The following is a 72,089-nucleotide window of genomic DNA, read 5'->3' as shown; positions in this document are numbered from 1 at the left end:
ATAGAGCAGGTGGGAGGAGAATAGCCCTGTCTGTTGATATTAATTGATATGTTGATGTGTTGCATTTACTGTCACTGAACTATACTTGAGTGTTCTTCTGTTTTCATAATGTGCATGGTGGGTGTCAACCACAAACCACATGGTGGGTATCGAATCCCAACCCAGCTTGATAGGTGATACCTCAAAGCAGTTTGTAGCATTTTGAAAGGAAGCTAGCAAACGTCTCTCCCGTGATGAAATTGAACGCTACATGAGCGTACTTTCAGGTGTTCATTCCCTCGGGCGATTAGCAGGGCAAAGTGAACGAGAAGCTCTATTTTCAAAACCTCATTAGAGAATCCTCTAAATATTTGAATACGCGAGTCACACTTTTGCTCTAAAATGTACACAGATGGAATGGACGACCTGGCGGTAGTCATTTTAATCACCTGCTTCATTATTCAGTAAGTGCTGGATGTCAGCCGCTGTCCTCTGTAGATTCCCACCTTAGCACTTGATCTGGAGCTCAGATACAGAGTAGAGGGAACTGTAGGCCACAGTCTTGAGTCTGAAAAAATGAAAAAAATTGAAACTTTCATTTTTGTATGTTATAGAGAGAGGTTTCTAGTACATATGGTCTCTTCGCCCGAAAATGTAATGAAACACGCTGGTCATGTTTCTAGATCTCTCCAGAATGTTTGAGATTTAAAAGCGATGGGACATGAAGAGAACACATACCTTTGAATGTCTAATTGCTTGTTATACAACAAACACAAGCTCCTATTATAAGCGGATTATAATGTAAGACATAAGGTCTATGAACAGGGAATCTCTGTTTGTGACTTTGTGTTGTTGTTTACAGTTGTACATGCAAGCTGGCAAAGCTAACTTCCTGCAGTCATAGTTATGATATGCTGAACTCAGTAGGATTTTTAGCCTCGTTTTCACATTTTGGGGCGTAATGACAGTAGCCGTTAAATTAATCAAACAGCATGTGAACAGCTTCAGAAATACGAGGCCAAATTTATCTAATGGACTTGAGGAGAAGATTTGAAGCATACTCTATTACTGTACCGGCTCTTGTGAGCGACAAAAAACATCCTACCGTGTTATTCCCTTCTTTAGTTCTGCCCTTTTTTTCATATGGCCAGCTCTGAGCCAATCAGGACTCCTCTTCATGATTGAAGAGATGGGCAGGGATAAATAGAGGAAGAGTCCCTAAGAATGAGTACACATCCTGTACACATTTGCTTATTTTGACACAACGCTGAAATATTTCTGTGAGCGCTCACTAATCTCTCACTATACACGAAGTGGGTGTCTGATTTTATGTGCCATCTTTGTAACATGAAAAATAAAGACAATCAGCTACCCTATTACATCATAAAGAGGGGGCAAGTATTTAGGCTATGCATGCCAGAGCATATCAGCTTGTACAAGTGTGTGTTTACTACAGCTGTTTGCAAGTGCGTGTATGTGTGTGTGTGTGTGTGTATGAAAGAGAGAGACAGGGGTAGAGACAGAGAGAAAGAGAAACAACCAGAGATAGAAAGAGAGAGAGTGCAAGTGTGTGCGTGTGTGCGTGTGCGTGTGTGTGTGTGTGTGTGTGTGTGTGTGTGTGTGTGTGTGTGTGTGTGTGTGCTTGCCTCTATCTTGCCCTCGGCACTAGCTTGAGGATGGGGGGTGGGTGGGGTGGGTAGACTCGCAGATTGCATCCCCGCCACCCCACTGGAGTGATAAGAGCGAATAAGCTGTCAGCGGGCGGATTTGTTGGGGCCTTATTGTTCATATTCAGATGGAAGAACAATGCGCCCGTGTCAGGGCTCCCATAGTTCATAATCTGCTGATGCCGACCAAGTGTCAGTGTGATCCATGAGCGTGGCACTGGATTGGCTGCGGCTGCTGAATCCCTAAGCAGTACCCCCATAGGAATGTCAGAAGAAGTACAAATGGGACCTAGCATCTGCTGGACTATAGATAGATACATATAGAACATATACGTATGAGAGAGAGAGAGAGAGAGAGAGAGAGAGAGAGAGTGTATATGGGTGTGGGGGTAAAGAAGGCAAAAGAACGGAGAGGGGATAAGCAGGAGAAGAGTAGGCAGGAGAATGAAGTTTGAAGCCAAAATAACTGTTAATGAGAGAATCTGCAGGGGCTATTTCCCTGAAGGTTTTTGCAATGCACCAATCGTGAAAAACTACGAGAAGAGAGAATACCAAAGGTTACTGGACCATTTAGCAGCCATCTTAGCCCTGCCCTTTTGGGGAACGGTCCCTGGGTTGATTACATTAACCTACTAGGTGAATCCACGGAGGGAGAGCAAAAAGAGAACCTACATTTAAAGGTTTGAATTCATCTGATTACATTTGTCTTCAACAAAAACCAAGGCATGGTAAGGGATTTACTGTGGATACCAATAAAGATTGAAGTATTACCACTGGAAAGACGGTTTACCTCTATAGCTTATAGGGCCCCAGCCAATGCACTTCACACTTGTCATTGTTTATAAGTAAATAATATATATATATATATAATACTGGAACAAACACTCTTGGGCCTCTGACCCCTTTCACTGCCATTTTGATTGTTCCTTGAGTATCTTTTTATCGGGTGAGGGTAACAGTCATTTGTTTCACCTTTTAACACCTTTGCTTTTCAATGACATGAATACAGTGGATTTTCAATAAAATGTTACAGAAACTCCTCTACACCTGACTTGTGAGCTCTTTGTTAAAGCCGCATAAAGCCGCAGGCTCCTCAGTGCCGGGGACGAACATCTGGTCATTTCCTTTGGCTCACACCACAGTACAGCCAACAGGGGCAACTTTGCTGCCGGCAGGCACCGCAGAGTATCATTAATTCTCCCTGGGCATTGTAAGTCATCGTGACAGATTTCACTTTGAGCGATGAGAGTGATCAAAGCAACACCTCCCGTCCAGAGACAACAGTCTGATGCATTGAGCAGGAGAGCATTTCGCAAAAGGCAGGAAGGGAAAAGGCAAAAAAATAAATAAAATACAGGATAAAAAAAAAGAGGTTGCATACCTAATCATCTGCAATGTTCGTGACAATACCATTTACATATTTATGCTACCTATCTGTGTGTGTGGGCAGATTTGGAAATGACAGGGAGTTTGGACGACTGATCACTCAGAGCAGATCAGACTTGTAGTGCTTGTTAAAAGATGTTTTCATGTTAGTGCGAGTGGTCGGGGGGGGGGGGATAGTGCCGTCGTCATCCTTCGCTAAAGGGTCTTGTTTAAGATGGCTTGGAAGTGTTTTTGTCATAGCATGGGATGTTTTCATCAGAACTAATTATTTCTGTCCTTGGACTCCATTCGAGAGATTTTTCCTGTTTTTTTTTGTTTTTGTATCTATGTCTCAAATGCTTACTCCAGCTTCCTGTCTTCTTCAGCTTTGTTTCTGTCCTCCGTGTTGACTATAGTAAGTGACCTATGCTGGTTTAAGTGACAAATAGTGGTGCTCTCTTCTGAGTGGCACTGTGTGGGTACCTGTATTTGCATGTTTACACATCCTTCCAAAATGGCAAGGGTGGTGCTGTGCTGTTCTTCTTTCTCTTTCTCGTTCTCTTTCTCTTTCTCTTTTTCTTTCTCTTTCTCTTTCTCTCTCTCTCTCTTTCTGACTCACACAGACACACACGCGCGCACACACACACACACGCAAACACACACGCACACACACACGCACACAGACACACTACCCACTCGCTAACTCTGTCTTTCCCTGTGTCTTTCTCTCTCCCTGCTATTTATTACATCAGCTATCAGGCCAAACCAAAACCTCCCAGTATAGAATGATCTGTCATCTCTGCATTATCAGTGGAGCACACCATCCTCCATATTGTGAAACAAGGGCCCTGGTATATTACTATTTTTATGGGACATGATAAAGGAAATGCTACCTTATGTTCACATTTTTTACAGTCTGACGGTGAGGAAACACAATGATTCACTGGTATAAGTCTCGTAAAGTTTAGTGTTATCAGCTATGTTTGGGGGTTTGTTCATTGTGAGAAGGCGAGATTGAAAACAGGCGCAACACTGTGACCTCCTATGTATTTCTGTACATAGATGTGTGCATTCTTTACATAGAAATGTATAAAATGTTATATGTTTCTTTAGACAGAAAATTATTCAGTTTTCTTTAAAAACTAAAGATTTATTGAAATCTGAATCATATGTTCAACATGTTAGGATTTTAAGGTAAACTAACAGCAAGTGGAACATCTTCAGAGATTGATTTCAGGTTTTAGGAAACAACCCAGTGCACTGCAATAATATGCCTAACACACAAAAGTGGCTGAGATTTCATTGTGAATAAGAAGCAAGTCAAGCTTGAGTTGTGTCCTCCATGCCATAGGGGGGAGAAATGAAGAATGAACTACAGGACAGAGAGCTTGACTTTGACATGTGATTCAGTAAAGGAACAGAAAACAAACAAAAAAAATATCCGGAGTTGAATGCGATGAGGGGGGGAAAAAAGCGCCTACATTTCAATATGTGTTAGACTGCATGTGCCCTTCCTCTCCTCTCCTCTCTCCTCCTCTCCTCTCCTCTCCTCCTCTCTCTCAATCCCTCGCTCACCCCCAGCCCTCTGCCTGTTTGACAGGTACCTCAGCCCCAAACTGACAGCTCCTCAAACTCTAGCCAAGAAAGCAAGCATTAATTAAGTCATTGCCGGACTGTAATTTCCTTGAGAAGTAAAAAATTCTCGCACAAGAAAAGGTTACGGAGACCTTTTCCGTGTCAAAATTACCATGCGTCATGAATATTAATACGCCTAATGAAGACAACCTTTGCTTCATCAAGAATGTTCTGGAGCAGGTGCCATGCTGATAAACTCACTCCACTGATTCTCTCCTCTTCTCCCTTTCAGCGCCAGCTGAAAATAGACATGCCAAGATTTACCCGTTTAAATCAACATTTCTCATCGGTTTTGACTCGTCAATTTTTTTTCTCTCTCTTCTTCTCTTCATTTTTTTTGTGTGTGTGTGTGTGTGTGTGTGTGTGTTGTCGTTGTCTCCTCTCTCCTTTTCTTTCATTCACTTTTTGAATTCTTGACTTCTACCTGCTTGTTTTTCTCCCAGAATGTGCTGACCTTTGAGGATTGTGTGTGTGTGTGTGTGTGTGTGTGTGTGTGTGTGTATTTTGTTGCTCTGCAATCTTGAACAGCTTGAAGGCCCACCCAGTATTTAGGCTCTGCTGGCCTGTTGGGAGATGATGTGACTATACTTGTGGTATATGATGTGGAACCTGATGCCGGCCTCGTACGTCGGTTCATTTTAAGTGACATCTTTGTGAGGTTTGATTCGTGTGTATTCATAAAACTAAACTGGTGTTCAACAACAGGGACTGACGCCAGTAGCAGTCTTCTGAAGGTTACTCACCACTACAAGCTGGATGCATGTGCTCTACTGGCAGAGGACAAAACATCGATTCTATTAATCATTGGCTGCAGACTCTCATTTGCTCACGGAATCTTGAAACTTCCAGTGAGAGCTGCCACAAAAATGCCTTTTTGCTGAGAGCATTCTATATATGAATACATGACTGTAATGATATTAAAAGTTATATGTTTCAGTTGGAGGTTTCAGCATTCATTATCATCAATGATTTCAAGAATTTTGAAAGGAGGGCTGTGCGGAATGATGCAGGCAATGGGGTGCTGACTGGAGGGAGGGGGGAGGTTGTGTATATTTTTATTGGTGTGGTGGCACATGAGCCATTGCTTTGACGTGCTGTTGACAAAACGCCCCCGACATCCACCAGCAGAGCCCCCTATTGTTTGCGGCTCTTAATTGAGATGCAGGAACATTGACAGAACTCATTTACCGCAATAGAGAGCTGCGTTCTCCTTCTGCATCCCACAAATTGTTACATCAACTCATAGGCATTGACACACACACACACACACACACACACACACACACACACACACACACATACACATACATACACAAGTAAACACACACACACACACAACTAAACACACGCAGACACACTCACACGCACAGACGCACGTTCACACATAGCAATCTTCTCTGCTTGGCTAATACCAATGTAAACTAGCATCCTGCTCCAGGCGCTAATTTGGATGCTAAATTGCAATTTGGAGAGGGTGTTATTTGGTAAGGATTACAGTACACTGTGAACAAAGGTGATGCTTTATTTCTTGATTGCTTTGTACTCATTCCCACAGCCATTACTTTCCAATGTAGCATGAATGACCGTTCATGACATTAACCAGGCGACATCTTGGAAACAACTATAATTACAACACCTGCTCAGCATTGTTATCATGAAAATGGTTGTGAGGCATTATTCGGATGGATGTGTTTGATTTGAAACAAAGCAGCGAACAGTGATTTGAAATGCTCTTACGTTCTTGGGAATCCTTTCTTAGTCATGTTTTGCATTACATGGGATACGTAAGCATGTATGATAGTAGGATGCAGTGGTTGTAGTTGACAGCATGCTATGTTTTGTTTAGATGTGGGGTGGGTTTTGTGATTGCTTGCTGGTTTGTCGTGGTGAAAAATGTTGAGGAAAATGTTTATTAACGATGCAAATTGAAAAAAATAAATCTCCTTCCCATTAGCTCTGCACTACACAGGGGCTCTCATTTTGCTCTGTCCTCTCCTCTTCCTCTTTACTCTTGGCCATAGCTGGTCTCTGGCCTCACCTGCAGAAGACAAAGACCTGTCTTCCATTTGCCAAGCGGCCCCCCACCACCCCTTCCAGCCCTCTCCCTCGTCTCCTTCTCTTTTAGTGGCTGTCATACGCCTCTCATTAATTCGCATCTGTCACACAGTCTCTCCCCTGTATCTCCCACAAGGTGACAGCTTTCCAGTGACTGACAAAGACTCTTTAGGTGATACAGAGGATCCACCAGGCAAGTTTTGTAAAGTGCCCCTCAAACGTCACTCTTACCCCTTCCTTCCTTCTCTCTCTCTTTCTCTCTACTGTTCACTCTCAACCATAGCACAGGGCATCAGCACACCTTCACCATAAGCAGACCCTCTCCCATGTGGATCTGACTGTCTAATGACATTGGTTGTATTGTAGTTGGGACCAAAATGTGGTCATGAATCATGATATGTTCAACGTAAACACTTGTGGGCCCCGGTGACTCAGTGACTAAGGGCCAATTTATAGTCCAGGCAACAAGTTTTGTTTGACATAAAAAGATATAAAAGTAACCAAATTTGTGTCTGCTAGGGTGTTGCAGACTTTGTTGCGTACATTGAACATTTTGAAAGGGCGCAGACGTTAAAAGTTTTTGTCACTCACGCACTAATTGGGTGAGAAGAGATCTGATGGACGTTTTGCCACGTTAACATGGATATGGCCATCTGGCGAGTTAATGTTTTTAGCATCTTAGGTAGCAAGCCGTGCCAGTTGTAAAGTTCATATCAGATGAAACGTTTTCTTAATTAACGATCAGGGAGATGTCATTTCTTTGTTAATGATAGGATCGAGAAGTTTAAAAAGACAAATGTGCTGTTCAGGATGGTTCTGCCTTCCGTGGTCAATATGTTTTGAACTAGTTAACTAATGTTAGTTAGCTAGGTAGCTGAGTTGCCATAGAAATGACACATTATGCTCTGAGCTGGTCTGCCGTCAGGGACAGACTGAAAGCCCACAGGGGCTACACCATCGCCTGACCATCTTCATATTTGTCAAGTGACACTTTCAGAGGAGGAGTGTCTATATAGGTAGATTCTAGCAAATTAATTGAAGGTCTTTGCATCCAGCAGCTGAAAAAACAGCGGATATCGGAGGCTTTTTCTGTACATCCTAGCAAACCATGACTGTAATGACAGTTAGACCAGATGCTAGTTAAAGAAGGAAATGTGTTTTAAATGAATAATGATCAAGATATGTGTTTGACCATGCCAATATAATGTCACAGTTAACTCCCACTCATACATAAGTAACAATAGGCAGTGGTTTAGACGTTGGCATGACACAAAACGTAGACAAATTTAGGTCTTTTAACAGGAACTGTAGACAATGCTTTCAGTCCTTTTTCACACATGAGTCTTCATAATTTGGATCAATGAGGCAATGCCAGCACACTTCCAAACGACTGAGACCAAAAAACAACTTAAGTTTGTGATTTTAGTTTCTAATGCACTGCAAGACTACTGCCACCAAACAGCCGAATATGAAGATGGAACTGCAGAAATTAATAATGAAATATCTGTCATGCTCCCCCAATAAATTCTGTCTTTTTTTACAGCAATTCATTCTCAGCAGCTGGGACAAAAGCTTCACATCACAGACTAACAGAGTTGCATGTGTACGTTTATATAATTAACGCGTGACACACTGTGAGTCAAATGAAAGTCACGGCAGGAGATCAGTAGTGAGACGGACTACAAAGCTGGCTCATGCAGCATGCACAGTTGGAATCGAGACACAGTTTGTGAACAGATTTTCTCCCTTTGTTTATGTGAACTGCTTGTTTGACTGCGAGCTATAAATGCATGGATAGGCAAAGTCTTTGCTAAGAAGAGATGATGATATTTATGTCAGTTAATTTCCAAATGTCACGAAAGTTGTGGGACCATGTAAAATTCTTCCCTTTTCAAAGATCTCAAGATTAATTTGTTCGTGACAATCTTTGAGAAGAGCACTGAAAGATTTGAAATGAAATTTTTTGGGGATGTTTTCTCTCAGTGCATTTATCATAATTAAGGCGACATATTTTGGGAAGAAAGACACAGCTTGATATTGATTGAGTAACAATGACTGAACAGACACACATTGAATTCAGTATGCAACAGCAAAGTCAGAGGGCATGCCAAACTACGCAAAAAAGCCTTGCAAGCTGTAATGTCCTGAAATCAGTACAGGAGGTCACTTTTGGGCCATTACTGATATTTACGCTATTTTCTTCTCTGACTTTCATTGGAAATTCTTCACTTTATAATTCTTTGAGATGTGTATTTATTTGGCATAACATACACCGCTTTTGAAGTGATGCAGAAAATGTATCTTTACATCTTATCAATTCATTCATTTAACCACACCATTGTCTGTCTGATTCGCTATGTTTGAGCATGTTAGGTATCGCAGCTTGTTAAACTAATTAAAACACCTGGGGTATGGAAGCATAGTATTGTTGGAGAGACTGCAGAAAGTGAAGAAAGGAATAGTGGGGGATGGAAAGAAGGACAGATCGAGATAAATGGCACATCAGAAACCAATTATCACAGGAAGTCTGATTAAAAATGTTTTCACATTTCTTCTTCTTCACTTTTTTTTCCTCTACAGACAGGCAGTTCTGTAATTACACTTTCAATCTCGGCATTGTATGTCACAGCTCAGACGAGTAGCTAGATGATGCTTCCTTGTTTGTATCTAATTTGGTGTTCAGGTGTGGGTTTCTCTAACCTACAGTAGCACTGTAGAGAGAGAGAACTCAGAGTTAAATCCCTTGGCACTAGATGTTTTGTGTTAACAATCGTCACATCAAAGCAAGACGACTAAACAGCGATTCTTAACGAGGTTTGCTCTGTTAGTGCATCTCACAATATCAATCCTGATAACATTCTTAACATGGGAAAGGAATGCAGAAAAGCTCATTCAGTTTGAGAAGAATCACAGGTTTATGATGGTTCTGGTCATGATCTGGAATGATGGTAGAATGTCCAGTTACAGGCCTTGTCTCAACTGAAGCCAGAAAAGAGTCTCAAGACAAAGGACTGCCTTTGATGTCCTCTCCAAAGTCCAAAATGAGGTCTCACCTTTTTTTTGTTGGTTTTGTTACAGCCGAATTAGCTTTTTTTTTTTAGATTTAACAGCTAGCCAGTTTTGGATAGCATTCGCTCCCTCATTCTAGAGAACAAACACAGTGAGAGAGTGGTAGATTCTTTTTTTTTTTTAGTTAAAGAAGAGGTCAAAGATAAAGCCTCTCAATATTCTTCAGTGAAAGTAGATGAAAATACACAACAAGCTTTGTAGAGCTTCTAAACACAATTGGGGAGAAATGTATTGAATCTCATCCTTGTGTGGAGAGGTCGACCCAGAGACCATAACCTTCGAACGATGTTTGGTTCCTGTTTTCACTCGATGGAGAGGAGGAAGGGAGTAAAAGACACAGATACACACACTGACACACACACACACACACACACACACACACACACAAACACATACATACATGTATTTTGACCAAATAAGCTTGCCTCATGTCTACACAACTGAAGCTTCCCCAAAGAAGTCTGGTCTGAAATGATTACTGCTTGTGGCTCACAGCAGAACACTAGGGGTGTTGCTCATGAGCCCTGTCAAACAATAGGAGGTCTCAGCTTCAGAGCCTGTCATTAAGAAAGAAACACAGACAAACACACTGCTCACACCGAGCAGAAAAGTCAATAATGTTTATCCAGAGGTTCACACACACTGAACATAGAGACCACTGGGGGTGGAAAGACTCAGATAGTTTACACCAGGTTCACAGCAAGCAGGGATTCATTATGTAACCTATTTGGGGACTGCTGAAAAAAAAAGTGTAATACACTTGAAAAAATGAATGTGTGCTACCATCCTTGCTTTTATGGGATCATAAAAATGTACTGTTCTGCGTGAATTTATTTAATAAAGTGACATAAACATTTATTAAGACTGGCATATGTTAATAATACTGCAGGCCGGACGGAGTATTAAACACTTTGTTACAGCCATATATGGGCATCCATGAAGGACCAGAGGAAAGGTCAATGATATTTTTATAATACTCTTCAAATAGTCTTTCATTTCCCAGGAGACCACCTTTAAAATTTCATTCTGAGCAGAGGACAGAAATGAATGCAAAGGTAGGAGAAGGGGAAAAAATGCTTAAAGAGTGGAATATGACCCAGATTTTCTGAAGGTATGTATATATAGGACTTCCTGAGCGACGGGACATTTCTGTTGTATCCTGCTTGAGCACATTTTCAAGAGGATCTGCATAAAGTTAATAAATGAGCCTTCTGACAGAATCATTTTCTCATTTCCACACACGGGATGGGAGAGGGGTGTTTTTCTGTGAGATTGTTTGATGGCTGATTTGTGTGTTTGTTTGTTTCCTAGTTCACGCTTCTACATATCACCCCCCCCATCGAAGACAGACAACCTGCAACTCAAGTCATGATTAGATCCCACTCAGCCTGTGACAACTTACCACTCAGTTAAGGTCAAGCACAACAGAATGTCAGATATGATGATGGCAATCTCTCTCTCTCTCTCTTTCTCTCCTTCTGCCTCTGTCTCTCATCTTGTCTGCCACATGTTGGTCAGGTCAGTTTAGAGTCCAGACTGTCCAACCCATGAGTGAACACTCCTAAGCATTTTGTGTCAGATATTTAGAAGAGGGCACTGGCTGGTCTCTGATTTACAGTGTAGTATAGTAATGGGATGAGATTCTCGCTACTGTTATATAAATCAGCAGTTTTGTGATCTTGCGTTTTCATAAATTCATGCAAATTCAAGGATTTCCCACAATTACAATTGCGGGTTTCGATTTTATGCAGCATTAACGAAAGTGGACTTGTGAAGCCAATTTGCACGCATAGTTCAATAGCAAGGCAGGCACAATAACTTGTTATTCTCATAATAAAATCAAGTCATGGAACACCAAAGAGAATCATCTCCCCCTCTCAATATCAGTATCCCAATTTAAATCTACCACACAGATCTGTTCATCTTTTATTGAAATCGGTTTTGTCCCTTTGTATGGTGGCGTAGTTTGGGAACCTACGATCGGCAGATCATAAAAACGACCCGTGCCCCCCCCCCCCCCCACAAACACACACACTCATACACACCTCTATGGGAGTTTGAGCTTCCACCTTCAGGTAAAAATGTAGAGTTCCAACTCATAGCACAAAAAAAGACTCTTTTATTTCAATTAGTGGGCTGTATTTGCACAAATGATGGTACTACGTGCTTTTTTTGCACTCCGAAAATCGCCTGGTCTTTTGTCTTCACGCGAAGTGATTTTGCATTGTACTGCACTGCATTGTTTTCCCTGTGTCCTGTCTGGTACGTTGTCTTTGAATGTGTTTTCACACCTGGCTGCAACTAAAATGGGATATTAAAAGTTGACTCGACTCGACTTAGTTAACAAAATGCAAAATGACCCTTCAGATTATGGGCCACAATATGTGCAACGCAGCTGGCGCAAACACGCAAAGTCCGCCATGCATGACCTTAAGCTAATATAATAACTTGGCAAAATAATTTCTATCACTTCAGAACATGAGCAAGATTCTAAGCGTAAACATGCAATGCTGGGGTGTGCCTGAGCACAGACATGGGAGTTCCATGGATAAATGAGTTCCTTCAAAGCAACACCTTTTTTCTGTGCAACTTGTAAGTGATTTCATGTTGGGCAGACCTCCCAGACAAGACCCTCCATCTCCTCTGGTGTAAACTGTTCCGTTTCCAACTGAAAATGTGTTGTTTGCTCTACTGTAGAACAATTACTGAGCTACGTGTGAATGTTAATAAGGTATGTTTGAATCATTGTGAATGGCTGATAAAGAATGACTTGATTGCCACATCCACTAATTACTCAACCCGTGTATGCTTGATTGTGACCTGCTTTGTGTCAATATAATTAGCAAATATAGGTATCCCCACCTATTCTCACTGCACGGTTGCTGATACGCAAAGCCCATTCGCAGTGCTTGTTGCCCTATGAAATTAAAGCCCTTTATGTGTAATGTAATATTTTTGCCTGGCTTTACACTGCTTTTTTCTATGGCTTTACCCTCCCATACAGATATGTGTATGAGTATGTGTTGATATTCTACACCACAGTCAGCCAGCCAACTGGCAAAGAAAAATTGATATTTCTGAAAAAAATGCCTGGAAAAGCTGTAGCATAAACACAACATTGCTTTTGACTCTAATAGTCTCCGACTGCTGCCTTAGGGTGACAAGAGACACTGTGATTCTTTTGTGCCCCAAGCTAAAAGCTAAGGGCCCTTGCTAGCTCAGTAGAGGTGTCTACATCCAGCCACAGGCAAAGGGTATCCAGCTATGTTAAAGATAAAAGGCAGATATTGTTTTGTTGGCTGCAACACTCTGACTGAAGTAGAACAATGCCGTGTCAAACAGACAACATGGCAGTTTGGAAATGGATGAAATGTGTCTCAAGGCTGCTATTTGACTAACTTGTTATATGAAAACAAGACATATGAGGACATATAAAGACCTCCACCCTGTTCCAGCATGGAAATATACAATATTTTTACTTTAACCCTTAACTACTGCATTTTTGGCTAAATGTAGACATGTAGACATATTTTTATTTTTACTTACTTATGTAGGTAAAGGAAAAGACTTTGACTTTGCCATTTCCGCTGATTTCCCCCCTCAAATGCCTCCAAAAGATTGTCAATGGAGCTGAGGTCTGATGACTGTTAGGGAAAAACTCTGTACGTTTGCACTCTCTGCTCTTCCTTGCACTTTTCCTGAGCCTGACAGAGCTTTGATGCCTTTTTAGGATCAATGTCCTGCTGGAAAATGAATCCTCTTCCCCACACCGTCAAGCCACGGGGACAGGGTGTCTCTGTGGAGGAGAGTGCCTTTCCACCTATCAGCAGACCTCAACCCCATTAAACATCTGTGGAAACATTTACATTTGAAAAATGGTCAAAGACAAAAAAAAAATGTTTTCATGACTATCTGTCTGATACAAGATAATTAAAATAGTGTTTCACCAAAATTTGACCGATGCGTATAAAATTGATGCCAGAAAGAGTTCAACCTGTGATGACTACAAATAGTGAACATTCCAAATATCCAGATATCCTGAGTGTCCGTGAAGGCTAGTAATTTGCTTCTACATACTACATATTAGTGATGGTCTTGCACAACCTGATAGAATGGGTTACCTTTTCATACATTTATACAAGATCTAAACAGTCAGTTCAGAAATGGCTTGCCCCTTCAGTGTATATTTACAAGTGCACTGAAATGTATACATATATGTGATTGCAGACACATACATTATGCTTCACATACTTTACATATCATTCTACATTTGATTAGATAACCAACTGAAGAAAAGAGATATCTTGAGTTGCGGAGCATGACTGGAAAACAGGGCCTTTGTGTAGTCCACTTCCTACCGACCCATTGTGTCCTGGGATTCTATTCTGTCTCAGTAGAGCCCACATGGCAGCTATAATCTGTTGTGTGAATTGTAATGGGTAGCCTTTGTAAACTTAAGTGTGCAGTATCACGAGTGTTGTGGATGTAAACAGTGTTGTAGTGGCATAATATAAGAGTGCTGTGATTGTGTGTACAAACGTAACCAATGAGCTGTAGTGTTACCGTAATTCACAGGTGTTTGAAGTGACGTGTAGTAGGACTGCCCCATTGCCTTGTTTTCTTTCTCTCTCGGTCTGCTGTCCACTGATTGCTGTCCTCTCCCTCCGTTTTAGCTCCACCAATCCGTGAACCTCAGACGTGATTGAACGCAGTACTTAATGCAGACGGGAACTTGTCCACAAGAGAGAGGCGTTTTGTGAAGGGAGCACCGGAATCCACGAGCGGCCTGGTTGCAATTGAGTGGCTACATCTTTGATGTTGGTATAAAGGAGTTTTCCTCCGTGGCGATTGCGCCTCCCAAGCTAGCTCTGCTACAGGCTTGTATTCTGCCTGGAGAGTTTCTCTATCAGGCACGCAAGGTTCCTGTGCTTCCTCGCCTGTTGCAGGCTTTGACCTCCGTAGGTACTTTGTATGTGTGTAACTGAGCATCGGAACCGGCCTAGCTATTGCTATTCGGGCGTCATTGACGCTGCCGGTTGCCGTGAGTAGCTTGTGTGGTTGCCAGTTTTGTGACCGATCCTCGTAGTCACATTGGCAGTTTACCAATGGTTGCCAGACATTGTGTTTTAGCTGCTATTCAGAACACCTGTTATTTATACTATTTATTGCCTGTACCTATTTATTGGGGATTAGTCGACTGTCCCTTGTTGGTATTTTTGTATCTGTTTTTACTATTGTGACATTAAATTACAATGCATTGTACTCTTGCCTATTGTGAGTGTTTTAACCAGCCACAAGCTTGAACGAACCTGTGCTAAACTGAAGTTCATTATAATTACTGCCCTTCTGGGCTGGCGTAGTCGGCTACTTCACTATTCCCTAGTGGTACATCTTAGTATAGGCCTTTTCGGCCCTTACATGAATTACTTATGCAATCAAAAAAGACATTACATGCTTTCAGTTCACTGTATATAACATATTTTAAGCAACTGGAAACACAAGTGTATAGTATACTGTTGCATTGCTCTCATGAGCATGGATGCTGCTTAAGGTTCTCCTTAAGGTTCCTTCCTGACTAACTGGAGTTTTTTCTGCCATTGTGCTTGCACTAAGGGGGTTCAGGCTCTGGGCTCTGTAAAGCGCCTTGAGACAATTGTATTGTTATGGCGCTATATAAATAAAATTGAATTGAATTGCTTGTATGAAGAGTAAGATGGGGTTCACGTGATTCTACGATGAGCAAACTCAGAATCCCTTATGTCTCTGGAGATGCATTCCAGAATCATGTGCTTTTCAGTCCTGAAGCATGTCATGTAGAACACATTAATCACGACACCTATGTTGCCACCTACATCAGAATGAGAGAACTGTTCAGTGTAGCAGCGACTCAAATGGAGAGGCATGATGATTCTTCTTGGGAGAATCTCAATTAATATTTTCATAGGTTCTAAAAATGATTATAATGACTACCACGATAACAACTGTCAAGCTTTTCTGTCTGTCATTTTTTAACTAACATGCTATTTCTTACTGACTCTCTTCTCATGTTTCTCTGAGCAAACGTCTTACTTCTCTCCTTCTTTTCATAGTGGATGCAGGGGAGGCAAATCCATTTCTCTCCACTAATTGGGCAATGTCAGCTCTGACACACAGATAAACAAACAGAACGCAAGGAAGCCGGAGACAAATGTTATCTAATTAAACAAACATACACACTCTCTCACACACACACATACACGTGTGTGCTCACACACACACATGCGCGCGCACACACACACACAGACAAAGAGAGAGAGAGAGAGAGAGAGAGAGAGTGAGATTAAATCTTAAAATGGGTTTAAATAGAGCTTGGGAAATCTGATGTAAAACATTATTAGTTGAGTCTTGACTGTTGTGTTCAGATGTTCTGGGAATTTGAATGCACTATTTTTATAAGAGCTCCATACTTTTGCATGGTCTTTCTCTCTCTCTCTGTCTCTGTCTCACTCACACACACACACACACACACACACACACACACACACACACACACACACTCTGTCATACCTGCTCATATGCCAAGCGGGATGTTTATGGTCTGCTGTTTTTGGTGCTGATGATCATTGTCACCAGTGTTTCCATTACAGATATGACCTGATGGATGGCACCTCCCCCCAGACACCAGCTGATATGTGTGTCCTTGGCCAAAGCAGGAGAGACATAAAGGAGGGACACACCACACTATGAGAAAGAGAGAAAGAGAGATAGAAAGAGGCTACCTAAGGTACAGTTCTTGTATCTTGGAACCCTAGACTGACCCAAGGAAGTGAGTCGATGAGCTGAAAGACAGAGATGAACTGGACTGGGTGGAGTCTGACCGATCCAAACCAGCTCCCCATAGAGCTCCATAGAACGCTTCAATCTGGACACACCCAGGTCTAGAAGGGAGGCATGAGGGCCAATGTCACTCAATGACACCGGATGTGCAAATTGGGCCGCCGGTGTTGAGACTGGGTGGAGCTGCCAGGTGACAGCTGAGGCTTAATTGGCCTCCACGGCTGCCGTGGCAACATCCTCACTGTGGTGGAGAAATTAGCTGGGTGATAGGCATAAAACAAAACTTATGCCTTCATTCTTATATGTAATAACACAACGACATTTCACTTCTTTAAATCTACTCTGTGGCTTTTATTTAATGTAGGCTACTGGTCAAACAATAGCTCGGTTGAATGATTTTGAAATGTCTTGACATAAGCGTAGTAGAATAGGACAGGAGTAATGCTACTGATCGAGTTGTGCAAAATAAAGATCGTATTTCATTTGGAGATAAGGCTGTTTAAGTGTTAGAACAAGAGGTGCAGATTGCCTGTGTTACAAATATCTCACTACAGAAATTGCAGTCAGTCAATTAACACAATCAAACAAAATAAATAGAATGACTGTTTTTTTTCTCGCAAAGTAGATTTCAGTTTTGTACATAATGGCAAAATATCCACAGGATACTATTAACCGTATTAACAGTACAGTGCCAGAGGTTTGTAAAAGTGTGTTTATTGTAAGTGTGCACTGTGTGTCTGTGAATGTGTGTGTGTGTTTGTGTGTGTGTGTGTGTGTGTGTGTGTGTGTGTGTGTTTTGTTCTCATCTTCTCCACACAGGGCACAGGCAGGCCCTATGATGAATTCTTAGGCAGATCACACTGATAATTGTATTTCATAACTGTCAGCCATGGCGGACTGGACACAGGGATGCTATTTGTGTCAGTGCAGCGTCTCGCCGCGCACCGCCGCCCTGGTGCAGCTCAAACCACTGGGGAGATTGTTCCGTCTTCCGCCAGGGCTATTACGCTGAAAGGAAATTTATGGGTGACATTTTAGGGCAATTAATCAGGGTGCTTCGTTAATACAGTTATGCTGCTCCTGTGATAGGCCACTAGAGCTGACTGAATAGACACACACACACACACTAACATTACACACACACACAATGCAGTGCTGCTCAAGACCAAGAAAGCTGTTTTTTCACACTAAGCCGTGCTATGCGTCATTCATGAAAAAAAAACAGGCATCTTTAATTTTTGTATTCTTTAATGATTATTTTCTTTCCAAAAGAGCAAAGAGAACAGTGGTCGATATTAAGGTCACATTATGTGCGTTTTTACAGTTTGTAAATATATGCTTTTGTAATATCTTTAAATTAATTTTGATCGTATATGATCAAATGAAGGAGAGACAAACAAACTTGATATTCCCACTAGCTGACCAGGCTATTCTCTGTGTGGTTATGTGATGGAGTTGGAAACCCCATGAAAATAGCTTTTACAACTTCAACAAATACGTTGCCAACATCAATTAGCAAGCTGGCTAGATTTTATCAGTGCCAATTATGATGTTGGTGTTTGCAAGGCAAGTCTGGTGGCTTTTAACTTGATAGCTTGCCAAACAGAGGCCTTGCCAGACAAAAACTCTGAAAAGCCTCTTTAAGCTCTGTATGAAAATTGGTACAAGGAAAGTTGTAGCCTCTATGCATATGAAAGCTACAGCAAACAGCGAGAAACATTACTGTGTAATGATGCAATCACATGTGCCTCTTCAACTGAAATGCGCTCATCCCACTGGACATTTGCAATGCCATATGAATAAACCTGGAGTGAATAACAACCAACAGTATGGGTACCATATGTTTTTTCTGAGTATAGGTTTTATGGTGTTATATTTTGCTGCACAAAAGATATAGGTAAACACATATCTAAGTGAGAGAAAGAGATGTGCAAGAGTGAATGTGTGAGTGAGTAAGAGTGTGAAAGACACAGAAAAATGAATGGCGATTCTAGAGAATGTCACCTACCCAACCTTGTCACCGTGATTAGGGGACTGTGATTAATTAGTTCAGTAATACTGAGCAATTAGGTCAGTGTGTGTGTGTGTATGTGTGTGCCCATATGAGAGTGTGAGTGAGTTCATGTGTGTGAAAAAAAAAAAAGGAGGGGGTAGGGCACTACCAAGAAATGGCTTCAGCATGTGACCTCACTGTGTGGCATTTGAGACAGAGAAAAGGAGTAAAAATTAACCCACAAGTGGCCATCTGTGTACCTTTTACACATCCCTTCAGAGTCAGGGGCGGCACAAAGCCCTGTGGAACTGAGCTTACGGTACGCCAGGTCTGTCTTCGCTGAGCCCCCAGACCACCTCCGGGAGCAGAGAGGTGCGGGCACCGACACAGACCCGCCGCCTCAGTGCGCCACCACAGCCTGCCTCTGAAAAGACACACAATGAGGGGTGACTAGGTTTTAATGAGAAAGAAAAAGCACAGTTTGCTAGCAGCACATGGGTGTGCTAATAAAGGAAAGACATGGATTTCAGGTCTTGAGGAGCTTCTGTGGGGCAAAATAATGACACTTTGAAAATGATTTAATAATGAGTGACTGAAGATCTCATTAGGTTTCTGGGGAGATGAAATTCCCACCACTTCCTGTTTAGCTTTGTGACGAGGTAAGAATAGCATTAACTATTTTAGAGAGAAGGAATAGTGCTCATCAAACACAAAGTTGTAACAAAGGACATCTCTTCCTTCATAGGAAAACAGAATAGGATAGTTTGTTTCTGTAATGACAACCAACCAGTGACGGTTTTCTTTCTCATAGATGCTGTCCCTTTTTTTCCTGCTCTGCTGTGGATACGTATCACCAAACAATAGCACATATAACACATGGAAATCAACACTGATATTCAAAAAAATAGCTCAGGGTTTGGATTTCACCTTTGACCTAGGTAAGAAAACATTTAGGAAAATGTATTCTTAATATAATGTAGTTTACATACTAGATTAGAGCAGAGTATGGGGACAAAGCCAATGAAATGCAGTTAGCATCTAACCAGACGTGCAAAAATACAGGAACAGGAGGTACAGAAAGGGAGGCGCAGGTTGAGGGTGAAATTACGGAACATGACCTTAAATAACCAACTATCCTATAGAACGAATGGAATGATACATAGACAATCAAAAATAACGTTATTTGATATGGCCGGATTTGATCCATTCTAAACAAGAGCTCTGATCAAATAAAATAAAAAATATTAAAGTAATAAAATATTTAAGTTTAACTAATTGATTAAATGACATTGAAAGTGTTCAATTGTTCAAATGTAGAATCAATGTTTAAGAAAAGCTATGCAACAGCAGTTGGGCATCTGTATTTTTCTTTTTGATTAAAAACAGGTAACAGGCTAAATGACAATTTATGTGTCATTGTCAAAGGGTTGCCGTAGGCCTATATATAAATACATATATATACACACACACTTCAAAACAGTTACTAAGATACATATATACATCTATAAAAAGAAATAGTAAAAAGAAACAACATACAGTTGTGTTTTTGTCTGGTTTTGTTTTGTTTTGAAAGCTTACCAGATATCAAAGGAGCATGCCTTTGTATGCTGTTTGTAGCATTTCTAGACGAGGCTCCAGCAGCCCCCAGCCACGGCTGTTTGCGGACACAGAGACACATTCAGCCGAGTCCTCTGTTGATGGTATGGCTGTAGTATGACTTCAGGCAACTGATAATAAACATTTCCCTTCCCTAAAATATGTTTTTCCTCTGACTGGAATGCTAACACTTAGCATGTTGTATAAAAATATTTAATCTTTTCCAACCTACTTGATCCTTCCAGATTTGCACACATTTTTCCTTTAGTTCTTACTGTAGAAATAGTAGATATCATTAAAAATAATTACGGTGCTATCTAAATGAGTTTGGGCCATGTAAGTTCTTTCATGAATTCTCAGAATTCCTTCCATGAATCAAAGGCATTGCAAAATAGTGCATGTGATATTTACTGTATTTGTGCTTCATTTGTATTCTGTTCTTCTCTCCACAGTTTTTAAACCCATCAATACCATCATATTGAAACGTATAGAGTAATCTGTTTGACCAACATCAGGTATCATATCACTCAAAGAATGAGTAGCAGTTAACTTCAGAAGAGCTCTATACCTGGTGTAATAGGCAGGGCCCTATATGTAATTTTGCACACAAATTTGAACTGCTCAAAATGCCAGGGCATTCCACACACTTTTCTGCAGCTTGAATTGCCTCTTAGCTTTTAACTTTATACCTCACCCTTAGCGGGTATCTCAAACCATACAATATGTTTCCATATATGCACGCTGTTAAAGCCTAAATTCCATGACGGCCTGATGCTTTTGGATATGTTTAAGTTAAAAATGAAAGGACCTTTTTTTCCACTAAACTGCATCCATAGTTGTTTCCAAACCAAATAGATTGAGTATGTGGTTATTATGTGGTTATTATGACTACCTCACACCATGATCGTTGCAGTGTGGACTCACAAAAAAGGGGATACTTCCTTCAACAGTTCTAAGAACTATGAAAAATCTTCCTCCAGCCCAGTCTGAAAGCGCCTACCGAAGACTATTTAAGTTAGGATTGCAAGTATTAGTGGGCAATTCTTGAGAATGTATCAGTATTAGTTGGCTTACTTAAAACCCTTTGGAGTCCACTCTCCCTAACGAGGGATATGTCGTTTTTGTAAGGGTATGTTTAGATTTGATTTAAATATATATATTTTTTTACTACATTCCTTTTACTCTCATGTTATTATTGCTGAGGTCTTCTAGAATATAATCATAAATGCCACTTTTGCCTCAATGTTTTTGCTTAGGGGAAATATACAAAAACATCAAGGCATGTCAGACTACCTAAAAAAGGCTCGGACTCAGTAGTGTTTTAACTGGGCACACTCAGAGGGGGTCATCCAGCCCAACCTGAGATAGAGTCGAAATCATGTCCATGATTTTCATCATGGAGGACACTCTTTCGCACACACAAACACACACTCCCACACACAGACTCAAAACATGGATAATCTGCACAACATAAAATCAACTGATTTTAGGGGAGAGCTACCCACCCTCTCGCAGAACGCCGGCTACATCCCTGCATACCAACCTGTCTGCAAGCAATTGTGGAGAGGTTCATTCTCGTCCCTCTTTTTTTGTTGTCATTTAATTGTCTGTTTAAAAGTCTGACAACAATAGACCTTTTAATACCATCTATGAAAATAAAACGGCTTCCTTCCATGTCATTCCTTGGTACCTCAGATAACTTTCTTCATCAGGTTTTTCTAGAAATACAAAAAGTAATGAGTTATTGTATGTAGATCGATTATGACTATCCACTGCCAAGAGAGGTGACATTTTAATTATGCCTCCTTATCTGATGGATCTGCTGATAGTCCCTTTCCATGACACAGTAAAAGCGACTTTCTTTATTGTTTTCGTCATATATTCTTATATTCCAGCTACCAATAGATTGTGGAAATTCATCTGACCCGTCACTGATTGAGGATTTCATGCGCTATGAAAATAGTTTTATCTTAAGCCTCAAGACATGTTGGTTAGAAAAATCTGTGATACGAATGACAGAATAGGAAAAAAAGTGTAAGAAAGAAAAAAGGCAGATAAGATATAGATTTGTGTGCAAAGGATAAATATCTCTGAAATGGTTCATGTCCTTGAACCGCAGTAAGTCAAAGACGAATACAGACATCATTATAATGGTATATCATTACACCCTTTTTGTGGCATACTGCTTAATATTTCTTTAGGTGATTAGCCATGCTATTTCATTTTAAAATATCAAAGCCAGTTCGACTTGAGCAGACAGTATAGTTAACGTACCATTTTACCATCGAAGTCACAAAAAACATCCCACCTATGGTCACAGATGTTCCCATTTCCATTCAGAAAGATGCACATTTTTAGGATTCTCATCCCTTTTGCTTTATTGAGTAAAATAAAGAGTAAAAATGATGCATACTAATCATGCATTTTAATCAAATTTGTACTTAAGACGATAATTAATGGAGGTTCTCTGTTATTTTGGTGATGAAATATGATTTTGTCCATGTAAAGCAAATCCTGCTTGATTTAAATGCAGAGATCTGTACTTTCTGGTCCCTTCAGTGATAAATGTCTGAATGAACTGATTAATGTGAATGTGAAGTAATTGCACACACTATCATCATTATGCAAATACAGCGCCATGTCTTACATTACTGTTACACTCACATTATTGGACTCATAAACACTTTCTTTGTCAAAAAAAACAAAAAAAACTAGATGAATAGTCTTGGTCACTCAGTGGGAAGAAACGAACAACAATTTTATCTGGAAGATTTTCATCCTCCAAGTATTCAGTAAATTGTATGATTTCAAGTCATATTATTTATTAATGACTTTTAGTCTTGCCTCTGACATGAATCTTTAATTAGAAGGAGAAATGCCTGTGCTTAAGATATACACCCAATTAAGTTGAGTATTCAGGGGTAACCGAGTGGCTGTAACACACTGACAGAGACACTCTGGCTTATGTCACATATACCTAGTTATGGGCAATGTAGTCATTTAATTAGTAATTGTTGTGGAAGCAATGTGGTATTGTGTGAGATCGCTATAAGCAGGAAGGAAACATTTCTGTCCCCAGAAATATCAGTGGTTCTGTAAATTGTACATCTTATCCCCTTACGATCCTTTGTACATATATTTATATGATAACACAGTTGTGGAATAGACATATGCAGATGGTCCACAGTGTTGGACTGTTACTTTTATCATATTTATATTTGTACCACATGTACCACAAAATCATATACCACAATTACCATATTTAATCAGTATGCAAAGCATATTTTCAGACATGTTTAAGGATTTGAACTGACAAAGTATTATCAGGCAAAAATCATTTGTAAATAATACAAAAAAGACCATGGCCTCAAAAGTCAAAATGCCTTTTACCTGCCTGAAAAATGTTGGTGTAGAGTCTTCTCATGCTACACTAGCATGTTGCTTTGCTCTATGTGTAGTGTATAGCTGATTTACAAAGTGTAAGGTTAAGTATTTGGCAGACACTTTTATCCAAAGCAACATCAAATCAAGTCCAAAATTCCTTACCTGTTGCATGGATGACTGAAGGAAGACTAACTCAACTAATAGCAAGTGATTACACAGATGTACTCTGTTAGAACAACAGAGATTCGGTTTGTACATCTTTGAAATATGATTGACAGTACACATGTGCATATTTTAAAACGTGCAGTTGTCATTCATCATTTCCAATGCATCATCTTGTCAAAGCCATTTATAATTACCCAGCTACTAAAATGATCCATTTTAGTCACTGATTTGTCATTTTATTACTAAACACAAACCACAAAATTAGAACCACATTGTGACCTCATCATGCATAAAGTATTCCAGAGATTTTGACGACACTAAAAAGCAAAACTATACTTTGTTTTTGTGATGATCGACTGATGTCAAATCAATCGTAACAACAAAGTAATCCTCAGGGTTTTATGTGTTCGACTGTGTGTTTAGTGCAACAAAATGTGTGTGTTTACTAACACTTTAAAAAGAGGGTGTCACCTACTTTTTTGCTCCTTTTTGACACGTTTTGTCTCCAGGCCTGCCTTCACATTTTGTCCTAAAATCTACCGACCTCATTTTATGCTCCGATCTTAAAGTTCTTACTGATGGCACAAATGATAATGTGAAAACATACCCTTTTTCTTTCACATAAAATATATTTTTCATGAATTTCTATGGGTTCAACACTTTCATGAATTGCTATGTGCTACAAGTAGTCAACATCGCTGACCTCTGACCTTTGTGTTGTTTTTACGTGAGGCGCCCTCACCATCTGCAGAGGTGAGAATCAGAGCACTCAGGCTCTGCATAGCTCTCTCACTGCCACTGTTTAGGCCCAGGACGACAGATGGGTCATCCCACAAGGTCATCCACCATTGAAGCCAATGTCACGCTGACCAACCTAAAGGAGAAAGTCATGTAGGTTGTCAGCGACCACTGTGTTTACAGGAGTATGTTTATGGGAGTATATCTGGTGTTTCTGTATTTGTCTTTTGACTAACAACCACTCCCCATTCTCTGCTCGTACACATTTACAGTTTGGGCATGTATCAGCCAGTACTTATATCTTAAAAAACACAAATCAGGCAAGCATTTAATCACATTGTAATTGAGGCTGTTAAAAACTCCGATTTTCCGCATATCTGGGGAGAGGGAGAGGTATTCCATGTTGTTCAGTAATGTTTAGATCTTGACATTCTGTCGGTGGACACATGTGCAATGCTGTCGTGAATCGTATATTTTGCCAGCAATTTGGATCATAATGTGTTGATCTAATGCGACTGCCTGAGCAGAAAAAAAGAAGTCTCCATCAAAGCGTAGTGCAGCACTACCCCCTCAGTATTTCACATTCAATCTTGTCATTGTGCCTGCAGTTGCCTTGCATAGGCTGTGCTTGACTCCCATTCTTCTGGAAAATTCCACTTGAAGTGTTAAAGTTCTGACAAAATAACATGTTTCCATCCTTCGAACCAAACAGCTGAGGTGACACAGCTTTTGCAAACCACCAGCATACCTCACCACGAACGCCAGAATCTTTACATCTGTAGGGCGCATTATTTCTCTAAACGATTAACCTTGGATTTCACGGACAGTCTAAACGTCGACAGGAGCAGAGGCAAGAACCACCATTTTGTCCTTCTCCAGTTTAGTCAGAGACAGAAAGAAATGGAGACAGAGAGACTGCACTTTGTGTGTTCTGAGATGAAACTGTTTACTGATGTTGTGTGGGCAACATCACAGATCAAAATCTGACAGTAACATCGCAAGCTCTGTGGACTGATGGGATTTGTATAATAGTCAGTAAACACACAGTTGAACTGTTGTCCATGGTACATTCTTTAGAAAGAGGGATGAATATAGATGTTTTTAGTTTACAATACTTTCATGAAAGGATGTCTACCTTAAAGAATAACAATATATCTACTACTGAATGTGCTCAACGTAGGTTACTTTTTCTGCCGTCTTACCAGAAGTTGGTGGCTTTATACTCCTGCTATCAAAATAGCAAAATTAATGAATAACAGAGTCTGTTTAATATTCCATCCAAACACAAAACAATATACTGTCATAATGCTGGTTATAAAAACAAAACAGATACATATATGTGTATGGAGAAAAACATATGAACAGTATATGTGGTATTCAGGATATATAGATTAGCTCTGGCATTTTTTTTTTTATCAATAAAGACCATAGAAGAAAGTTTCACATAAGCAATTACTGTTGTTGAAACAAAACACCTATTTATCATGTCAAAGACTATTTACGTTTTTATTTTAAACTATTTTGCGCTATTTCGAGGTCTCCATTTACCCCATACACATGGCCTTTGCGAGGTTTATGCCAAAGTTAGTTGTTTATGCTAGTTCATCAAGGGATGATTAGTTCACAAACATAGACTTAAAATGATCTACTTTACATCTTAAAATGATGCGGTGACCTACCCCTTCCTCTTCTGAACTATCAATTAATAGAAGAACTTTGCATCAACCCACGACCCGAACAACAAACCAATTACATTTGAATTAATGTCCGAAACATAGGGGGAGGTTTTATTTACTATTGATCATTTTGGGTCTAATCTCCATAAACCTAGTAACGGCCTCGCATGGCATGGCCTTGATTAAGATTAAGGAAGAAGAAATACTGCTCAGAGTTCAAAGATTGTGCTATTTTGGAATTAATAAACCTAATTGGGATACTTAAAATGACTCAATAATGCCTTCCGCTGAGTCACCAATAACTAATACTAGGCTACACACGACAAGAAGTATAATAATAATAACAATTGTAATAATAATCATCAGAATTGTAATATTAATGCTATCTATCTTGTGTACCTCAATGGATATTAGTAGCATAGCCTATTTTTAATGTGCAATCAACTCATATACGCACTGATGCAGAACCAACCCATAACAGTTTTCACCAAAAAAGCCGACAACTTAAAGTGACAAATGGATACAATGACAGTAACTTCTTCACAAATTCTTCTCAATCATGCTCCTCTAAAGATGAATATCTGTTCATTTCAAACAGGAGTTCGAACCTAAAGCAGTTGAACGCCAGTCCCAGTTTGCGCCAGTCCCGCTTCCCCGTTGAGCGCCTAACGGAGGACGAGTGACGTAAGTATCAAGAGCGACAGGCAGATGGAGGGGAGATGCCGGGATGGATAGATAGACAGATGTTGGGGCGGAACTTCAAATATTTTCCCATTATTAGCTTCATCCGACAACTAGTCAGCATAAATGATCAGTGTAATAGAGACTGGCAATTCCTCAAGGATGCTCTCGCCCAGAAAAGGTAAGGACATTTTCAGAGATACAGAACGTCTTTCTTTAAAGTTTTTGCTGCTAAATCGCCCACCACTCATGGTTTAATACTTAGAACTTACAAAGGCAAGTTATTTTATTATCATTTCAAGCCATATCACTGTAAATTGAAAAATGATTATCAACACTCACCAAATACTTATAAGAGCTGTATCCATGAACATACAGAACGGAATCGGTTTTTGGTGGCGATTTGGGCTGAGTCAAGACAAACTCAGAGTGTTGGCTGCCGAAGCGATAAAGAACCGTTTAAAAAAAATCCGTTAGATGGGTGGGGTGGGGTGTGGTGTTGTGGGGTGGGGGGCGGTGGACACAACGATGCTATTCTCGTCCGGTGAGAGATTCTGCAATGCCTTTTCTCCATTAGATATTTAAACCCACACCCACTCACTTGTAAACCCAGAGAGCGAGATCTGGAAACCATGTCCACTACGTACGCTATGTAGGATTTAATGAAGTCCAGGTTCAACCCGATTGCTGTATGTATATGGATAGATATCGTACAGTAGCCTAGTCATTATCCATAAATACAGTGTGCACACATGCTTAGCGGCATTCACCGAACTTATGTTGCAGTGGTCCTACAAACCAGCTAGTTAACATTTGAGGAGGTTTGTATTTGATAAGCAATACGCGTGGATGGACAGGCTTGCTTTGGCCACAGTGGACTTCATTTCACCAGTCCCTCCCCTTCCCATGTGAAGTGCTTAAGCTACTTCCTAGTAAGGTGTAACGAATCAATCTGAAACTTGTAACAACCTTCTTGGGGGTCAGAAAGTATGCAAAATGTTACAAATAGTTAACTTTGACATAATCGCCGGTCTATGGCTAAGTATTTAGCATATATCTGATCTCGTCGTGGGCATTTTAAGCTATATTGAAAGTGTTTTATCCACTCACAAGAAAATGTAAATTTCAGGTTAAAAGTGACATTCCCCAGATAATATAGGCCAATAGGATTTTTATTTCGCAGTAGTACCACACAAATACAGATGGCTGCCTGATTCCCTGTTATTAAGATGGCGAAATAGCCATACCTTTAGGAAAAGTAGCCTAGTTTGTTACAGAGCTGCGAACAGTAGCCTACACACCTTACACGACAAAAAAAAAACATACATGAAATCATCCCGTATAACAAGGGGTTTCCTTTAAATATTTCAAGCCACATCAATACGATCATTAATAAGACACACAACCCTATGTATAGGCTACCATGGACATGAAGAGCAAACTTCAAACGCTTGTCTTCTGGGGGGCGTTCTGTCTACAGTAGAATACATTGAGTGAGGGAAGGAACAAGAATGCTGAACAAGATTGACAGGTGGGTTTCTACTGTCAGAGTGACGCTCCTGAAGGGGTGGAGTGAGGAAAAGTGAGGCAGAGAAGCAACTCGATGTGTCTGTCTATCAGTTGAGACGGTCTGAAATGCCCCTACCGTATCCAGAATAACCGACATCTATTACAACGAAAAGAAGCGGTCTCGCCTTTCTCCATGGAGTTTTTTGAAAAAGAGTGATAAGTTGATGTCCATTCTTCCGGAGCGTTGCCGATTTAGGCTTTGTTTTTCTCCTCCACGCTACGACAGCTAACGTGAAGCGCCCTCATCGAGCCTACTTGAAGTAAGGGTGAATAATTTTGATTTTTTTCGGACGGGCGAACAAATGTGGGAACAGAGCTTGTGTTTCGGTCGCGTAAGGAAATAGCCATCAGAAACATTATGACCGAAATGTTTTACGAACTGCTTGGCTAAGTGCTTGAATGACACTAACCATCTAATGCCTATGTTTTTCTTTTTTTTTTTTTACTATATTTCAGAATCCGAACCACATAGGAGCTGTTGGAAAGAAAATATATTTCAACGCGGTTTCTCACACTGGAAGTTGATATTATTGCTATTTTCTCGGTGGTTTCACTCTTGAGGAAAATCTGTTCCAACCTGTTTCCGTCGAGCCGGGATACTGCTGATGGACGCGGGAGAGAGACCGATTGTGACTGACTGTGCCGTAGCCCACATCGTTAGAACTGTATTTGAACGGAGAGTACCGCTGATCACCATGCAGTGACACCGAATCCGTAAAATACATCAGATGAAAACCCTACTGTGGAGAATGCTGGCTATTTTTCTCGAATTTACATGTGGCCATCACATAGGTTGAACTTTTACGTTTGATAAGACAGTTCTACAAAAATCCGTTATTGAAGAAAAGAAGAAAATACTGCGTATGGTGTGTCCGAGAGCAACTGTTCCAGTGGTTTCATCTTTGCTTATCTCCATTATTTCGGTTCTGCATGAAAAGTCAAGCGGAAAGTCCTGAGCAGAAGCATGCCACGGAGAAAACAGCAAGCGCCAAGGCGGTCTTCAGGTAGGCTAAGACAATCCTTTACACTTTTAAAATTAGCGTCAGTCAAGTTCTCCATCAGTGATAACGTGTACTTTCTGTTTGTCTGAAAACGATATAAAGAAGTCATGGAACATGAAAATGTAGTCTAAAAGTTTTTAAGGGACGCTTGACCGTAAATCCCCTTGCATAGCTGTTGGTCAGTGAAGTGTTGCAGATGCTTACAGAAAAAGCCCTCTCTGGTTTGCAGTAGCTGAATCGTAGACATTGTAGTTTAGTGTGCTAGTTTATTTAACTTAGATATTTCAGTTTAAGCATACGCTACAACACATTGGCTATATTATAAATAATTCCCTAAATAGAGTAATACATTTTTAGAAGAATAAGGACAATAATGATCCAGTTTACTTTTATTGACAAAGTCGATTTAAAGAGGTAAAGCTAGCCTTTGTTGCTTGGCCTTATACTTGAAGCTTGACTTGTATCTTGTCATATCGTGTCTTCGATCTATTCATTCCTAATAAACATGACCAAATCACTCACCATGGAAACACGTATGCGCCTTAAAAGCTTTAACCTCTCTAAAAGCACACTTGTCTCGGTCGAAAAGAGAGAGTGACCAAGGAAAGACCGTTTTCAAGTAGGGAAATAGTTCCCCTGTCAGTCTCCAGGGGGATGGGGGCGATCATGGCTGCTGGGGTGTGACGATATCACAGAAGTAACACCCAGCATTTGGCTGACAGAAGATGTCCCCCGTCGCCAAGCATGCACACACTCATAGGCCTACCGTGTCTCTGCATCTTCAGTGCTCTAAGATTGCTATTAAAAAATGATTTTGTACCATAGTGAGGAACAGATCACCACATATTCCCTCCGGAAGGCTTCTTTAGATTTGGACTCCTTAATGGAATCCATAACATTTCGGTTTGTCCATCTTGTGTGGCAAGATAATATCAAGTGAGATGAGCCAGAGTCATGATAATGAGTGCAGTTTGCAAACCAGAGAGTCCCCTGTCATATGATGCAGCAAATCCTCTACCATGAAATAGGCAAACCTACAGCTCGAAAAATGACAATACCACACAATTATCACAATTCGTAACAGAAAAACGAGACCAGGTACATTTAGGAACCTTCCTGTGTCTTAAGTGTTCAGCTAAAATTTCAAAGAAGCTGAGTGTTTTCAACAAACAAATGGATCGACTTAATAATGCATTGGCAAAGAGGCAGTGCATTTCTTCTTCAGCCTCTACTCTATATTCCCCTCTTTTTTTCTCATTTGATTTTGGTTGTTTTCTTTGAATGAGCTCTGAATGTGTGCTTTGAATAGGTGATCTGATTGATTACCATTGCAGTTATTCGTAATTTATCAACTACACCAGTAATGCTCACTTTTGTTCACTCCATTGTTTACCCAAGTTGCAATGAACACAGAGCTAAGGCACTTCAAAACCATTCTACCAAACCAAGTCAATGCTTTCCATGCTTCATCATTTTTCATTTTTCGACCAGAATTTCAGCGCAATATTCAAAATATCGTAGGAAGGTAGACTACCATATATGTTTTAAAACAGATATATCTGCTCGCATTCATCTCAGTTCACTTACAGGCTAGTATTCACAAAATGATTGAGTCACCTCCCAGATTTTCACACAAGGGCAAAACCAGATATATTTTTTTTAAAGGGAGGGTGGAAGGGAGGAGCGTTGTCCAGAGGATGTTATTTTCTTATTCAGTAGTGATGGACTCAATATTAGAGGGGCCGTTAAGACAGAAGAACGAGACCACCCTTTCCTGAGAAGCGAGAGGCTTCTTAATTATGAGGAGGAAAAGGTAAGGTTGCTCTCGGCAGCTTCATCAGATGGGGGTCCCTAATTATCTGTGGAGCTGATGGATTTGTGACAGGCCCTAACGATTAATGCTGACAAATTCTGCAAGGTGTCAAGTCCGCAGCTGCCTTGATGTAATCAACCCAGTATTATACAGTCCCTGTTGCCCGTAGTGCTGCATTAACTCAATTTTCCAGCCCAGGTGACAAATGGACTTTGCTACCTGACTAATCACGTCACTGGACTGCGCCTGCTTAATGACCTCAGTAATTCTGGCTCTTAACTGCACCAGCAAGCTGAGGAAGAAAAGCGAAAAAGGGAAAACATAAAGCCTGTATGTTTTTCTGGAATCCTTTTCTATTTGGTTGGCATTATATGTGCAGCATTTCCTCTCTTTGTTTTAACACCAATATATATATATGTGCTCGCTTAGTGACATCTTTAAGCTGGTTCAGATGTGTTCAGTTATATTGTCGTGATTTGTATTGTAGCTTAGGGTAAGGCCAGTCGAGTCTTTCCTGTTAAATCCAGGGTATTTGTTTTCCTTTTTCAAGAACTGTATTATCAACAACACAGGTCAAATTATTATATTTAATCCATAGAGACAATTTCAAACACAAACACAAAAAGACCTGGTACTGGTAGAGGAGAAAATCTGAGCTGCGGAAAGAGTGCAAAGCCCTTCCATCAGTGCTTCCATGGCCGTGGGGTTTAAGAGCCATTAACTTAATGTTTGTTACTGCCTTTATGGAAGAGTATAGCAGCTTTGTGGAGGATGCCCTAATGTGTTGTGTGTTATTGCCCATGGTGAGGAAACTCATGGTTTTCCAAGCTGTTCATTAAAACAGCCCCCTCTTACAATTGACATATTAGACTTCACCTCTTGGTTGTGTCTCTGTCTGTTGACCTTAGTCTGATGCATCCAGGAAATAAGGGAGTGTGTCTTCCAAGACTTCTCTCATCAGATTTCACCTCCTTCGAGTCCTCTTTTTTTCTTCTACAGATTGTTGAGTCAAAGTGACTGATGTATGATTGGTCTTAGCAAGAGGTAAAGATCTTAAAAAGAAATTTATGTTAGGATTAGTGAGTGTTACAGTGTGATAGTGAGCTGTGTAAAACAAACAGGCTTTAGTCAGTTCTCAGCGCAGCTGGGAGTTCATAATTTATAAATACACAAGTTCTCTGTCATGGCCACCTCCTGTTCAGAGATCAAAGTCTTCCCTGCAGGGGTAGGCAAATGAGCCCCTTTTAGTGGCTGGTTATTCTTATGTAGACCAGATAGATACACTTGGACTGTTTTTCAAAAGAGAGAACATCATATTTGCTCTGTAAATTTCATAGTTTCAGAGATAGCCTCATAAACAGTTAATTGAGCCTGTGCATGGGAAGTAGAACTGAGCATATCATGTAGGTCTAACAGGAAATCACACTATCAAAGGAGTCAGGTATGTGCTGTTTGATCAAAGTTTCATGTCTCAGCTAATTTTTTTCCCAGAGTGAGTCAGGGAGGGAGAGAAAAAATTCCAACGAAAGAAAAAGAAGAAAAAGCTGGAGTCATGACTTAGCCACGGGAGGTTGGAAGCATGAGGTACTTCAGGAGGTCAAAGCAGACCCATGGGAACCTCTGTCTGAACTGTCTTTCTCTCTCTCTCCCTCGCTCTCTCTCTCTCTCTTAAACCCATCTCCCAATTCCGTTTTTTCTCCTACTCTCTCATTTAATATCTGAGGAAAAAGTATTTTTTTTCCCCTAGATGTTTTAAGATTCCATTTCATAGCTTCAGTTGCACTTACCCACGCTAGTTGCCACACACATTAAGTTTTGTACAAATGTAACTCGCCCTTGAGTTCATCTGTAACTGTAGACAGCTGGATTCTGGCGTGTGGGCGTTGAAAGGTCGACAGTTTGCTCTCGTCTAGAAGGGATGAAACGAATGGTGTCCGTTATAACCTCGTCAGCCTGTTCACATTGTTATATTAACGAGAGCCAGTTTTCTGGGCACGTACATTAATGCTCTGTAAAAAGTCTTTGAATGACACACTGTTGACTGAATTTACCACACTCAATGTGTCATCCCAGGTCTTTAACCTTTCAGTTTATGGTTAATCTGTGTGGTTTTGCCGATCCTTTGATGATATCAAGTGAACAAAAGAAAAAAATGCACAGACATGTGGGTGTTGTGTCCTGGGACTCCATGTAACTCCTCCCCTAACCCTCGTGCTGTACTTGCTTCGTGTTTTCTCAATGCCCTGCCCATGACTCTAATTTAAATAAAATGGCATATAAATTGCCTGGCATGTTTCTTGCTGTATGATTATTGGATTTCTTTAAATAAAGCCTTCAGCACAATTTGGGTGTCTGAGAAAAAGAGACAAAGAAAGGAAGAATGCATAAGAGGGAGGGGGAGAGGGGGAGAGGCAGTGAAGAGGGAAAAAAGAAAAGCACTGCTCGGAAAGGTATTAGAGCTGACAGATGAACAGGACTAGGGAGAAATTCTCCCGCAGCAGCTGCGACTGCACCCATTATCCTGACAGGTGTCAATTAAGAATTACTGCCTGCCCGAGTCATTTTTCCGGCCCAGCTGTCTGCGTGAGAAAGAAATAACACTTTACCCTTGTCACTTTGTTAGTTCTTAGCCATAGCCTCCGAAAATGAGGTGCTAGGTGGGCTAATCGATACCCAGTGTATTAGCAATTATTTTGTACATTGATTTATGAGCGAGAACAACTCCTACTGTGCTGTTATTAGGCGTTGATTAGATCTCCCTTACCCCACCCCTGTTGCCAGGTGGATATATGTTTCCTCTGAGGCCCCGGGTCCAGAACAATCTTCTAGCAGACTCTTAGCTCGGCCCTATTGGCCCCTTCATCACCAGGGTGCTCTTAAGGTGACAGGATCCTCTTAGGCTCTCTTGCCATTTCCCCCCGGCCCCCCAACAGGGCCATGAAATACAGCCCCATCTCTGGCAGACCCTGAATGGATGCTGATAGGGTTGTTGGTGTCAGAGCCTCGTAAAAAGAGGGGAAATATTAGTGAGGCGCCACGGCGCATGTCGATCGGATGCGGTCCCCTTGGTCCACGCGAGGCCCCTGACACGAAGCGAATGCTGTATCATCTCAACCTCGGGGCTTTCATAGCCCAGCTATGTGTGTGATGGATCATTCCCAGGAATAGCCTCGGGGTTTGTTTCATTATGGATTATTAGCTTTTCCCTTTTAGGTTTTGAAATATGTTTTCATGTCGACGCCAGCGCATAGAAAGAAAGACCTGTCCGCGCCGTATCCTAGGACAATGGATGACATGATCTTCTGTAGAGTTATCTACAAGCTGGAATCAGTTTTTTGTCATCTTGTAATCACGACTTGTTAAATATCACCCTCAAACCATAGGACACAGTGTAGGTGAATGAAGATAACACTGAGAGACTGGACACTCATAACACAAACAGCCTTGCCAGTCCCCACAAAAGACTTTATGAGGCATGCACATTTTAAAAGGCACGCTTCAAGACCTGCAAATCTTTTTTTGTCGCCCAGTGACACTTTCAGCACTCATTTTTCTCTCCCCCTCCGCAGATCGAGTCATTTGCCAGCAGTTTTGGTATAAATCCAAAAACACTTAAGCATTGCATTTGCAGTTCATCTTTCTCAGAGCCAAACAAAAGAGTGTTTTTTTAACCCTTATCTTGGAAATGAGAGGTCATTTTTTATTATTTTGATTGATAAAAACCACCCTCTACAGAAAGAGTGCCTAGTGCAACCATAATTTTTTATCCACCCAGAAAAGATGTCCATTTAACTGATAACAGGGGTTTGAAATGGAGTGCACATCATTTTACAGTTTACGTGAAGAGTGATTTACATTAAGGGTTGCATGAGTGCATGATTTCACAAATCACCTTGTGGGGAGGCGTTTTTTTTTTGTAAATTCTGGGAAACCTGGTCATTATTAGTAAGCCCAACCGATTAAAAAATTAAACTAAAAGGGCATTTGGAGAGTGCAGACCTCCCAAGGTCAAACATTGTATGCCATATTTGGCAACATTAGCGAAAGTGAAACTAAATTCGTGGATCCGGCCAATGACTCGAATCCGCCCCAAAAATGAAGGTGTTCTTCCTTGGCTCATGCTACACCTATCCACCAAGTTTCATGGAAATCGGGCCAGTGGTGGTTCTTGTGTAATCCTGCTTGCAGACAGACTAACTGAAAACATATCCCCTTTGGCAGAGGTAAATATTAGATTGCATTTAAGAACATTCATTTTGTTTAGCTGCGTTACTGTAGTAGTGTATATGACAGACTTTATGTTAGAGTCATCCGTGAGAAATCCATCCACAACTCACAATTGTTGCACGCTTATTTTATCACTTATAAGTATTATCATTTTAACACTTATTAATCAAATTTGTCATTTTCTATTTTATCAAAGAACTTCCAAACAATTGATTTATCATTTTCAGCTGTCGCCATCCTCCTCTTGTTACCAAGGTCTGACTGGAAACTGGATCATGCCTCACGTGATTAACGAGTACTCAATGTTAATGTAGAAAATAGTTGATGATCACTCGTCCTTGAGATGGGAAAGATCCCAGCTCTCAGCTGTTCATATTCTTCCCTTATATCTCTGTTTTTAGCGGATTTGGGGTTGAATCACAGTACTGTATTGGATGCTGAAAATTACTCTGGTGTAATTTATTTACAAAAACATAATTTCTGCTTCAGCATACACAAATACACAAGTACATATAAACACTGTTACACTATCAACACGCATGTGTTTGACTGAATTTGACTAAACATTTTTCAGATTTTGTGAAAACCAGTGTCACCTCTCTCAGCCACACTAGATGCCAGTATGTATCCCGGCCAGAATAAGGGACTTTTCCCTTCAAGCACCTTTTTAAGACAGGTAGCAATGGAAGCTATACGAAGTTGGAAATTTGCCTCAGGTGTTGGGTCGTTTCCATGGAAACAGGTTTTATGTTCACATACAGCAATGCCCCTGTTAGCCTCAAAAGCCAAGCAGGCTGCCCTCCTGTTTGAGCCATCGGGTGAGGAAGTTCAACAAGCACTTTCGAATTGTTTCGAATTTCAGAGACCTATCATGTGGTGTCTCTGTTTTTCAACTGGGAGCACTGTTGCTGATGTTCAAAGTACTTTCCCTTCAATAAGTGTACTGCTTCCTTGTGTAATTGCATTATGTAATATTAGAGAAGTATGCACGGGAAGTAGGGTTAATGCACACTCTCTTCTGACTAAGATTGAGTGCTCAGCATTACATTATTTCTGAAGTCATCTTCTCATTAAAACCAGATAATTTTTCAGGTCAATATGAGCCATGTAATAGCAAAGAGAGTCACACAAACAAAGTACATAATCACATCGACTGAGTACTGACAAGGCCGAATTCTCAGAAGAGGCAAACATGCTCAATGACTGATGAGTTGTACATAGAATACTGAGGCAAAAGACATTTTTGTCATTAGTATTTATCAAGCAGATTTAAAAACAATAGTCAGGAAGGCTATCTCAATAAGCACGAAACTCGAATCATGCCCTGGAGAAGTATCTTCAGACACTGGGATCCTGTCTAACAGTGACTTGAATTTCATCCGCTGACCTTTACAGTAAAAACTGTACATTTTCATCCTCTGACCTTTACAGAAAGGCCTTTTTCTTATTGTGTTCAAATCAGACAGTCATTGCCGTTGACGGCGACATCACAAAATGGTTGGTACAGGTTTAGGCAAGGTGAACATATTGCGACCCATCCACCAGACTTAGTAGGAATTTGCAGGGATATGGCACAATCACATTCAAATGCCAAATGCCACATGTCTTTAGTGCTGCCAAAGCTCATTCGGAAACTTCCACCGGGCAGACTGTGTCCATCGTCCAGCTAAGCTTCAACTTCTTACTCTGTCTGAGATAACAGTGGGGTGCCTCTCAACCCCACTACCCCATCCCGTGCCACCCGCAACATACACGCACACACACCACACACACACACAAACAAACAGACCCAGTACCCCCGTGTCCGTCTGGGCTTAGTCTGACAGAACTGACTGGGTGTATGTTGTGAGGCTTTAGTGCTCTGTCCACTGAAGCATAACCACGCACAGATACTTAGACACTTGTCTTAGACACGGATGCTTTGAGGTACTCAGGGCAGCACTCACAAGTTCTCTGTCTGTTTGGTCAAGCGGAATGAGATAACCTAACTGTATAAGTGTGTTTTATACATTGAACGCTAATTTAGTGTTAAATATTTACATTTGTGTAATCTCATCAGTAACACTAGACCAAACTTGGTCGTTTTTTTTATTTTTTTATGTGGTCTGTCATGCACAAGTGCCTGTTTCCAGAGTTCTTAGCAGAGGAAAATGGAGTGAAGTTAATGATTTCCCTTCCATATTGAGCTTTCAAAAGCATCCTACATGTTACATTTTCAACATTTTTGCAGTTACCCCAGAACATTTTAAAACGTATGGACGTTTTCAGACATGCTGTTTGAATCACAGTGGTTCCTATAATGTATTTGACCCGTCACTGCTGGTGTGCTTTAGGAAGATAGCATGCCTTCAGCATGGCCTCATCTCCCATGGAAATTGGTTATGGCAGTGCAATATAGACCTGTTCAGAGCCATCACCACTCCAGATCCTCATGACTGCCCTTAGTGACTGGGCCTTGTAAATATGGCGGTATGGAGGTAGTACTGCTTTGGTATAAATATCCCAGTGTGTCAAGTATCATCAGTCAGTAACAGAAATTTTACATCTTGTGGATGTAAGGTGGTCTTTGGGACACTTGAAGTACTGTAGTATTAGTTTTCATTGTAGGAGCTTACAAATAACAGTTATTTAGATGATGTGCTAAGATAGGTAGCAACTGCTAATTTGCTAATATAGCCCTTCGCTTTGAACAGAATTCAACCAAAAAGAAAGACTTCGACCTTTATGAATAAGTCAGCATACTCCCCTGCATTTATTAATTAATTATAGGAAGCAAATTACATGATTGAGATAAGTTGAACAGCAATGGTTGCTGTAATACAACTGTAACACACAATTTTCCATCTGTGGGTCAGAAATGTTCCATTTGCTGTTAGACTAGTAATGATAACATCAGCGCATGACAGAGTAGGCAAAGACATGCTCTGTACTGTCCACCTCCTCTCTGAGACTTTTTCACCCACAACACCCACATTAGCTCATTACTATCTGCCCAGTGCCTGTGGACTGCTGGCCATGGGCACCGTGGACTGCTTTGCATTTGGCAAATATCAGCCCGAGAGGGTCGAAGTAGTCATGGAGGTTCAGTAGACTCCAGGGCTGTGGCTGCCCTCACCCCTGTTGCGTTAGTGCGGGTTGCTGAATATAATGAAGCCCCTCTCTCTGCGGCCCTCGTGGAGACGAAGCCTGGAAAAGGAGAGGTCAACCGCGTCTGTCTCTCATCACTCACTTGTTAATCATTTCAGTGTTTTTTTTTTCTTCTCTCTCGCTCTCTCTCCCTCCCTCGCTGTTCTCTCTGCGCTGTTATTTATGTTTTTTTTTCTTTCCATGGGTGGATCGGGGAGCAGAGTGTGAATGGAGTGGGGTCGTAAGCAGGCCATGACCCCCAGGTGGCAAGTCTTTCTCCACCTTCACCTCTGCCTCCCCTTTTCTTTTCTCTTTTTTTTCTCTCTTCTCCTCTCTTCCAGCAGTGGAGATGACTGACTGCTGCTCTGTGTCGCATTTTTTTTTTCAGTCGTTCTTTTTTCTCATTCGCTTACCAATTTCTCCTCCTCCTCCTCTCTCTCTCTCCTTGTCTGGCTGTGATCTGTATCTCCTGGGTGTTGCAGATGTTTTATTTTCTTTTTTGGGGGGGAGACAGGCCCTCGCAGATTTACAACGCGTCTCACTGTTGCCATTGAAAATGTTGCTCTGCTGTTGCTATCACTCAGGTATGTCTCAGAGGGTTTCAGCAACAGCTTTTGCTCTCCGGTATAACTTTAACAAGCCCATTGGATGTTTACGCACAGTGTCATGTTCATAGGTGTGGGTCTTAGGCCTATATATGTGAGAAGGGGCTTGACTCGTATGTGGGCTGCGTGGAGTTGGGATAGTGCCACAGTCTTGCGCTGACAGCTCCCATAAGCCTGTCTGATCCATGACTGGTGTGTCCTGGTAAACGTCAAACATGGTAGGAAAAGGGGTGAAATAAAAAGCTTCGGCGCCCCTCCCCTCACCACAATCCGGTCCTCCTTCCATACCCAAATTTGGGTCACAGCTGTAAAGGCAATGAAAGTGATTTATCTCTTCTTCTTACTCTTCTATGTTTGTGCCTCTGATGGATGTTGTGTGTTCCTTTCGAGCACAGGCTTGCATCAAGCGCCAGCCTCTAATCTGTCGTGCTGATGTAGTGTTGAACGCTCAAGTTGGCCCTTGTCACTTAGCTTCTCACGGAAAACTATTGACACTCCTTTGTAAATTAAAATTCAACAGCCACCCTCTAGCCAAAAACATGCTGACAGGTAAAGACCCATCAGAGCATGGAGATCAAATCCTTTTTGCCTTTGCCTTATGTGAGCGTCCCTGTCTGTCTGTCTGTTGTTTTTTTTAATTTTTTTTTAAATGATATACAGGACTAGACGTAACGGGCGTTTGTGGGGAGGAAAGTGGTTAATCTGTTTTCAAAAGAAAGACGGGGTGCTGCAAAAGAGAGACAGAGCGAAGAAAAGACAAAAAAAGAGCAGCATATGCCTTCACGGAGGGAGAAAAAAAAAAAAAACCTAAAGCCGTTATATAAAGGGCATGGTCTCGGTCCATGCCAAAAAGTGCCTGATTTCCTTTTTCAGAGCGGTCATACATCACTGGGGCCTCCCTGCTGCAGCGGAGAGAGCTGACAGAATGACACGTGTCATTTATCAAAAGGGGCCAGGCCTTGGGAACCACACATGACAAAGCCTGGGAGAGTTCATTCCGCCCCTAAGCAAGCGCACAGGCACACACACACACACACACACACACAGTCTCTCTCTCTCACACACATACACACACACAAACCCGATGTCACAGACAGACCCACAAATACACACACTCATGGACATATAAACATACAGATGCACTCTCTCAGGCATACACATATGCCGGCCCTACATACACACACATACACACATGGGCCCTCCCTCTTCTCCCAATGTCTGTTGCCAAAAAACAGGCCTGTAATGTGTCTGTTCAGCAAACAGACATACACACACACACACACACACACACACACACACACACACACACACACTCTCTCTGTCTCTCTCTTCCTCTGCTCGTCAGAGGTCCTGATCTCTGCATTGGGTCTTCGTTCCACTGAGTTCACTCTCTGTCAATGGAGATTTGTGACACATCGCCGCCTGTGTATGGATGAAACCCAATACTGAGCGAATGATTTGAAGTGTCCACAATGTAATTTCTTACTAAACAGAAATGTAAACAGTGATTTTAAAACGGTGAACTGCTGAAGGGTGGAACAGTGACTGGTGTAGAGGAGGGTACTTAAGACCAGTGAGAGAGAAGCGTGAAGGAAACAAATGCTGTTTTTTTTTTATATCTGTTTAAGGACCCATTAAATCTAACTTGTGCACCCATCGCCTTCTGTTCTTCATCTACGTCTTTCATCATTCTCTCACCCGATTCACCTGTCATTCACTTCACCTGAGATAAGCAGACATGAACAGCAGAGTCATTCATCTGCATCAAATCACTTGAAATGATCAGTAATGTTACCAGAACATATTTTGTAGCAAGCTTGAGTCAGACGTGCTCTCTGCTGCTGACTATAATCTAAGTGCTTCAGAGCTTTAAGAAGGGAAAAAAAACTCTTTATTCTCTGTATTTCTATCCCTCTCTTTTCCCCTCTCCATCTTCCTCTCTCCTCCTCCTCCTCCTCCTCCTCCTCTCTCTCTCTCGATTCCCCTTGCCCAACTGATTGATTCACATTAACTTATTCCTCTGCCAGACATGGGTGGGCAGACATCTTTCTAGAGGCCCCCCCGCCCACAACCCCCCCCCCCCCCCCCCCCAGCTTCACCCTCACCTCGACCTCTCTCTCTCTCTCTCTCTCTCTCTCTCTCTCTCTTTCTCCCTCTTTCCCCCTCTTGCTCGGGAGGTCGGCAAGACAGTCCCACTTGCCCCTCTTTTAGCAGGCGAGGCAACCCCTCCCCCTTCACCCCCCCAATCAACATTATTGAAGATGGATGTGTCTTTAAAGCAGAGATTGATTGTGGATATCAGAGTTATGGTGCCATTCATCATGTCTGGGGGATTATTCAGGCTAGGGGATTGAGCAAGGTGTGAGATGTCAGCAGCCTGCTTTTGTTGAAGGGCAATTTGAAGGCGACGGAAACTTAAAATAGGCCAGGATACACAATGCACGGCGGGGCGGGAAGAGAAGGAAGACTGGTGGAAATGTTTTTTTTTGCTTTGGAAGTAGATATGTGAGGGTGTTTTTTTGTCATTTGCCCTTGGCACCTTTTGTTGAACAGGAGCACAAGGGGCCTGCCTGCTGTCTTTTTTGTCCATCTTTGTGTCGTTTGTGCTTAACTGGCTTTTAATCTTCCTGTTGTTCGTCTCTCTGTCTGCCATCTGTAGACCTGTCTGTCTAGCTGTCTTGACACTGTCTCTCCACCTGTCTTGCTGCAGTGTCTGGCTTTCCCTCTATCTGTCTTTGCTCCCTGTTTTCCACAGCAGTAATGGTTTAGTGAAGAAGAAGCACATCAACCTGTCCACAGCAGAGCACCCCAAGCCCAAGAAACTTCTCCCCCCCCCCCCCCCCCCCCCCACCCCCCTCTCTCCACTGCTTCCTAAAATGTTGTTATTGATTGGTTCTGGCATGCCCTCCCATTTCGAAATGGGCCTCGATGATGTAGTGCCTCGACAGAGCCCTCCACAAAGCCCCTGTTCCCTTGTCAGCTCCTCTCTCTATTGGCCCCTATGACACCCTCCGCTCCCCTCGTTTCCCCTGGCCTAGTACTCCTTCTAAGGTTTCCGAATCTTGGCTTTTCTTCTGCCCTTGTTTTTCTTTCTTTGTTGATAGCTTTCTGGACCTTTCCATCAGTCAGCTCAAGTTTTTAGCCCTAGTAAGAATATGGCTTAAAGTGGCTTCTCTTTTGCTTGCACTGTTGATAATATATGAGAACATAAATTCCTTGGAAGGAGGTTTTACATTTAAATTGTTGTCAGAAAATAAAAATGTGTCTAGACTTACAACAGTCATATAATTCCAAAGTACGAAAAAAAATACTGCAAGTTAAATCTGCACATCTCGCTTCAGGCATTTGTTCACATTTTTAGGTCCTTACAAACGTAAACAGATGCAAAAGCAGACCTAAGAGAAAGACTCAGTTCATGGAGTGCAAAGGTATATTGAGAAACATGATATTTTGACCATTAATACAGAGTTACACCATTGCGGTGTATCAAGATGCGTTTTGTGGCAGTTAAAATTACTTGTTGTCAGGACACCCCTATCAGTGACTAAAACCTAGCTGATAGTAGAGTGTATCCAGTAATGTACGTTTGACATAAAACTCTGATGTATCACCGACAGAAAAGACATATTATTGACAAATCACCACTTAAGCAATAGTGTTCTTTTTAGAGAATGATAACATGAAGATCATTTCCCCATTTAATTATTTGTTTTGGGCTGTAGTTGGCTTAAAAGGCTGTCTTGTGTAAACCTGAAAATGTAGGCATAATACATCCATGTTTGCGCAGTGTTTGTATAACTACCACACAACTCGTCTGAGTTCTTGTGCTGCCTCTGTGTCGGCTACCAAACCAGTCAAAAGAATGCCTGCCGCGGGTGTCTTCCTCCTTCAAAAGTCTGTTGGGTTTTTCGGGAGCAGCTTTGTCATGGGATTGTTTCAGGTTATTTATGGCGGGGACGTTATTTTTCTGCCCAGCGTGAAAGAACTCTGGTGAGGCTTCCTTCACAGTCACAGAGGACGGCCTGACACCAAGCAGTAACTGTCAAGGTCTGAGGGTGCTGTTAACTTCTTTACTTTCAGATGACCTTTTGGGAGCCCTCTTTAGATGCCCTCAATGCCTCTTTCCCTGAGGCATGTACTGTTAGTATTCAGAGATAATTAAGCAAAGGTCTACATTAAACATAGGTAGAAAGACGTAGGTAGAAAGACATAGCTATAAAGTTTGTATTTCACCACAGTGTGGTATAGAGTTCATGAGCTAGATACATTTACTGTAGTTATGATTCATAGGAAATAAATACATAGATCACCTTTGCGAACGCATTTACAGTGTATTTGGAACAGAGCGCATATCTGAAGGGTTTTTTTCAGAGGAAGGAAAGAACAGATTCTGGCTGTGTACATGTGTGGGTGTATTTGTGTGTGTGTTATATTTACGTGTTTATATTCGTGGGTTTATGTATGTGTGCGTCTGTGTGTATCAATTTGTTTACATGTGCATCTCCATGCCTGTAGGTGTGTTTGTATGTGTGTACGTTTATATATGTTTTTGTGTGTGTGTGTGTGCTTGTGTGCATTTAGGAGTGTTTGTTTGTGTGTGTGTGTCTGTGTGAGTGTGTGTGTATGTGTGTCCCTGCATGTATCCGTGTGTTTTTCTGCGGTGTTACAAGCTGACGGCCCTGTGAGCTACAGTGAGTGCTGACGGTACGGTGCAGAGGAGAGCTGATTGATGGGTATTGTGCAACCAGACTCAGCTAGACAGAACTGGTGAGGTCGTGGCCTGAGAAGGGAGTTTCTTTGTGTCCTCCTGCCCTCTCTCTCTCTCCCTCCCTCCCTCTCTCGCACTCACCACTCACCACACACACACACACACACACACACACACACACACACACACACACACACACACACACACACAGGCACGCACACACACACACACACACACACACACACACACACACACACACACACACACACACACACACACAGTTTAAATCATTTTTCTGCTGATCATCTTCCTTTAATGACCTAGCTCTGTTTAGTTTGGGGTTTGGGTTTGTCCTGTTCACATGTTCCCTCATCTGCAGGCTTTGGATGGATTATGTGCTAGTATTATTTTCTAAAGTTTTATTTTCTTTCCAAAAATAGCCCAAAACTGTACAATAAAAACAGTGTAATAATAACATGTAGTTTATAGCGTTTTAACCTTGTTTCAAGAAAAACCAAAAACACGACTTAAAGATTATTGTCTCTGTGAATCACTTCCAATCTACCGATTGGAGCTCTAAAGATAATTTCTCAGGGGTGAATGGATTCTTTTTCACTCAGATATTCCTCTACATTTATGGCCTGACCCAGTGGAAATGGGTGGCAGTGAGGGCACTGAAGTACTCCGAAGCCAAACTGATTTTTTTTTTGTTGCTTTGCTTTGCTTTTCTTCCCCTCCTCTCATCTCGCCTTCAGTGTGAGGGTGATTTATTGTAATTATCCATCGTCAGGGTCATCTATCAACTTGTTGTTGCTAGGCAATGGGAGCAGCTGCTGTTTGAGAGAGAGAGAGAGAGAGTGTGTGCCTGTGTGTGTGTGTGTGTGTGTGTGTGTGTGTGTGTGTGTGTGTGTGTGTGTGTGTGTGTGTGTGTGTGTGTGTGTGTGTGTGTGTGTGTGTGTGTGTGTGTGTGTGTGTGTGTGTCTGTGCATGTTTCCTGGATGAGAGTATCACATAGGCACAGGACTCAGGTAATGTCTCAGATGAAGAGCTCTCTTTTGTGCTTATCTTTACGTCAGTAAAATAATTCAACCCAACCCACCCCCTTCAATAAAAACATGGTGGATGTGTTTGCCTGTCCTGATGGTGTTTTGGCTTGTTTTTGCTGCACTGCACAGCTTCACAGCCTGGTCACGGGACACGGAGCATACAGTAAGCAGCAACCGTTTTGTCGTTAGTATCTGTTCAGACAAAGGTTTTTGCTTTGTCTAACGTGACTGTTTTGTTCCCCTTGGAACTGTAGAAGGTCCTGAAACTGCCCAAGACAAGGCATGGGCTCCTTGGTTTGTAAACATAGTGAAACAAGGAATGAGTTTCTTGGTTTGTGAAAACAGCAAATAAAAAGATAGAGAAGGAAAGAGAAAGTGAATTTCCACAATGTGGAGTAGATGGGGTTGGGCTCTGGTGCTTATGATATAATGGCCATTGTCTCACGGGCGAGCCGCCCCCACTCTCACAGTGAGCAAGAGGTGATTTATTGACTGCGCCGGTCATCATGGCGGCACATACTGTAGCTGGCTCTCAGGGAACCTGGACAAACACTGAACGAGACACGAAACGAAAAGAAATGAGCGAGAATGAGAGACAAAAATAAGCTTGAATAAAAAGAGGTGCAGAGCTGAGAGGAGAAACAAGGTAGATGTTTCAACACTGCAGGAAAGGGCTGTACAATGGAGAGATTTGTGTGAGGTTAAAAGAAAAAAATACATTAACATAGCTTGTTGTGCAAAGACATTTTTTTTTACATTTACATTTTTGTTATCTTCAGATGTTCTGTCCTCACGATGTCTTGGGTTACATGTTAGCGTTAGCTTAGTCACTAGACCATCCTTTATTTCAAAGCCTGAAGGCTCAAAGACATCCTCATTTCCTTCGCTGTGCTGCTGACTCCCCTCTGACATGTTTTGTGGAGATCTTATTAGGTGCCTGATCACTTGAAGTTAATGGAATTCGACAGGGTAGTGGAGTTTGGGCTGGTTCCAAGCACCCTCAAACTGATCATGATAGCTGCCTCTGCTCCTTGACAGGGCCAAAGAACCCGCATATCTTTGGAATGAGTTTAGTTGAAAGGTGGAACAAAGTGAGATAGTGCAGCCGTTTCTACATGCAAAGAGTGCCATGTTTCCTAAGACAGTAAAGTGTGAGGACACATAGAAGTACAGGATTAGTTGTGTTGGTAAATGTGTATGAGGAGTTTATAGTGAGAAGTCACTGGGGTCATGTATATTGATAGTACATTAAAACATTCATATTAGTGAAGCAGGATTTTCTGTTTGCGTGTGTGTGTGTGTGTGTGTGTGTGTGTGTCTGTAAGTGTGTGTGTGTCTGTGAGTGTGTGTGTGTGTGTGTGTGTGTGTGTCTGTGAGTGTGTGTGTATGTGTAACTTGTTGATTTTGTAACCCGACAGACCTTTAAAAGTATGCGTTCCCCATGCAGGTGCACCACTTTAAAAAGAGTCAGATATGAATGACTGGTTTTGGCGCGGTAATCCATCACTTTAACTACGATGGTCACGGGATCAGTGAGTGAAACCTCCCCTGAATGTCTCTCAGCAGAAAGTGAGAGGGTTGTGGGCCTCCAGAGCCATGGACTATTCGAGGAGAAGTTGGTCTAATTTACATTTGACCAAAAATACAGGGTTGCAGCTCCTCCGCTAAGCTGGCACAACATAAAAGAATGAGCCACCCCATTACGGCGTGTTTGTTTCCTCAGGGCTTTTGTGTGTTTCTTATCGAAGGCCTGGCTCGAGTTTTGCATTTCAGCACAGTTGTGCTCTCCGATAGGGTCTGACTACGTGTCGTCCAAGCGAGGGGAAAGAGAAAAATGAATTGCATCGATTTTTAGCAAACGCAATCAATTGATCCCTTTGCCAGATTGCGGGAGCTACACACTGGTTTGTTTCACGGAGCCGCAACCTCTATGTGTGAATTCATTTATTTCATCTATCCATCTCGATGAAAGCAAATGTCAGGGCAGCATAAGCTATAATAGCCTTATGTGGTGTTTTTTAAATGTAATTTAACTGGTTCACTAAATAAACTCCACACTGTAGGCTATAAACAGAACACTAGCCTCTCTACGGTATAAAAAAAGAAAGAAAGGACAAAAACAAAAGCAAACAGCAGGGGCTTAGCTTACTGGTGTGACTGTGTGACAAATGTGTATGTTAACTCTCTATTGTAGTTTCCTTATCGCTCAGCTGGTTGTGCGTAGGGCCAACAATGTCAAGGTCAAGGGTTTGATTTCCACGGGGACAACAGTACATACACTGAAGTATGTATGCAGTCGCTGCACTGTAAATCACTTAGAGGTATCTACAAAGTGACTCAAATGTAAATCATGATTAATTGATCCAGCTTGAAGGGTTGGCTCGCAAAGCAAGTCGTTATTTAATGCTTTTACCACCAGACTCCGTCAAAGATGCTTTAAATCTATTGATAAATGCAATTGATTTGTACAGGGCATCCGTTACAGGTGACAGTAATACACTTGAGTGAAAAGGTTAATGATATGCTTTAAAATGGAATATGGAATATGGTGCTCAGATTACTTCTATACCCTCCTTGCCATAAATTGTAAATGTGCAGTTCACAAGCAACAAGTGGAGTTGTTTTTCATGTAGAAGTAGGACGTTAAGATTTTTTATATTTTAATGATATTCTGGAAACAATTCCTCCCTGTGGCAATTGTTACTGGAAACTGAAATCAAGACCTGCCCACCACATTTGAATTGTATTTCTGTAGCTGCCATAATTTAAATGCCCTCGTTGTTGATGTGTCTTTACTTAGAGATGCACAAGGCCAAAACTCTGGAATGTGAAGGAGATGCAGTAGGTTTTTTGTATCCAGAAAAGTGTCTTATGGAAGTTGTGGCATCAGACATGACAACTCACGCCATCCAAACATGTTGATCAAGAGTGCAAGAGCATCAATCATAAAGCAATCTTCTTAACTGTCTGCTCCATACTCCACTCTCATATAGGGTCATTTTTACAAAGGATTCAAAATAGCAAAACTCCGAGACTCACGGCGAGTGACTCCTGCGAGGGAGCCAAGAGTCAGGGTCATTGGTCAACAGCTTGGCAGCTACTGGGAGCAACGTGTCATCACACCACGCGGCTTTGTCTGAAACCGCAGTGTTCTCAGCGGTGCGGGAGGAGCCCAGACAGGCTTAGATCACCCCCCTAGAGCTCAGCCATCGCGGGGTAGTTTGAACTTACAGGTTGTCAGTGCTGTCACCTGGTGTGCGGTCATGGTCTGGAAGACAAAACACAACTGACAAGTTATGAAGCGAGCCCTATTTGAAATACGGACACTTGTGGCACTCTTGGGTTGCTGGTCCAACGCATGTCCTAGCCCTAGCCGTAGCCCACTGTGCAAGTTTGTGTGTGTGTGTGTGTGTGTGTGTGTGTGTGTGTGTGTGTGTGTGTGTCTTGTCTCACGTTGTTATAGTTTTCAGACATTTCACCTGAACTCATCTATTGTACATTTTATCAACGATAAACTCAAAATAAATGTGGTGCAGTGATGATGCTGAGAGTATTTAGCGTCACTACCACCTAATGAATGAAATCGCAAAAACTATAATCGGAGTCTACTGGTGTGGTTTTCTGGTGCCTGAATGTTTTTATTAACTGCTCTTAAAATAAAAACTTGTAGATAGACAATAATTGAACGTGTATTCACTACATCAGAATGGGTGGTATTTGAGATGGTTTTGTAACACCATAAATTAAATAATTATTAAAATACATCATGAACCATAAAGATTTTTTTATTTAATAAAACTGTTTGCAGGCTGAAATGAAATAATGAATAACTCCTTGGTGTTGCGCATATATAGAAATAGATTGAATGTTATTAACATGGGCGTATATTTTTTACACATTTATTCATTTGCAAATTGAATATCAGTTCACAGCCATCATAGTTTACTGAACAGAAAACGAATGCCAACAACCTAATTACAAATATAACCTTGCTTTTTCAAATGAAATCACAGCTCTTCAATTCGATTCTTTTCCAAAATCAGCATGATTAATCAGTGACCCTCGACTAGCATTAACCATTAAGACAGTAACCGGTCCCAGTTTAACACACTCCAGGCTAGGATCCTCAGACCAGCTGGCAAGCTCACCCTTCCTCCTCTTCCCAACCCCCCTCCCTTAGGTACCCATCTTGCTCTTAATAATCAGCTGAGGTCATTCATTATTCAACAATCACAGTGATATAAGCATTTCCGAGTCGCATGTGATGATAGCTGAAGGGTGCTTTGCGCTGTTTGGGATGCTAATGTCTCGCGGTGGTCTGGTGTCCGCTTCCTAGCGCCACCCCACAACCCCACCCCAGCCCTCCCCCTTTCTGTTGCTGGTTGAATGCGGACGGGCTGGTGGCGGCCTTGCTTCACTCTCTGGGCGTGCTGTCACCTCTCTTTTGTGGTCGGCTCGCCATTGTTTGAAGCTAATGCAAAACGCACTGTCTATATGACCCATTTTAGCAGTCCATTAGCATAATTTGGCTGTCGCGTGGCCACCAAGTTAATGTACTTGCAAATGACAGGGAAAGTGTATTAGACGACCTTAGGGTTTTTTAAAAATTAAATGACAAAATAGGCCACGCTTTGCATAAGTGCAGCCCTCTTTCTCTGGTGTGTGTGTGTGCGTGTGCGTGTGTGTGTGTGTGTGTGTGTTTGTGTGTGTGTGTGTGTGTGCGTGTGCGTGTGTGTGTGTGTGTGCATGTGTGTGTGTGTGTGTTTCGCCAGTGCAAGGAGTGTTATAATTGGGCTTTATTTATGTATACTGTCTTACTTTTGGGTGAAACATTTGACATTGTTACTGTGTGAATGCAGTGTCCTGAATATGGCTGGAAATGTTTTCAAGCTTTATTCACCATACAAATGAATGAGAAATGTTCTTGTTATTTTTAACCATTCATTAATCATAATAGCCTAAGTGGTGAATGATTGGACATTGATAGTTAGCTTCATCTCAGGAGGCAGTTTGAAATTATGGAGTTGCCACCTCTGAATAGGTATTATTTACTAAAATATGTATATTTATTCTACTTGTATTTGTGTTTTTAGTTTTAAGGAATATGACATTGTCACTTGAAGGGCCTAATCCTTTTGGCTTAACTTGAGAGAAGCTTTTTTGGAAAAGAAAACAAAAGAAAAGAAAGGCATAAAACAAATTGAAAAGAAAGAGAAAAGAAAAAAAGAATGCAAGCAAGCACACAATTTTGGGGGGAAACTTACTCTTTTTGAAGCCAGGAGACAGAACCTCTGTGCTGCCAGACCCCTCTGCTAATTGAGCGCTGGATGAGACAGAGAGAGTGGAGCTGAATTAAGCACTAGCCCTATTTAGGGGTTCTGGATGCAGGGGAAAAGGTGAACTTGAACATTTTAGACATATCCGTAGGGAATATTTGTGACTATAATAAATATTCATGAATGTTATTATATCTTGGAAGTACCAAATCGGAAATGAAAACATCATCTAGTGTTTTCCTGGATTTTTTTTGCAAGGATATTATTGTTGGCCAAAAGCTATTAAAATAAGTTTATGAATAAGTCCAATATAACCATCAAACTCTCTTTTGAAGTAGTGTGTCATTTCTCTATGAAAGGGGTGATCTGTTCGATTTACTGTGACAGTTTAGGTGACTGTCATTTGACTTGTATCTGTTTGGATTTCCTTGTCGGACCAAGATTTCAGTCATGTCTAATTTCGAGCTGTGCACAACCACACTAATCACAGAACTGATACCGGGAGAGGAAAAACAAATTGTCATCTTCTGACTGGCTGAGAAATGAAGGGGATTTGAATGGCTTTGTTTGGGTTGGCCTTTTTGCCTCTCTTCAAATCTAATATGTGGTGTAGCCTCATTTAACCCCTCGAAAATCGACACAGAAATGCATCCTTAAAATATCATTAGAATTCTGCTGAAATTCCCATAATGCATACATAGAGATGTGCAGGACCTGCTATATGTGGCACACAACAGTCATTCTTTTGCATACTCACAGCCATTTTGTGTTTCTGCGTTGCTATGACGTACTGATGATCCTGCATATGGCGCGGGCATGTTGTGTGCGGTCTGTGCCACAGCGGCCTTCCGTGGGAGCCGCTTCAAGCGTGGTGCTTTGGGTTTTCTGGAGCGAACAGGAGTACCACACAGTGATTCTGCCGGGCCCTGGAGGTATCTCGCCATCTGGCCCATTATTCCAGGAGGGAGAGAGAGTCGGGGGTGTGTTGGGAGGGGGGGTTGGGGGTGGTGGTGGGTGTGTAGCCTGGTACGCTTTTACAAGTCCGGTTAAGGAGGCAAAGCAGATATTAATTTAACGCACCCTCTCGACGGCATCCACACTAACACAAATCACTGTCAGCAGGTAACGAGCGGTGGGCCGGGCCCATGTGAAGCGCAGCCGGCCCCGGACATCAAAGGAGCCTTTTGTTTAGCCTGTAATAAAGTTCGATGCATCTCGGAGCCAGAGTGGTCTAACGGCAGCCGAGGCAGAGAAAGAGTCCCCTCCGTGGAGTGATCAAAAACAAAAGAGCCCGCTCAAAGACAAAAAAGAAAAAAAGAAAAAGAAAACAGAAGAGGCTCTCTCTCTCTTTTTAGTTCGTACTAGGGTTTGTAACCGGAGGGGAGGAAGTGGACCAGACACGACTCACGCCGGGCAGGGAGCGTTTTATTTAAAAGTCTAATCGCGATGCGCAAACAGATAGCTATTTATTGGCACCTGAACAGCTTATATTGTTTCGGAGGTCTGTGAAAAAGCACAGTGTTAAGACATGCGCATGTTTTCCTCTGCCGGGGCCTCGTCTCTGGCTGCGCTTCTCCGACTGTCGAGGCAGAGAGTTAATATAGCTGCCTGGGAGCCGTCAGGGCAGACAGCATCGCAACCAAAACTCCACATTAGCCAGTCAGAGAGGGGGAAAACAGACTCTCACACACACACACACACACACACTCAGACAGACATACATAGACACATGCGCATCCTCAGACACACGCATACACTTGCCGCAAACGCAGCCGGCGCAGAGATTGCCGCATTCCCACTGACATGCCGTGCATTATCATAATTGGCTTTTCTACATGATAGGACAGAGGAAATAATAATGTCATTTTATTTACAGCCCTTGAGAGTGTCCCCGGCGAGCGGCCCTTCGCCGGCGCCCCTGCACCGCACCGCGCCACGCCACGCCACGCAGGTCAAATGACATCTTTTGATCAGGCCTGTCCAATGCCATCACAGCTGAGTGGCGTGGAGTGGAGGCATGGTGACAAAGCGAATCTAGCGGAAGGCAATGGGGCTGCCAGTTTTCCCATTAAAATCCCCCCTCCGACTAAGCAGGGGCCTCGGCCGCACCAAACCACTCCGGTCCCGCCAAATCAGGGGGAAGAGAGAGCCAGCTGAATTGGGTATTAGCGCTACAAATGACTGCCATGATTGGCTTGCGCGCGCCTGCAAACCAAAATAAATAAATACGGATGTGTAGCGGAGAGGGGGAGGGGAGGAGAGGAGCAAGATGGCAAGTTGCATTTGGGCCAGGGCATAGCCTATCACATTTTCTATTCTGTTCTCTCTCTCTCTCTCTCTCTCTCTCTCTCTCTCTCTCTCTCTCTCTCTCTCTTTCTCGCTCTCTCACACACTCTCTTTTCCTGTCTCTCTCTCTCTCTCTCTCTCTCTCTCTCTCTCTCTCCTTCGCCTTTTCTTTCTTTTCCTGTTATGGTTTATGTAGGGTTGACACCAGCCAAATGGCTTAGCCCTACAAGTCAGACACTTTTAGAGATCTAACTGGCAGATCCATTGTGGGAGGGTAAAAAGAGAGGGAAGGTGGGAAAGAAAGGGACCGGGCATAAATACAGAGCGACTGCTTCATGGGCACATTATGGAAATGGCAGCGCTTGGGAAAGTGCTGCTTCTCTCCCCACATACCCCCCGCCCCCCCGTCCCCCCACCCTAATTTATTTGAGGCAGATGCCCTGACACAATTGTTGAGTTTCAAGATTTCCCAGAGAGCCTTACAAAGAGCTTGTTTCTGTTCTGGCATGTTCAGTAACATGAAGTGTTTGATGGTCCTCAGCAGAAGACTGAAAACCTTCCCTATGGCTGTTTGTTTGGGCAAAAAAGAAATGGGTCCATTGGCATGAAATGATCTCTATAAAATCAGAAGATAATTGTTTTTTAGTTACACATACTATTTTTACATCCACAATTGCGTGCTGTGAGGCTTTGTGTTTTTCATGCTTTGTTTACATGAATGTTTCAAGTCTTTGTTTATACCCTTTTTATCACATTATGGACATTTGCATGTAATGTGCACATTGTGTGTGTGTGTGTGTGTGAGTAACTGAGTAAGTGAGAGAGAGAGAGAGAACATTTTCATCCTGTCAACAGCTATGCGCAAGGTGGCTTTGTTCATGATTTTAGAGTGTATGTGTTTGTGTGTGTGTGTGTGTGTGTGTGTAATTGGAGGTAGGGGTTTGTGTCCACTCGATCTCACGTGCTGGTGACATTGTGACAGTGCGGCCTGCTCTCGTCTCCCTAGCCGTGTCACCTGCCAGCGCCTCAGCAAGCCAACAGCATCAGCAGACCTGAGTGCAGATGGCCTGGCTGTCCTTGTGCAAGACACACACACACACACACACACACACACACACACACACATGCACACACAAACACAGACATCCAACACGTGCACACTTTCACATACAGAGACATACCCACATGGACATGCACACTTTCACACTCATTCATACACACACACATACTCTTACATGCACACTCACTTACTCACACACACACACACACACACACACACACACACACACACACACACACACACACACACAAAACACCAAATGAAACAAATAAACACACAGAAGCAGACATGCACATGTACACACACACACACACACACACACACACACACACACACACACACACATTCTCAGAGAGCAGGTTTCGTCTTGGCTAGCTTTGTTGCCTGCTGGTTGAACCCCCATGCTGTTGAACACACATGCTGTTTAGCCGTAGTTAAACTCACAGTCACTCACTTTTTTGTGATAGTGTGGGTTTAATTTTGACTACCAGTTCAAACGTCTGTCCTCCATCCATCACTCCCCCCCTTTCACCGGTAAACATAAGCCACCCCCAACCCTAGTCATTGTTCAAATTGATGCTTAAAAGCATTGGCTCAATTCAGAATGTCAGCAGTCAAATCTTCTGATTGGGTTATTAGAGGAGAGTGCCGTTTTGATCGTCTCGGGGGTTTTGACGCAGATGGCAAAAAAAAAATTGCCAGGCCGTTTCTTTTTTTTTTTTTTGCGCATGCCAATCTTTTGGACACTGACACACAGATACTGACGCCCCTCAAGAATGTCACGTCAAGGCCTGCATGACAAGATGGACTCATTTTAGTGTCAGGTCTTTTTTCAGTGGAGCCTCATCTCTCCCCTCTCTCTCTCTCTCTCTCTCTCCCTCTCTCTCTCTCTCTCTCTCTCTCTCTCTCAACCCACACTATCTAGTAGAGAGGCATTAGTGGGGGAAAATCTTTCTCTGCCTCATTTTTTCCCCTGTTGTTGTTTTAATGTGATAAGCTGTCATACGTGTGGTGGACTTGAGGGAATTATCGGTGCTTCAGAACCGCTGAACCAGACGTGACGTGTACGTGTCTCCCGGAGACGATACAGAGGGGAGGATTATCCGTCCGACAGTTAATATCATTTATTTTGATGCGCTCTCTGCATTATCGTTTGCGATTTATGAGAGAGCATGATTGATTATGTCACAGTCTGAAAGTTCTCTTGCCTCAGTTGGATAGTTAGAAGTTGATTTCCTTGAAGGATAAATACAAACACACACACACACACACATACAAACGCACACACATTAGGGCATTGGACGTCCATAAGGACAGTGAAATATGATTTCCAAACGCAAGTGGAGGCAACAGAAGCATACACTTAATGACATGGAATAAACAAATAAGTGAATATTTTAAGAACATACATATGTAAATGCATATGTAAACTGACACTTCTTATACACACACACACACACACACACACACACACACACACAGAATGTTACAGACATTAGAGTAAGGTATTACAGACATTATTGTGAAGGTACACCCACTCCGAGCGAGAGTACACTCACACACCCACTCCCGGCAGTAAATGCGTCCCTACAAACATCAGGTATCATGTCCAGTCAGATTAGGGTATGGTGAGCAGTGCTCTGCTTGAAGCTGACAGCACATCTGCTCCGTCAGAGGAGACTGATGCTGGCGTCTCGTACAGGCGTAGCGCGGTGGCAGAGAGAAGATGAAGGGGGAGAAGTGCCGTGGAGCTACTGTCTCCCCCTTTCTCTCTCTTTCGCTACCTCCCCCCCCTTCACACACACACCTCCTCTTTCCTCTTCCATCTCTCTTTTTCTGCCTACCCCCTCCCCCTCCCTCTGACTCTCCCGTCTTTCTCTCTCTCTTCCACCTTTCTGTCTGGATTTTCTTGACTTCCCTCTGTCCTAATATCTCTCAATGTCCTTTCTTGTAACAACCAACCCCCCCCCCCCCTTTTCTCTCTTCTTGCTTGTGTACTCTTTTCTATTTCCTGTTCCCTGATTGTCTCATTCCATTTCGCTCATAGCAAATATGTTTGCAGCATAGCAACTTAAGGAATACGTGCTGTCTCTACGTGGGATCAAAATGGCGGAAAAAAAGAACACTCACAAACATCCCCAGGCAATATGAGAGCATAGTTTTTCTTTTGCATTTGTTTTGTGTGTGTGTGTGTGTGTGTCTCTCTCTCTCTCTCTCTCTGTGTGTGTTGGATCTGCTGTTACTACAGCCTCAAACATGACAGCCATTTAAAGTATACACTGATGTGGATGAACGTCCACTGCTCGTGGCACGCAGAGTTAAATCTGAATGTTCATCATTAAGCACTTTGTTCCATTGCCCTAAGTGCGCTAAGGGGACCAGTGTGTTCCACCTTAATGTTTTGGCCGTTTGGCTGCAGCATGAAAGTGGCCCCATTCTTCCCCTGTTGGCGCCAGTACAGAGAGACTCTGAGCAGGAGCGGACTTCCTTTGGTCATTTTTAATGGTCTGTTTTCCTATCGATAAATCCAGTCATGACATTTAGAGCTTGTATCATTTTGATCTAATTTCTTCGTTTTACAATGCCTCTTGACTTGTGTTGTATGAGTGGGCTGAAATCGAATGGCACATTATGCTTATTATGCAGAGTTCTGGGTTTTTAAGCTTCTAGGAGAATTGCTGAACGTTTTACAGGGGACAGAGTGAGGCCTATCACTCTATATTGGAAATAAGTATAGACGTGGGATGGAAGAGCACCCACACAGAATGTTAGAGTTTAGACTACACTTTCCCTCATCTTCCCTCGTTCCCCACGTCTTATCCCTCTCTCTTTGTTCTGCCCAATGGCGACTTACAATCTGGCCAGGTCATAGTCTATTATGTCTGTTGCCCTTTTCTCCCTCTCCCTCTGTCTCTGTCTTTCTCTCTGTTCCTCCCTCCCTCTCTCTCTCTCTCCCTTACCTCCCTCTCTCTTTCAATCCCTCTCGGGCGCTGCCAAACACTCAACTCCCCGAGATTTAGTGCGGCACGGACCGTGACAACACGACATGTCATTTCCACTCGCGTCTCGCTGCGACACTCGGTGCGAAGCTTCCGCTCCCACTGCCAGCTCCACTCCAGCGGGCGCTGAGCGGCGCGTCCCTGGCAGTGGCTCAGCTGCAGCCTCGCTCTCAGAACAAGCCTAGAGTTGAGTGGCACTGTGGCAGGGGAAACTGGATCAAAGTCAGACACAGCCTGTGCCCTCTAACTGCAGGAGAGAGGGAGAGAGAGAGAAAGGGGGAGAGAGAGAGAGAGGGAGTCAGAGGGTTTATAGGTACATGGAGAGCACACTGAGTGAAATACCTTCAAATGAGTTATGTTGATGTAGAAGCTCCTGATGCTATCTTTTAAGAAAAGGCGGCACGTTTCACAGAAGAGAAGATAGGGTTGTAGACAGTGTGTCTGTGGTCAATATCTTTGCAAACATTCTGTAATAGCAATGTGTAATCATAGTTAAACATAGCTTTTTATATGTTTAAGAAATGGCTTTTATCTGTATAAAGATTTGCATTTGATGAGTTTAGCTTGATTAGCTTACAGCCAAATAGCTGTATTTATGTAGGTATTTAAGTCCTTGTCCGTCAAGTTTAGTTTTGCTCTTGTGCTTTCTTTTTGCACCCAGGGTGGATTTTTATGTATGGATGCCTTTGCCCTTGCTGAGCAGGAAGGTTCGATAGCTTTGTTAGTCTGCGCAGTGGAGGGTACTATCTATCATAGTCAAGATATGGATGTTTGCCACTTTATAATTGCAAACCAGTGTCCTCTACCAGGACTATTGACAAAAATTCCTTTAGAGTCATTACACCACGCCACATAAACACAGGCACCCATGCAAGGGCACTTACTCTCGCTCTCGCACACTCACACATGCACAGCGAACATAAACGAGCAACGAACCCCTGTAAAATACTCATCAATACTATAAAGCGTTTATTCTATTATTACTCCTGTCACTCTTAATTTTGTTGAGAGTTGTAAGCTCTGATATCTGGGCTTCCACAATTTGGATATTCATAGATGTACAAAAATGATGATATTGATATGATTTATTTCTAATTCCATTATGAGGTACTTTTTGGTCTTGTTATGAAGATAATTCATTTCAGCTCTTATTTGTCTGTTTTGTAGCGTACGGGCCTGAGGATGAGCTCAAGGACGGCAACCCTGACGAGGAGCACCTGCAGGATGACGGTCTCTCCCTGGACGGGCAGGACACCGACTACCCCTGCACTGAGGAAGAGGACGGCAGGGATCAGCTGAGCTACCAAAACTCCCCTCTCAGCAACGGCACCAACCCGGACGCCGGGTACGGCTCACCCCTCAGTGACGCCAGTGAGCAGCTCGTTGACTTCAGGAGCACCTCCTCCAAAGATGGCGGCAAAGACAAGGAGGCTGCTGAGGATATGGAGGCCGAGACAGGGCTCTCCCTGCAGGACAGTCTGGCCCAGATGAAGGCCATCTACGCCAACCTGATCTCGGACGCTTCCTGGTCCAGTATCACTCAAGACATCTTAGAAAATGTGCAGGTGGCAGCTGGAGACAACAGCAACAGCAACAGCAACAGTGTGGCCAGCAGTGTCAAAGAAAGCAGCAGTGTAGCTAACAATGTTAGCAACAGCAGTGCTAGCACCAGCAGCTGCAGTGTGACAAACAACACAAACACTGACACACCTAACACCACTGCGAGTGCCCCCGCAAGCAACAACAGTGGCAACATAGCCAGCAGTGCTACTGGAGGTATTACCTATGACTGGCACCAGGCAGCCCTGGCTAAGACCTTCCAGCAGAACCCTTATCACCTACTGCCAGAGCCGAGTCTCTTCAGCACAGTGCAACTCTACCGCCAAAACAACAAACTCTTTGGACCAGTGTTCACTGGCGCAAGCAAGTTTAGGTGCAAGGACTGCAGCGGGGCTTATGACACGTTAGTCGGCCTCACTGTCCACATGAACGAGACTGGGCACTACCGTGACAACAACAAGGATAAAGAAGAAGACCACGGAAAGAAATGGTCCAAGCCGAGGAAGCGGTCTCTTATGGAGATGGAAGGCAAGGAGGATGCCCAGAAAGTGCTTAAGTGCATGTACTGTGGCCACTCGTTTGAGTCTCTGCAGGACTTGAGCGTCCACATGATCAAAACAAAACACTACCAGAAAGTGCCTCTCAAAGAACCAATGCCTGCTCTTACAGCAAAGCTCATACCCCCTAACAAAAAGCGAGCTTTTCATGACTTTGTGTCCCCCTGCTCACCTGAATCTGTTACTAACACACCATGTGTTCCTCTGGCAGAGAGCTCCAAAGACCAGAAGATTACTAACCCATACGTCACTCCCAACAATCGATATGGCTATCAGAATGGTGCCAGTTATACCTGGCAGTTTGAGGCGCGAAAGGCCCAAATTCTCAAATGCATGGAGTGTGGAAGCTCCCACGATACATTGCAGCAGCTAACAGCCCATATGATGGTGACTGGGCACTTTCTGAAAGTCACCAACACAGCTTCAAAGAAGGGGAAGCAACTTGTGTTCGATCCTGTTATCGAGGAAAAAATTCAGTCTATACCCCTCCCACCCACCACCACACGTCTACCAGCTCCCAATCTCAAATCGCGACCTGATTCACCCAAGCAGTCATCTGCCACTGAAGAAAAGAAGATCCATCTTGAGGAGAAGCCTGATGTGACAAATGAATCAGAAAGAAAATCTGGACCTGAGAAAAAGATCAAAGAGGAGAAAGAAGATGACTTGTCGGACAAAGTAGAAAAGACAGATAAGTCAGGCCATTTTAAGTATCTCAGAGAGGAGGACCTTGACGACTCTCCCAGAGAGGGCTTAGATATCCTCAAATCTCTGGAGAATACTGTATCCTGTGCCATCAATAAGGCCCAGACAGGGACACCCACGTGGGGAGGGTACCCGAGTATTCATGCTGCCTACCAGCTCCATGGTGCATTGAAATCCTTCCCTGCAGTGCAGAGTGTTCACATTAAACCCACCTTCAATGCCAACAGCTTAAAGCCACTAGCATCAGACATAAGCAACCACATACATTCTCCCTGCAGCCCATCCCCACCTCTCAACCATAAGAATAATGTGTTGGCCATGGAAGAACTAGTTGAGAAGGTCACAGGTAAAATACCCCCAAAGAAGGAAAGGGAGAACAGGCACTCTGATTCAAAAGCTAACACAAGCTCAACAAAGCCATCTCTGCTTGTGACAACAGATAAGAAACCTGTTACTCCTTCTGAAGACTTTGTCAAACCAGTTAAGAATGGGACATTAGAGAAGAAGCAGGAACCTCTAAGTCGTGAGGAGGGTCGCAAGGAAAAACAATTCAGCAGTGTCATCAAAAACGGGTCAGAGGCAGCCAAACCACCAGTCAAAAATGGCTGCAGTAGTATGGGGATGGTCACAGACCAGTCCCTTGAACAACCTTTCATGAACCCTCTCAGTGCACTGCAGTCCATAATGAACAATCACTTAGGCAAGGCCTCCAAAGCAGTCAGTCCTTTACTTGACCCCCTGGCTATGCTGTACAAGATCAGCAACAACATGATGGAAAGTCCCATTTACAACCCTACACAGCCTGAGCAAGTGGACCTCAACAGCCACTATTCAGACTGTGATGATCAGCCCATGGATTTGACCAAATCCAAGAGCAGCAATGGGCACAACAGTAATGGAACAGCCACAGTGATAACCAACAGCAACAACAATAACAACAACAACAACAACAACTGTAAAAGTAACAGCAACAGCATCCTCAAAAACAACAGCCAGCCCATGATCACTGATCTGATCAGTGAGGTTTCATCCCCGTTGCGGGAAAATGCCCTGATGGACATCTCTGACATGGTGAAGAATCTTTCAGGCCGGCTTACGCCAAAGTCTTCCGCACCGTCCTCCATTTCAGAGAAGTCGGATGTGGACGTGAGTGCTTTCGAGGACACTCTGGAGGAGCTGACTCCAATTCATAAAAGGAAAGGCAGACAGTCCAACTGGAACCCCCAGCACCTGCTCATCCTCCAAGCCCAGTTTGCCTCCAGTCTCCGGGAGACGGCAGATGGGAAATTCGTCATTACAGACTTGGGACCTCAGGAGAGAGTCCACATCTGTAAGTTCACGGGACTTTCCATGACCACCATCTCACACTGGCTGGCCAATGTCAAGTACCAGCTCAGACGCTCTGGCAACACCAAGTTCTTGAAGAACATTGACTCGGGACAGCCTTTGTTTCTGTGCAGCGACTGTGCTTCGCAGTTCAGAACTCCTTCCGCCTACATTGGCCACTTAGAGTCCCACTTAGGTTTCAGCTTGAAGGACCTTTCCAAGCTGTCTTTAGACATCATGAGGGAGGAACAGGCAGTTGCAAAAATCATCACAGACAAGACTTTCAGTGCACTCGGTTTATCAGAAGAGGACGCAAATGGCATTTTTCAGTGCAAACTGTGCAATCGGACCTTTGCCAGCAAGCACGCAGTCAAACTGCACCTGAGCAAAACACATGGCAAATCTCCAGAGGACCATCTCATCTTTGTCACAGAACTAGAGAAGTTAGAGAAAGCTTAAACAAGCGGAAGGACTGGCCACAAAGAATCATTGCACTAAAATATAATAAAGCACTGCAACTAAACTGAGTTTTTGAATCAGTCAGGCATGTATTCTGAAACTGCCTAATTGGACCTGTCTATTTTTTCTTTATTTGCTTTTTTGTATTCTATTTAAATAGTGTCTCAATGACATGCATGGTGTTTTGCGTCCTCTGTGAATACCGGTTTACCCTTTTAAGTTTAATTTCGACTCCTTGTCCTGTGCAGAAGTAGGAGAAAGTGTGTTTCAGTCCACAGGAATTTGAGGGGAAAAGTTCAAGGAAATTTGAATGTGTAATTCACTTACACTTACGAGTCATTTGGAACTAAGCCAGAACCCCTTGAATGAAGATGCATTGCAGCACTCTGTGGAAGAATGTCTGATCTTTTGTGAAGAAATGTGATGATATGGTGAAATCAGTTTGTGATCTTATATTGTTATTGTGTGATGGAAAAAGTAACTATTGGCTTAAGAATACCTGACACAACGTATATGCATTAATTCCTAATACATAAAGGGGCAAGAGCGGCAAAACGTTACACAGTTATCTGTAATTTGACATGGCTGCTTTTGTCAACAATAGTGAATTCATTTTTTAAAATCTGTTTTTACTATCGTTGTTAAATATCATTTTGTAGTAATTTTAAATATATGGTACAAGTTCTATTCTTCATGCAGTGTGCCGCTTTCATTCAAAACCTCAGCATACATGTATTGAAATGATCAACAGAAATTTCCATCATCATATCTTACCATACCATATTTGCAACATGGGAAGCTCCATATAATTTGTATGGTGTGAATTATTTTATATTGTCAATTTATATTAAAAAATAAAACCAGATGAAATATGTAAATAGATATATACAGAATATACAGAAACATTTGTTTGTATTCTCTTGAAGTACAAAGTTCATCATCTGACTTGGTTTCAAAACATGAATTCTACCACACAGTTAAGTGCATCTTTTTTGATGCGTCATGATGGTTTAAAAAAAAAAGCAATGCACATAACAGTACCTAAACAATGTTTTATCATGGAATCATGAAAGATCTTATTGATTGAAAAAAAACTTTGTTTGTCATTTCAACTGTAAAATAAAACATATTGCAGGTCACAATTAATTTTGATGTGTCAATCATGCTCTATAGGGGTCTGGTATGAAGAATATCAGTCAGAATAGCAATCCTCCTTCTCCTTGTGTCATGTAAGTTAGGAAAACTTATTTTACTCTTGGTTTGATACTTAAATATGTTTTGCACTTCTAAGTCATTTTCACATTATCATGAAATCTGACTTGAGATTACAAATACTACAGAGAATCTCCATCATACCCTCAATTGCAACCTCACTATGATATGTTTACGTATAAAATGTATACATTTGCAATCAGATGGTCGTTTTTTAAAATAAGTCAGGGATATTGTCTTTTGGAGTATGAGAAACTAGAAACATTGTTGCAGGGTTATTCCAATGCAAATGAGGATACCCATTATCTCAGATTCTATTCATAGCTGTCTGCCCAAGTGTGCGTTTTTGTGTTGCAGTGGATGGGATGTGACACAAAAGCCTAGGTAGGTAAAGAGTTGGGAATGTTACAGATAAAATGAAAACATTGAAGACTAATTACAGGTAGACAGCCTCTCTCATAATCCGGGTAATGGGATTATATCTCTTCAAATATTGACCCATATTGAGTAATACAGGCTGCTTAAATAGCACAAAGCATCAAACTAGCAGTTTGTCTTGAAACTTTGAAAGTCTCTCATGAAGTGAACTCTTCACATTTTTGTTGATGTGGAAAGAGGATATGCGAGTTCTAGGTTATTCTTGGATCACACATGATAGAGGTCTACACCTATGCATATGATGCTCCAAGGCACTTAATTAAAAAAGGCCCTGCAACCTTGCCAGTTCCTACAAACTTATTTTAACATACCTTCATAAATGCTCTGAACTCAAGGCTGTAAGTCTAGTCCAATTCATAGTCCAGGAAACAAGTGTCGTTTGACAAAAATGGAGAGGGTCTGGTGATGGCACAGCCCCTGTTCATAGTCCATCACTGATGCCAAACAGAAAGTGTAATTTCTATGCCAACTCGGCTATCTAGCTAACTAGTTACATCAATTGAATTAACTAGATCAAGTCATATTGGCCATGGAACACAGGCAGAACAATCCTGATCCTATCAATAATACAGTGATACCTCCCTGACGGTTTAAGTCGATTAAGTCAATGTGTCATCACATATGAACTTTACAGCTGCATTGCTAGCTATCTAGGATGCTAAAAACATTAACTAGCCAGATGGCCATGTCCATGTCAACAAGGCAGATTGTTCATCAAATCTCTTCTCTTCCAATCAGAGTGAGCAACAAAAACTTTCAACGTCTGCACCCTTTCAAAATTTTAGATGTACGTGACAAGATGTGCAATGCCCTAGCAAACACACATTTTGTAGCTGTCACATCATTTTTTGTTAAGCAGTACTTGTCACCTGGATTATAAATTGTCCTTAAGTCTCTGAAAAATATCATTATTGTTAATTAACTCTACGATGACTGAATCACAAAATTAAATGAAAGTTGGTATGCATCACGATTGCTTCACAGATACTGAGAGAGTGACTTGGTGACCCATAGATTTCCTTCACCGCCACTAAAGGAGGCAGTAATTGGTGTCAGCATCTCTGAGCTCGATCCCTGAATGTCGGTTCAATATCTACAATAAAAAGGGAATGATATGGTCCATGTTTTCACGTAGCAGTGGTGTTGTGGCTGTGTTTGAGTGATCTTGCACAAGTAGTCCAACCACCACAAAGTTAGCGTCTGGGATTTTACTGTTTATAAACCAACAAGATGGAAATAACTGTCTAGTTTTTCTACAGTCCTGTCACAGAGGGTTTGTGAAGGAAACTGGACAACTGATATTAGCACAGACAAGACTCGTGTAACTTTCCCTCTACATATGGGTATTTCAACATGAGATTGACACTCCATTCATTCTGCAATGCCACAAGCAAAAAATAATGCAGCAGGTTTAAGTAAGTAAGCCTGTAGATAATCTGCAGCAGATCACGTGCATTGTGAAGTCCCAAAGTTATATGTCGTTTCAGATAAACTTACATAAGGAGAGAAAGTTGCTCTGGCTCCACCATCCCTCTGCTTTTGATATCATATTGCTTAATTGGCAGACTGATGTGGACACGTATTGATTTATGTGTTCCATCAGCCGCATATGTTCCCCCAGCTGACACTTTTAGTTTTGAGACAGAGCAGAATGGGTTTCAGCAGTGGAACAGGGATTGTTAATGTTCAAAGTCCGGGTTCATTTCTCAACTTTCTGACTGCTGTCAAACGACATGACATGACGACAGGTAAAATTGAGCTACACTTGAACATATTGAGGGAAAACAAAAAAGCCTGTCAGAAGTACATAGCTGCAAACCTGAATAAATTGTGTGTGCATTTGATTGGCATGCTGTCAACGGAGCCTGCTTTTTAGAAAAATAAATACGTGGAACAAAAAAAAATAAAGACAAAAAATAAAAAAATAAAAACCTTAAGACTACATCTCGAGATGGACAGCAAGATCGTTCTGGGACGATTAGACACATCCCTCTGTAACTGACATCTGAGAGACTGTGGAAGTCGATGCCAGAAATGGTTGTCGGCCTGTCAGGAGTGAGCTGTGTTTGTTGAGATCGAAACGTCCCTGTTACTCGTCAGCTGTTGCTTGAAGAATGGAGATGTGACAAAGTCGTCTCTTTATAGAGTAATGACGGCTGACAACGGCTGTAATGGATGCGCTGTTTAATCTGAGCGCTGGGCCCCGCAAAGCTTTGTGATCGGCGCCGCCAGGAGACCTACAGGTATGTGCTGACAACCCACACGCCAGCTCATCCGTCACATTGCCGAGAGAAAACGCCTTGGAGAAAGACTTTCCCCCCAGCTACTGCCTGTCCATTTATTTGGTTGGATTCCAGTCAAACAATTTTTTGGGCATACGCCACCCAGTTCATATGGGTTAACCAAACTGCTCTGTGTCTGTATGCTTTTAGATGAATAGGTTACATGTGTACAGAATCGGAAACTTTTCCTCATTTTGAATAAGTAAAATATACTGACCTGTCAAAGTCTGTCAGTGATCCCTGACAGAATGTATATGTTGGCCCCACACTGGCACCAAAAATGGATACACAGTGACATTTTAACCACATGAGGCATTTCAAGGCCTCGAATAGTTTGTCTGTTCACATGTGGGCATTGTACATAGTAAGCAGCTTCATCATCCTCTCATCATCTCTGATGATAACATAGGATACGTTACATATCAGTGCCTTGCTTCCCCTCCGTTACCATGTTTTATGTATGTGTACATCTGCTGCATATTTGACAGCTTTTGAACTGAAGGAGATTTGCCCAACTTGTAATTGCAGTGGGGAAACAGAGACTGGCTAGCAGCTGCTCAGGGATTCCTCAGCAATCTCATTTTTAAATTGCCAATAAAAAAGATAAATGTTTCCCTGTACATTAAAAATGACAGTTATAGCTCCTTGCATGATTTGTGTGAAAGCACTGGAGAAAGTCAATTGCTTTAGTTCTGGAGGGTTAGGGGGGGGGAAAGAAATGCCATTACAGGCCTCTTTGTGAAAGAGAAGTTTGGTGCCACATCCTTGAGGCCACAAAGGCATATTTGTGCTGTACGTTTTGCATGGATTTAAAACTGGCCGACAGTGCCAACCACTAGGACTAATTGCAAACTGTGCGTAGCCTTGGGTCGGACCACCTTGATCCTCCCATTTAACAACAAGGCTTTCCTTCATTGAGCACCTTTCAGAAGTGCTCTGTCAAAGGAATGGATTGATGCACAGTTTGGAAAAATCTTTCAAGTTTGTTACAAGCCTCAATGGTGACTCCAGACCTTGAACGTCCTGCCCCCCCTGGCAAAAAAGACCCTGTCCGTGCCATCGCGCATTGATAAGAAAATCTGAGTAGGTGGGCAAAGTTGTTGCTTTCTCAGTCTCTGCGTTAATGTATTCAATACATCCACTCTCTATGGCTGTCTTCCCGACAGCCTCATCCATCAGTCCATCCATGCATTATGCAGATCAGAGGGGTCATATTGGCAAGTCTCTGTGAAGGGGGGTAAGGAGACACGGAGGGCACTAATCCTTATCTTAGCTGTAATAACAAGATTAAAGGGGGTAAGGGGTTTATTTGGACAGCAGAGGGGGGTTGACTCCAACTTTGACAGGGGCCAGGCAGGCAAATGAGATCCCCACCACTGCAGTGAACTGAGAGGAGTCCATTGATTACCATAACATGCCACTCAAGACAGGCCTACCGGGTGGATTCAACCATGCCAAGGCTGCCTGAAAATCCTGCTGGAGGAGCTGGTCCTGTTCTAACTTCAGGTATACACGGGACAACATGTTAAAATCCTTATGCCATTGGTTGGGGACTTCCCACAGCGGCCTAATCTCTCTGTGTCACACGCAAGGATTCGAACCGAAACAACTTAGACTAGACTATGTGTTATAACACATCAGGGTATACCACAGCCACCATAGTAGTACACAATAGACAACAACAACGAGAACAAAGAGATGCCTTCATGAGCACTTCTCCAGGGTTGCCAAGTAGGCACCTTCCTCCTTTGGTGTTCTATTCATTTAGGCCCACGTCACCTCCAGAAGACTCAATAGCAATTCTTATGAGACTAATGACCAATGGGTCTGCGATCTAAACCTAGCCTCACTGTGCTTGAACTATGAACGAGGTTTGGCAGTATAGTGGGGACTTGCATTAGCATAGGGTTTGTAAAACGTGATGAAGGGGATTATGGTGGCGTAAGGTTTCTGGTACTTTATCTGTTGCTTGGATACCAAACTGTAAATAAAGTGGTTGAAAGAATTAGTGAAAGCCTTGTTTAATACACATACCTTTTAGCAAGGCCAGCCTTCAGTCTCTCTCATTAATGTTGTCCCTGGGGCAGGGCTCTTTAGAGCCTGCTTCTGAACGAACACAGATTATGACTCACATTATTAGTCTATCTCTATCAAAAAATGACTGTATTAATCTGACAATGAGTGTTGTAAAGATTCTCGTCCTTGTGTGCTCATATTTATTGAAATAAGTTGGTCAAAGCACAGATTCTTCATCTGTGAATCCCAAAAATAAATCTTTTTGTGAGCTTTTCATTTGCCATTTCTCTCCTGTCTTGTAAAGTATTAATAATAAGATTTAAGTTTGTGTTGTTTAATTAATTGTCTGTAATTAACAGAACATTCTTTCTGTTTTCTCGAATCAAGTTCAGGTCCCGTAACAGAGATTGGGGTAATATGTAAGGCTGACCACTAAATTACCGTAAGCTCAAAATCATGATCAACTCACTTAACACCTACAGTGATACGTGTTGTGTATGGGGAAGGATGTCTCACTCACTGTAGCTTTTGGCTCAGCTGTTTGGAGTCTATTCGTTTTAATGGTCTTATTTGGAATTATCCATCCGTCCCTACCCCAGTTACTGAAGAGTGTCTTTCTTCGTTACTCCCTCAGCCCTCTTGCCCCGTGCTTCTTAGAAGCAGCTCCAGACACAGAGATGCTAAGTTTACTGGAGCGTGTCAAACGACATCAGCAACAACAGCAACAAAAATGCCATCCCATAAATAAAATGTCAGTCTCTTTTAGTGCCTCAGCAGGCAAACGCAAGCACATTACACCTCGAAGCATTGCATTAATAGGGAAGCAAACAATCCACTTAATGCCGAAAATGGCGGGGGGGGGGAGTCGTTTTTACAAGCTGGGCAGACGAGTTTGTGTTTTTTTTTCACGGTCCACGTCTGGTCGGTTGATTTAGCGGTGCGGGCTGCCAGTCGGCTGTCACGCAGCGGGAGTCGTCGCTCTGTCAGCTGCCAGCGGAGAGGTGAAGTTCACCCCGGCAATAAAGTTAAATGCACTGGTGTTACCATGGCTCATGAATATGAATGGCAATATAAATAGACAGAAGTTGAGCGGGGACGCCGCGAGATGCCAGGCGCTTGTTACTTCGTCGTCGTGCGCTAAGAAGCACTTGCCAAGAGCGTAACCTGTCCTACTTCTGGACGAATATAGAACCACCTCATCAAGAGACAGAAGCTGATAGAGATGTCAGTCAGATGTGTAAGTGGGTACGCCTGTGATGGACTGCATGTATTTGCAATACGCATGTATTTTAATTGATGTTTCAACACACTGTACGGGTGATCAACTCGTTTAACAGTTTCAGCACATCTATGACCAGACAGGTGTATCTTAATTAGTGACTGAACATGTCAGGTTCTACATTTGTAGCATACGATTTGAAAGAGGAAAGCAAAAGTGGAACCTTGGTTCCCTCGACATCAGACATCAAAAACCCTTCCAGCACCACTACCTGGGCAACATGCAACTTCAACTGGATTAACTGAAGCATGTCTAAACACATTTATCTGTCGCCTTTAGTCTTCCAGGCCACAAAATGCCAAGCAGGTAACAGGTTCTTCAGTTGCCAGTTACTGCCTGATGTGAATTGACACAAACTGTCACAACTGGGCTGTGTTAAGTGTCACAGAGCCCTCACAACATTCACTCTTCTCCAGCGGCAGCTGCCACAAGAAGCTTCCAGAACGTCAGTCACAATCTCTAGCGGAGTTAAGTCCTATCTGAAACCTCTTGTATGCGTTTACCCCGGCAGTTTTCCAGATTGATATCCCTGGCGCCGGCCTCAAGTTCGGGGGTTCTCAGTCCTCGTACGCCCGCGAACGCCTCAATCTCAGCCCATGGATCGTTAATCCCTGGCGGTGTGCTTTTGTCTGTGAGGGTGTTTTGTTGTTTTTACTTTTTACTCGCGCTGGCTGAGCCCACCCCAGGATGCTGTTGATTGAGCTGACAGTAAAGAAGGAGAAAGGAGAGGGGGGGGGGTGAGGGGAGTGGGAAAACGGGGATTCAGCACATGCCAGAAATGCCTGCCTGCCAGTCAGTGCTATTGTGTTTTGACAATCATAGCCTGTCACCACACTCTGATCAGAGCTGTCACTGGCACCACAGAGAAGCTGTGAATTTCACACTTGCTCACTCACACAAACACACACACACACACACGTGCGTGCCTGCACACATAAGTATACACATACAATCGTGGCGCTGTTAAAATGTTTGCAGATCACACCATCACCCACATTGCTTGAACACTGTTTGGAAACCTATCAGTGCAATTCACACACTCACACACACACACACATAGAATTTCTTTACCCCCTTGTGGGAATAATAAATCAAACATGTCTAAGCACCCTGTCAATGAATGCTAGCAGTCACAGGTATGTAAAACGCATGTTTTGCACCAGCAAAGCAAAAGGCTACCAGAAAACACAAAAGAGAGAATCTACACTCTGCTCATGATCATTTAACTGATAATGTTTTGCTGACATTCATATTGTGCTTGACTGCCCATGTGGCACACAATGTGTTTCTGGTCCTTCGCATCTATTATCCCATCTCATCTGAAACATTTAGTAAATGTCGTCTGATTATTTATTCTCTGCTCTCACGCAGTGTGAAAATAAATGCCCAAATGTGCTACAGTACACTCCCACGTGTTGTGAAAGTAACAGAGAACTTCGAAGTCTGTTGGTTCAGGTGACACGGCCGCAAATCATTTGTCAACTGACGAGCAATAAACGTACTGTATGTCAACTTTAAAAGTCGCTCTAACAGAGGTGCTCCACAAACACGGAGCCAGCTTTATGAGGCTCACACTGTGGGAAGTGTTGTTGCCACTTCATGGCACCTACATTGACCACCCTCCAAGAGAGAGTGACTGAGTGTGAAAGAGATAGACAGAAAGGGGAATGGAGAAAGTGAGAGAGAGAGAGAGAAAGAGAGAGAAAGAGAAAGAGGGAGAGCATGTTTTATCTCTGGGAGGGGTTAAGCCATCCACCCACAGAGCCTGCAGGCATGCGAGGAGCTTTTTGATCTGTGTGATGGAGAAGCACTCAGTGGTGCTGGAGCACGGATCAGTAACCAGGGAGATCTCAGGCAGACTCAGCTACAGCTTGCCATCTTGTCCATCTTGTGATGTTTTGGCTGGGCTCGTCTGTCAAAACTCTCTCTCCCTCTCTCTCTCTCCGTCTCCTTCACACACACACACACACACACACACACACACACACACACACACACACACACACACACACACACACACACACACACACACACACACACACACACACACACACACACACACACACACCATTTCTTATTTTGCAGGCCTTTGACTTTCCTGAGAGGAACATTAGAAGGTAGACCTAGTGTTTTTTTCTCCCTTTCAACTTACTTGCCAAGCAGTCATGTAGACAGGGATCACTTTCTAGCAGTGGTCCTTACTTGTACCTAGGTGCATCTGAGGCAGACCAAATCTAAAATAGGTTACACCCCAGAGACCAGGGACTCTGGTGGTAATGTTCACAGCGGGCATGTTACGCCCTGTGCCTCTGTAGAAAAAATGGACCTTTCTGCCTGTGGGAGATGGAAGAGGTCCAAACCAAAATTCTATTTTACATTATGTTGTGAACTAAGCTTCTCACTGAGATTGATTGAAGTATTCCTCTCACTCAGTTCATTTGTATATCATTTGTTTACGCAGGCTACATTTTAAGTTAGAATTCCTTTCTTTTTTTTGAGAAAAGTTAGCACACTTTTATTTATTTGGGGGGGATATTGCTGGCCTGAGTGTCTTTGTGGGGACATGTTGGTGACATTTGGGGACATTACAGCATGGCATTGACAGATTCAAGAAGTACTTAAATATGATACAGCTGCCCATAAGCAAAAAGCATAGTTAGCTATATATATGCATATACATACATACATACAGTATATACATACATACGTACATACATACATACATACATACATACATACATACATACATACATACATACATACATACATACGTTTTTTACATATATGCTTATACATACATACATACATACATACATACATACATACATACAGTCAGTTGCTGGTTTACTAGGTACACCTAGCGAAAACTAATGCAGTCTAATTCAACAGCCCTGCAATAGGTCCCCCTTTCATGATTGTTATAATGTTCGGTTTATGTTGAAACAGTTTATGAGGTGGCAATTCAACTTCATTTGGAGGATGTAGTTGTTTTTGTTATTTAGCCTGTTATTTAGCATTTCCTCACTGATTGAAATAGGGTGGTCAAAATAATAGAAACACGTGTCTGTACAACTCAGCAGCAGCACAAACTAGTTTAAAACAATACTGAATATTATAATCTTCATGAAGCTAATATTAATTGCAGGAATGGTGTATTAGACTGCATTAGTTTCAGCTCAGTATTCCTAATAATCAGGCAACTGAGTGTATATCCCAATGAACTGGCATTCAACTCCCTAATTGTAATGTGCTTTAATAACGATAGTCAGCTCCTGCTCTTAGGGTTGCTCTTAGGGGACCACTCCTTAAAACCACCCTATTCTCTGTCAGTAACCAGGTGTGCATTTCTTTTACATGGTAGCTGATCTGGATGTTTTTTTTATTAAAGCCATGATTGGACCCAGAGGTGCAAACAGCAACCACGGCGGTGTGCAGGAGAGCAATGTTTATTCCACAGGAAAAACAGTAACTAGTGAGTTCAATTATCAGCTTGTCACATTATCCTCCCAAAGTGTGAAAGACGTATTGAGGGGAAAGTGGAGAAATAAGCCTCAAGACCTGTCTCGGTTTGAACATGATAATTAAAATCAAGGGACAATTGTGTTTGGCTTTGTAATCAGCCATTTAAAGAGGTATACAAAACATGCAGACAAACAAACACATAGCCACACAGACACACACTCACACATAAGTGTGTGTGTACACACTTGAAGTCTCGCA

The 72,089-nt window shown here is 42.3% G+C and overlaps 1 protein-coding gene across 4 annotated transcripts; it reads left to right on the top strand.

The window, feature by feature from the left end:
- Positions 1-26,125: 26,125 nt before the first annotated feature.
- On the top strand, positions 26,126-62,288 carry tshz1 (teashirt zinc finger homeobox 1). 4 transcript variants are annotated; one of them, XM_031585944.2, is made up of 3 exons: positions 26,126-27,000; positions 28,845-29,392; positions 57,703-62,288. In XM_031585944.2, the coding sequence occupies exons 2-3, from the start codon at positions 29,353-29,355 to the stop codon at positions 61,140-61,142; spliced, it is 3,480 nt and encodes a 1,159-aa protein (XP_031441804.1). In that variant the 5' UTR covers positions 26,126-27,000; positions 28,845-29,352; the 3' UTR covers positions 61,143-62,288. The 4 variants fall into 4 exon arrangements, with proteins under 4 accessions (XP_031441804.1, XP_031441801.1, XP_031441802.1 ...); XM_031585941.2 differs by lacking the exon at positions 26,126-27,000 and adding an exon at positions 27,851-28,648; XM_031585942.2 differs by lacking the exon at positions 26,126-27,000 and adding an exon at positions 27,851-28,654.
- Positions 62,289-72,089: the final 9,801 nt, after the last annotated feature.

The sequence above is a fragment of the Clupea harengus genome, chromosome 19, assembly GCF_900700415.2.
Source record: "Clupea harengus chromosome 19, Ch_v2.0.2, whole genome shotgun sequence".
NCBI lineage: Eukaryota > Metazoa > Chordata > Actinopteri > Clupeiformes > Clupeidae > Clupea > Clupea harengus.
This window is presented reverse-complemented; position numbering and strand designations above follow the sequence as displayed.

Bases quoted from the DNA above. Each gene is read 5' to 3' on its own strand.
- tshz1 (XM_031585944.2), top strand. From the start codon at position 29,353: ATGCCACGGAGAAAACAGCAAGCGCCAAGGCGGTCTTCAG. The intron at 29,393-57,702 runs GTAGGCTAAGAC...TCTGTTTTGTAG, and splicing joins AGCGCCAAGGCGGTCTTCAG to CGTACGGGCCTGAGGATGAG.